The 72,089-nt window shown below is 40.2% G+C and overlaps 3 protein-coding genes across 4 annotated transcripts in view; 2 read left to right on the forward strand and 1 right to left on the reverse strand.

The window, feature by feature from the left end:
• Nucleotides 1–2,930: 2,930 nt before the first annotated feature.
• On the forward strand, nucleotides 2,931–39,998 carry dnase1l4.1 (deoxyribonuclease 1 like 4, tandem duplicate 1). Its single transcript, XM_028824840.2, has 9 exons — nucleotides 2,931–3,023; nucleotides 18,062–18,183; nucleotides 19,964–20,052; nucleotides 21,630–21,716; nucleotides 24,056–24,168; nucleotides 28,627–28,739; nucleotides 32,072–32,229; nucleotides 36,364–36,460; nucleotides 39,802–39,998. The coding sequence occupies exons 2-9, from the start codon at nucleotides 18,103–18,105 to the stop codon at nucleotides 39,931–39,933; spliced, it is 870 nt and encodes a 289-aa protein (XP_028680673.1). The 5' UTR covers nucleotides 2,931–3,023; nucleotides 18,062–18,102; the 3' UTR covers nucleotides 39,934–39,998.
• A 6,350-nt stretch (nucleotides 39,999–46,348) lies between these two features.
• Nucleotides 46,349–57,399, reverse strand: tma7 (translation machinery associated 7 homolog). Its single transcript, XM_028825193.2, has 4 exons — nucleotides 57,305–57,399; nucleotides 50,975–51,030; nucleotides 48,564–48,651; nucleotides 46,349–46,512 (listed from the first exon to the last, which is right to left on the reverse strand). The coding sequence occupies exons 1-4, from the start codon at nucleotides 57,318–57,320 to the stop codon at nucleotides 46,478–46,480; spliced, it is 195 nt and encodes a 64-aa protein (XP_028681026.1). The 5' UTR covers nucleotides 57,321–57,399; the 3' UTR covers nucleotides 46,349–46,477.
• Nucleotides 57,400–65,868: 8,469 nt separating this feature from the next.
• Nucleotides 65,869–72,089, forward strand: part of ccdc51 (coiled-coil domain containing 51) — an 11,601-nt gene continuing 5,380 nt past the window's right edge. The window contains exons 1-2 of one of the 2 annotated variants that reach the window (XM_028825189.2): nucleotides 65,869–65,943; nucleotides 70,904–71,236. In XM_028825189.2, coding sequence (XP_028681022.1) covers nucleotides 70,934–71,236 — 303 coding nt within the window. In that variant the 5' untranslated portion in view covers nucleotides 65,869–65,943; nucleotides 70,904–70,933. Of the gene's footprint in view, nucleotides 65,944–65,997; nucleotides 66,454–70,903; nucleotides 71,237–72,089 lie in introns of those variants that run through there. The other variant, XM_028825190.2, reaches the window with a different exon arrangement.

The raw sequence follows: 72,089 nt of genomic DNA on the forward strand, positions 1-72,089 counted from the left end.
ATATCTTCCCCAGGATGCAAGACGGCAGCCCCCCCTGGATAGCATCGGGGCCACGGGATGGGAGTTTGGAAGCTCAACCCTGTTGGGGCACGTGGCCACCGCCAGGGGGTGCCTGGACAAATCCGGAGCCCTGAAATGCTGCCAGAAGAGAATCCAGGCACACCCGGAATGTCCATGCAGCACTTCCACCACACCAGGAAGTGCTGCAGGAAGATTGTCAGGGAGCACCTGGAGCACATCCGGATGAACTATAAAAGGGGCCGCCTCACTCCATTCAGAGAGCCAGAGTTGCGAGGAGGAAGACGAAGCTTGCCAGAGAGAGAGTGGAGGAGAAAGAAAGTCAGGGAGAAGGACAAAGAGGGAAAGGGACTTAGCAATAGTGCTGATGGTTTGTGCACCATGTGTGTTGGAAGACAATAAAATGTGTGTTTTGGGACTTCTGCATGTCCTGTGTCTGGGCTAATTCCACAATATAAAGAATTATTATTATTTATTACCAGAATAAAATACACTGTACACTTCATGTATCCGTCTTTCAAAGCCATTCATCCAGAATAATGTCATAGGTAAGCTGGAACCCATCCCAGCAAGCATCAGGCATAAGGTGGAAACAATCCCTGGACAAGGCATCAGCCCATCACAGACTAAAATCACACACATGCACAACAGGGGGCAATTTATCATCATTGGCCCACCTAACCAACATATCTTTGGACTGTGTGAGGAAAATGGAGCATCGAGAGGAAATCCATGGGGAGAAACCGGAACACAGACCCCTGTCTGATTGTTGCAAGGCAGCAGCGTAGCCACTCCACCACCATGCTGCCTATACTCCATTCATTTTCTTAATTTTTCAATCTGCTTTTTTTCAGTAAAAGCCTATGTTCAGCCTATTCTTATATTACTGAAAGGGAAACAGAAAACAGGCCAAAAAATGGCGTTAGTCCATCATAAGACAGAAACTCATTCCGACCCAACATGAATTCTTTGAAATGAGAGTGGAATAAGGAGTACCAGGAGAAAACCTACATGGACCCAGGATAAGGTGCACATTCCATCCAATTTTTTCAATTTCTTAAATCTGTCCGGTAAAGAGAAGTGAAGAACCTGTTCCAATCCATCATATATCACACTCTCATCCCGAGTCCTTAATAAACCTAACACACTTTTTTAGGATGTGGGTGGAAACTGAACACATTGGAAATGTGCAAACTGCATCCATTTTCTTAATCTGCTTTTTTTTTTCTGGTAAAGGGTCATGGGGGATCTATTCTGACAGCTCCAGAGATTACAGGATGCCAGTTTGTCGTAGGTCACATTCATAAAACTGGAAATACTGGATTGGAAATACAATCGTGGAAATCTGCTTTCAACACACCTGATGGGCTTTGACCTGGAATCCATGGGGGCAAGAAGAAAAGAGGCAGAATAAGAAATGGGAAGGAAGTGAAACACAGAAGCAGAACTAAAAGAGTATGGCAGCAGCAGGAAGGAGACAAAAAAGATAACTGTGAGCCAAAGTTTGTTGGGGATGTGTCATTGATGGTTTATAATAATAATAATTCATTCCATTTATATAGCGCGTTTCTCAGTACTCAAAGCGCTATCCACACAGGGAGGAACCGGGAAGCGAACCCACAATCTTCCACACTCTCCTTACTGCAAAGCAGCAGCACTACCGCTGCGCTTATGCTCCATAAGCGTAAGTAACAGTTATATTAGAATCATCTTCCAAATTCTACTATATTTATATGTCTCCTAATAGATAGATAGTGTGGCGGGCGGCCGGGTCCCATGCCGACGCCCCTTCTACAACCATGGGCGTCTCAGTACCTCCCCCAGGACGCATGGTGGCAGCCTCACTGGCTGACGATGGTGCCTCAGTTTCCCGCAGAGCTCCATGGGAGATGGAGTCCTCCACAGCCAGGTTGGGAGCTGGGGTGGCCGCCATGGGGTGCTGCATGGATTCCACAGCTCAGCTGGACAAATCTTTAGCCCCACCCGGAAGTGCAATTGGAACCAGGTGGTCAAACACCTGGAACACTTCCGGGTGGGCTATAAAAGGGACCAGCCACCACCACTCAGTAGCCAGAATCGGGAGGAAGAGGACGAGGTTGCCAAGGAGGAGTGGTGGTGCCAAACGGGAAAGTTGAGTAAAGTGCTTTTGGGACTGTGTATTGCCTGTGGGGTTCACGGGGAAGACGTGCCCCACAGGTGAAGAAAATAAAGTCTTTTGTTGGATTTTACACATGCCTCTATGTCAGTCTGTGCTGGGTCGGGCACTATACAGTGTCCATATCACAATAGATAGATAGATAGATAGATAGATAGATAGATAGATAGATAGATAGATAGATAGATAGATAGATAGATAGATAGATAGATAGATAGATAGATAGATAGATAGATAGATAGATAGATAGATAGATAGATAGATAGATAGATAGATAGATAGATAGATAGATAGATAGATAGATAGATAGATAGATAGAACTTTATTTGACCCCTAATGGTAATGTAGATACTGTAGTGTTGTAAACTCTTCTGTTTCAATGCTCTCACTAATCAGAGTGGTGATATGTTGTATGTTGATAAGCAGAAGCAAATACGAATTTCACTGTCCTGTGTACACACAACAATAATGACTCTATAAACCTAAAAACCTTCCCTTGTTAATTTTAAAATAATAAAATGAAAGAATGTAGAACCACTGACATAAGTGCCAAATTGTGTTTGAAGAGTCCACCTTTGTTTCAGTGTACTAGTATAAAATTCTAGCTTAATAATTTATTTTATTACCTGTGGCTAAGCAGAACACCATTCTTTGTTAATGAGTGAAGCTGATCAAAGCCGTGTTGAAGAGGAAGTGGCAGCAGCCCTGCGGGTCTTATCTTTCTGCTCTTGTTTTGTAGGTGGGGCTTGCCATTTGTGTTAAGTGTGAGAAAAGCCCCACAAAGCCGACTAGTTTCACTCACCCTGCGAAGCAGAAGGACCTTCTACACCATCTGAAGAGCACACAGCAAGTAAGTAAGCACTTCTACTTCTTCTTCTTCTTCTTCTTCTGAGTTGTTCAGCCAAAGGGTAGGGAGCACTTCCCTCTGCTTGTGCTGTCTAGATTTTAAATGCGTGAATAGCAGAAAGTGGGAAATATTCGTACTTGTTTGAGTGACACAATAACATTGGGTGTGAATGTTACAATGCCTCTCTCATCATTGTGATTCATACAAAGCCTTAAATCACATTGTGGTAAGTGAGGACGAGTGTTAGCTTGTGTTGGTTCACTTTCCTTAAGTGACAAATTTTTCACTTTTTCACCGAGCAGTTTTGTGTTTCAGTTCTTGTGACAGCCAAAAGAGTGCTTTGTGGTCAGCTGTTGCTTTAAAGCCCGCTTCCTGAATCTGTGTGGGTAGAGCACAACATTTGTCTCAGTGGTGTGCAAAACTTCTGCATAACACAGTTGTAGCCATTGCTTTTGAAATGTGGGCTCCCGCCTTCCTGGAGCCAATTAGAATCACTCTCCCACACAGGATAGGCTGAGTCTGAGCTCTGCAGCCCACCCCTTTACGAGCGTACATGTCTTTAGGAGAGACTGTACCTCCCCCAGCCTCTGTCCTGCTTATCAGGTTTTGAAAATGGTCAGGAATGCCTTTGTAACCAGATAACAAGTTGTTATCTTTGATGACAGCCTGCTAGAAAGGAAGTGTGGCCTAGTGGATAAGGAAATGGACTGTAAAGCAAAAAAGATGCTGGTTCATTTCTTACAAAATGAACGGGTCGCTTACCCTGTCTGTGCTCCATCTGTTAAAAAAATAAATGAAGGAATCAAATGCAAAATGCTGAGCATGCTCACCAGAGAAAGGCACTACATGAGGTAACGCTTGCTCTTGTTGACATACTGGCACTGTAGATCATCAGACTTGGAATTCCCCTTTTCCTTAATGTTTAATTATACATGGCCTGACCTCTAAGTAGTTCATTCATAGTACTTGGTAATCATCTTCAGTACGTGGGAGGGAACCTGAATACCAGGAAAACAATTACAGAAAGTGACTATCTAGGAACAGAATCTGAACTCCTGGTGCTGTGAGGCTCCATGTCATCACCCTGCCCTGCCTGGGTGGATATCACTTTTATCAACACAGACAGCTAAGGTACACAGACACAGGCACAGGTATGTGTTTTGGAGGATCATCTAATTATCATTCATGCCAGTGCCTGTTTTTCTGCTCTAAAGGTACATTTAGAAGAATATAGCAGTAAGAGCAAGGCTTGCATATGAAGCCAAAAAGACACAAAAGCTCTGCCTGCTCTCACTCTGTTTCATAAGAGAGGCCTCTGTTGAGGTCAGAAGAGTGAGTATATGAAACTGCAGGACCTTCTTGTAGGGAATTATCATGCTCACACAGGTTTTCTCTGTTAAGTTCATTGTTCACTGTAAATTAGCCCATTGGGAGTGACAGAACTCTGATGGACTGTCCAGTCTTGTAGATTTTACTAGCAGCAATCTTGAAATGGATAAGAAAGTAATGAAGATAGATGAACAGTCTCAATCTGGATGCTCAAAATCAAGGCGGCCAACTCCAATCCTGGGGGGGACTCAGTGGCTGCAGGTTTTTGCTCCAACCCAGTTGCTCAGTTAGAAGCCAATCCTCACCAATAATAGATCTGACTGAATTTCATGGCTTGTTCTTGTTCGAACTCTACCATGTCAGTTCATTCTTAAATTATTGATTTTTATTTTTATTTTTTACTAGCTGTTCCCCATAGCAAAGTTTAAAAATCAATAAAAAAACAGGTATCGCTAGCTAAGCATGTGAAAGGTACCCTTCAAAACGTGGTGAGAAGTTCACCCTGCCTGGCTCCCCACTCCTGACGTCATTCTTCCCCCTCCCCTTGGCCTGCAGCCTCTGTCTCAGATTAGCACAAATAAATCGCTCCTGCAAGCAAACTATAATACTTAGCGTGATGAGAGAAGTTGTAAAATCAACTGGAACGTTCAAGCTAGTTATAGAAAAAAACCCGATTTAAATCCGTTAAGTATATATATATACATATATATATAGATGTATCATGCAAGTGATTTGAAGCCTAAAATGGATGAGCAATTTTCAGTTCTTCATTTTCTCTTCAGTTTCCTTCTGAGTACTTAATTAATTAAACCAAATAGTGAATGATGAATATACACGGGTGGAAATGGAGACCAGCTACTGTATGTGGTGAACTGCTGGCTCCTTTGTCATTTGCATCTTATTGCTAAAAAGGAGCAGTTAAAACAATGAATACAACTGTTTAAGACTGAAATAAGCAATTAAATGTTCAAAATCCTAACAAGCAAGACCACTAAAATGAAGCAAAAAATTGTCACCTGAGCAATAACTGCATCATCAGCAATGGATGATTTCTCATGAAGCCATTGGGTTGGAATAAAAACCTGAAGCCATTGCAGCCCCTCAAGACTGACGCAGCTCAGCCCTGATTTAAAGCGTCTGAGTCTTCAATAACAAATGAATTAAATGACGTTCATTACTAGCAAAAACTGGTCACTGATTTAAAAAATCGTTATAATTGAATAATCTGTAGCCACTGTGACCCTCCAGGATGAGTGTTGGCCACTACTGCTCAAAATTAATCCACAAACAGGAAAACAATAAAAGAAAGTGAATGAGCCGAACTTCTAAACACTTTAGTGAGTCACTGGACCAGCCTGCTGTTCACGCTGAAGTTTTTATTCCAGCTTGAATTCCTCATGTACAATCTTTTGCAGGTGGTATTTCTAGAGAAAGGAGATTTATTACTTTAGTGATATTGCAAACTCAGTTGATTTTTATGAAGAAAGACTGGAGTTGTGTGCCTTAAACTATAGGCAGTAATAGATTATTGCAAGGTAACCAAATAGAGGATTACACAACCCAAAAAACCCAAAAATGATATACAGTATATATATGTGTGTATATATATATATATATATATATATATATATATATATATATATATATATATATATATATATATATATATACATACAGTGGAACCTTGGTTCATGACCATAATTCGTTACAAAACGTAAACGTAAATTCGTTCGTAAACTGATTTGATCGTGGACCGAAGCAACATCCCCCATAGGATTGTATGTAAATACAATTAATCCGTTCCAGACCATATGAACTGTATGTAAATTTTTTTTTTTTTCAAGTTTTTAAGCACAAATATAGTTAATTAAACCATAGAATGCACAGCGTAATAGTAAACTAAATATAAAAACATTGAATAACACTGAGAAAACCTTGAACAACAGAGAAAACTAACACTGCAATAGTTTGCGCTATAGCGCTACCAACCGCTGGCTAAAAACACTTTTTCTTTTAATGAGTTTTAAGCATAGGGAAAAATAAACATTTGAAAAAATCCATAATTTAATAAACCACCAAGAAAAGTAACATTGCAACAATGCACGCTACGAAGCGATTGCTGTAAACAGAAGTGAAAACAAAATCAAGCCCGGTGCATTCTTTAACTGCCTTCTCTACCTTATGAGTCCAGCCCTCTCTCTCGCTTGCGCTGCCTGTGTGTGTGTACATCTGTCTCTCTCTTGTGCTGCCTCTGTGTGTGTGTGTGTGTGTGCATGTCACGTGCTCTCTCGCTCTCTCTCTCTTGCTCGCTGCACAGGGAGAGACTGAACACGTACAAACCGAAAGGGAAACTGGCTTGTTCGTATACCAAGTGTGTGGTCGTGAAACCAAGGCAAAAGTTTGGCGAACTTTTTGGTCGTAAACCGATTTGTACGTGTACCGAGACGTTTGTGAACCGAGGTTCCACTGTATATATATATATATATATATATATATATATATATATATATATATATATATAATCCAACCTCTTTTTGTCTGTCTGTCTATCTGTCTGTCTGCTTTTCATTAGAGAACTACCTTAACAGATTTAGATCTGTTTTTTTCTATAATTTGCTTGAACATTCCAGTTAATTTTGCGATTTCTCTCATCAGTATCATATTTTGCTTGCGGTACCGATTCATTTGCGAGAATCCAAGAGAGATGCAGCGGGCCAAGGGGGTTGGCCCCTCCTCACTCATTCGTCAGCCTCGGGGCGTGTACCTTACCTCTGCTTAGCTAGCGAATGAGAGAACTACTTAATGGATTTAGATCGTTTATTTTTTTTTCGAATTTGCTTGAACATTCCGGTTGATTTTGCGACTTTTCTCATCACGCTAAGAATCACAATTCGCTTGCAGGAGCGATATATTCACAGTAATCCGAGACAGAGGCTGCGGGCCGAGGGGAGGGGGAAGTGTGACGTCAGGAGTAGGGAGCCAGGCGGAGCCCTCCTGACTCACGTGCCAGCCTCAATTCGAGTTGGTCTACCTCTGCGTTTCAAAGTGTATCTTGCATCTGCTTAGCTAGTGATACCTTTTTGTTTATTGATTTTTAAAGTTTGTCCTGTTTCACTACTACACTGTCAGAGTCACGGGGGACGGCTAGTTTTTTATATGGTACTTATCCCATGTTGCTTGTAGTGATGACTGAGAAGAATTTTTAATCTCACGTTTTCATGATGAACGGAGATAACAGAACTTAGAGCTGTTTGGTGACCAAAGCTGGACAACAGCAAACAGATATCAAAAAGTCCATGAAAAAATCTTACATTACTAATGTTGCATGAAGCACACGTCAAGTCATCCAAAGTGTATGCTCACAAAATCCTAAACATGTGTGGTTTTACATGTGTTTGGATCGATGATGATACATAGTACATGGTACATGGTACGTGGTGATGCATCTGCACCAAGACAGCACTACTGACTCGAAGAAGAGATTGAAAATGGAAATGAAAATGCTGACAATTACTTGACAAGAGAGTAATATTAATAAAACCTCACCAGCAGCTCTAACATGAGGGTGCTACATTAAGGTTGTGAGTATGCCCAGACAGAAGGGTCTTCCCTAATATTTGTAGGCATGTTGTTTCAGAGTTTCAGTGACTCTTAGATTAGTTCCTCAAAATTTCAAGGAGGCATTTGTTTTTTTCAGGGTGTTTTGCATGTTCTCTGAAAGCCACAGTAAGGTGCATTTGTTTCAATTGCAAATTTAGCCCCAAACACCCACATGCACCTTAAAACGGGCATACAATACAATACAATTTATATTCATATAGCCCAAAATCACACAATGAGTGCCGCAATGGGCTTTAGCAGGCCCTGTCTCTTGACAGCCCCCCAGCCTCGACTCTCTAAGAAGACAAGGAAAAGCTCCCAAAAAAACCCTTGTAGGGAAAAAATGGAGGAAACCTTGAGAAAGGCAGTTCCAGGTAGGTTGGGCGTGCATCAGAGGCAGAGAGTAAAGTACGTGAACATCATAAAATAAAAATAGCACTTAGCTTTTTATGTTGATTAAACTTTTTGAATCACACAGCTGTGGAGGTGACACCAGCGTTTCTGCTGCATCAGCAATGAGACTAGTTTCTTGTCCGTCACTAAGTTTTCTGGTCACCTGTACTCCGGTGACTTCGTTTGGAGATAAGACCGAAAGGTGGGAGGATGTTGTAATGACCTCCAGCTAGACAGAAACCAGATGTTAACCCACAAACACACACCAGATAGCAGTGATGGTGTGTCATAATTTCCACCTTTAATCATCTTATTCAAATATTATTAGCAACATTTAGCCAATAAACTGTATGACTTCAGCATTACCCCCTATTTTCTCATTTTTAATCTGAAATTTTTGATATTTTCAGGCCTGCAGCTGTACTCTTGTTTTCCCCAGTTTCTGTTTGGATGTGTGTATTTCAAAAGGCTTCATATTGCAGCTCATATTAAAGTACTTTAAAATAAGTGTGACTAAATGCGTACATATATAGGTAAAACATAGAAATGCAGCAAAATATTAAATACATTAGAATCACTAGTTAAAGCATAAATCATGCTTGATTATATTTGCCACACACATACAGTAAGCCTATATCCTGAGATAGCAATGTACGCCCTAGAATATAAGAACTAATAGGCACTAAACCCCCTGATAGACGCTAAACCCCTCACTACTGTACTAGCTGTGCTACCCACCTAAGACGGGTTGAAACCGAAGTTTTCAATGTAGACCTCATGTTTTTTTATTTGATACATGGGTCATCCATTTGTCTGGTGTAATAACAATACACCCCTGATCCCCTTTCCTTGTGGTGGCCTTTTCCTCTTCAGTCTGAGCCGACCATTTTTGCTGCTTCCTCTGACCCACTCTTGTTGAACCTATACCACTCTCATAGTCAAAGTGTTTAGTTGGGAAATTGAGATAGTGCTCGCTACTGCATTGGCCTGGTTTTTAGTAGTTCTTGCCTGTTATTTTCACTTATCTGTTGTCCACCATGTGAAGTTACCAGTGTGGAGATTTAGCCCCGACACACAGACAGACAGACCACAGATGTCCAAATACACACACGTTGAATATTCCTTTTGGCTTTACAACACCACACAATGCACTAAACAGTCAAACATTTCTCACAGTCCCTTCTTTCCTTTATTCTTCTCTCAATTCTTCTGCTGCCTCTGCTCCTCTCCTCATAAGCTCCATCCTCTTCCTCCCGACTCCGGCTCCTCTAATGGAGTGAGGCGGCCCCTTTAATAATGTTCTGGATGTGCTCCTGGTGCTCTGTAATCCTCCAGGCGTCCCCTGGCGGTGGCCATGGGCCCCAACAGGGTTGAGCTTCTAAGCTCTGATCCCGTGGCCCCGATGCAAACCAGGACGGCTTCCTTCTTGTATCCTGGGGGAGGTATTGTCTCTCTCCTGGTCCTTCCACCTTCCAGACGTCCTGGCTGGGCAGGATCCACAGCCTTCCGTCCAATCAGCCATTAGCATTACGGCTATAAACCTTGTTCACGTGGCCATGCAAGTGCAAGAAGGCCTCTACCATACTAGAAAAATAAAAATTCTTTACATCTACATAGTGCTTTTCTCACTACACAAACATTTTACATAGACAGTGGGGAGCCATTACAACCACCACCTAGATGATGCGATGGCAGCCATTTTGTGCCAATATACTCATCATGCATTAACCATAAGGTGGTGAACACATGACTTTAGATAGTTAGCCAATTAGGGACAGGGGATGATTAGGGGGCCAGAATGACTAGGTCAGGGACATCAGGATAAACTCTATTCTTTTCAAAGGATGACCACAGGGAACCAGGACCTCAGTTTTATATCTCATCTGAAGGATGGCACCAGTTTTTATCGCACAGTGTCCCCATCATTGCACTGGAGAATTGGGATCGACATTCAGACCACATGGTAAAATACCCACTGCTCGTGTCTTTAAAACCTCTTCCAGCAGCAACCCAAACTTTTTTCTAGATGGTCTCCACCATGCCATGCTTAGCTTCAGGAGCTTTACATGTTCTGATGTGCACATGACATGGCTGCTGGATGATAAGACCAATTTTCTTATTATTAGACCTTGTATTGGTATTTTTATTATCATTTTCGATTTTTCTGACCCTTCTTCTGCATGTTTTGCTAATTATTGCTTTGTGCCCTCCCCAACTATAACCCATCGTCTATGGGGGAGAAGTGAAAGCTTTAGATTCATCAAAAAATTCAATCTCTGGTTTTCAATGGATCTAAATGTTTTAGAGTGCCCTGATAGTAAAAACATCAGTATTTTCATGATGGGTGTGTGTCTGTCGGTGTGTCACAATTTCTTGAGGACAGTCTAGAGCTAAAACTGCTGGACGGAAAAATACCAAACTTGAAACTTAAGCCTGTTATGAGATGATGATATGCTGATTAGTTTTTGAGCCAAAACGTGCAAGAGAAAGAGGCACTCTAGAAGAACCCTCAAATACCGTAATTCTGTAATTAATTATGAATTCTTCTCGTCAGTTACCATCGTAATGATCTATTTTATGATCAGAAAGGTCCGCAACAGAGAGGTAAATAATTACTGAAATGTTGTAGAATAGTTTGAGTAACTTGGTTCCTAGGGTGTAAATCCCACTGACGCTCACGTCTGTATTTTTACATTTTTTCTTCCTATCCCTAGCAACCTGACGGAGATACAGACACACAAAAACTTGTCCTTTCATTAAGGATAGAATCTTGAAATGTTCATGAAACACAGTACTCAAACAAAGCAAAATCTGAGCTTCCCCAATTTAAGCCCCCTGCCTCTCCATCCCATGAGTGTTATGTAATAACTGTGGCATAGCAACAGGCATAGATGGGAGTGGGCGAGGGGTTACAAAGACAGTCACATGGAGCAGGGAGCAGAGGTATCCAGACAATTCTTAACAAAAGATGATCAGCTAAGTTGACAATCAAGCCAGTTGACAGCATTTTAGATTTTTTTTTTTTTTAATACTAGGGGCTTTGCCCCCTGCTCGCTTCACTTAACAACCCCCTGGCCTGCGCTACACGCCAGCCAGTTCGCGTCTCTGTCGCTCGCGTATGTGGATTTCACTTTCACCAAACAGAAAATCTTTTCATTCTTGCGGATTGGCCTCTTCATTGGGAAGAAACACGACTTTTCCCTGATGGCAACACAAATTAGATGATCTACAAATCTCCAACTTAAAGTTTAAAGCCGAACAATATATTCAATCTCTTTTTGCTGTTCCGTTATTTCACCGAGTAATAATTTCCATTTGTTTGTGCTAATGTGATCTTTACTATCATTTTTTTGGCACTTTCGAATTTTTGTACTACCATTATCTCTAACCTGCTTTGCATGTGTATCGCACCAACATTTTTGAATTCTTTACGACATTCTACTTTGTCATCTACTTTTTGTATTTTATTTCCGGCCCCAGGCATGGTTAAATCTCTTGGCACAAAGTCTTGTCTCGCGGAACGTGAAAGTATCTCTCTGAAAAAGTCACATCTCGCCAGGCTAAAAAGTCTTGTCTCATCCCTGGATTCTCTATATACAGTAATAGAGAGAAATGTTTTTATCACTTATAAACATTCATTTCTGAAACCATAGAAGAAACAAAATATGTTTTATAGATAAGTACATTTAAAATTTAGGTTCTTCGATAAATCCCCTAATAGTGTCATATAAAGAGAGACAAAAATACTGGACTTAGCACCACACCATAACTAACTGCAAACAGAAAAGTATAAAATTGCAATTAAACTTGTCACTATATTGGAAATGATTGTCCAAGTATGGCGTAATCCAAATGAATGTTGTGCCTGACAGCCATACACGCTCGTGTTGTAGAATAAAATGCCAAGTCAAACTCAACACAAAAGAGCCAAATATAAGGAAGAGGTCACAGAAACAGCTATGGACACAAAGCCCAGGAGGACAGACCTGCCCTGAGTGTCCGGGATGATGACTTGCTTATTTTATGTGTTGATTCAGTTAATAATTTAATTGTCTATTTTTATGCATTATTGTATGACAAATGTGTGTGTGTTTGAAGCATTAACATTCAGAGAAGTAAAGCTGTTCCCTACTATAAGCAATTAAAAAGAAAAAACAAAAAAAAACAGGTCACTGCTGCGAAAGAGGGCCTCAAGAGTCCAGTGTGGGGCTGCCGCCACCATCCTTTGTAGTTTTCTCAAATTTCTCAAAAGAGGAGTGGCAGCCTCATTCACTTCAAAGACGTATTAAATGGTACAAGTGATAAAGCCGGGGCAGACTTACAGGGGGTGCGCAGCCTTAGGCAAAACGTGCTCACAACAGCAGCGGCACATCTGTTCAGCATAACAAATGATATGAAGAGTAAATAACAGACAACCATCTGTGGCGGATGGCTGGGACGCCCCTTTCACACTGGATCTGGGGGAGCAGCCATGGGATGCACACTACGTCCCCCGGAACACTTGGTGGCAGCCCCCCTGGGTTATATTGGGGCCACAGGCCAAGGACTTCAGGGCTCAGCCCTGTTGGGCTCCGTGGCCACCGCCAGGAGGAGCTGCACGGCTTCCTGAGCCCAGGTGGACTATAACGCAGCCTAAGTATGCAACTGAGAAGGCAAATTTCATGTTTTCCTGTGTAAACATGACTAAATAAAGAAACCTAACCTAAACCTAACCTAACCTAATTACCACCTGGAGCACTTCTGGGTGGGCTATAAAAGGAGCATGCAGCCATTACTCAAAGGCCGGAGTCAGGTGGCAGTGGACAGCGCTTGTAGGAGAGGAGTGGAGGCAGTAGAAGAAAAGAAGGACTGAGCATTGTGGTGGTTTGTGCACCAAAAGAAGAAATAAACGTGTGTGCTTTTGGACATTCTCAGTCCGTGTCTGTCTGTGTCCAGGGTTCAAGTTCTACACATGTTAAGGTTTAAGATCAGGTTTACTGTCGAGCGTACAGCGAGATTCTTATTTGTGTGTCTCCTATAGACTAACGACCGCAGTACAATACAAGCAACAGACTGCGAATACAGCACAAAGAGAGAACACAACACCTTACTTTAAATATAAATCTGACTGTGTTTAGAAGACGTGTACTTAACGAAAACAGCCAGATGTAAAAGTTGTTTTTCTTCTGTGATGATAAATGCATATTTTCAAATGTTCAAGATTAGAATGATATGCAAGAGGCAGATCGCAGAACTTAATTCACTCTGGTATTACACATTTGAGATTCAGTAAAATATTTCAAAATGACTAAATTGCGCCTTTCGGTATGTGAGAGATAAACTGACATCACAGTCAGGATGGACCCTCCTCACTTGTCTGGCCAGGAGGCCATTATAAAGGAAGCTCAGCGAGGGAGCGGCCATATTCCCATTCTGTGCCAGGACATGGACACAGAAGGTTGCTGCCGTAGCCACAGTGGGACACACTGGAGGCTGGAAGGACAGGATGCTATGGGCAGAGCATTCCCCCTGTATACTGGGTGGCAGCGTTCCATCTGGTGAGCCTCGGTCTGGATGTCCACAGGGCAGCATGGGAGTTGTGGTCCCATGGGGTTGCCCTATTGAGTTCTTTGGCGGGGTTGGGGTGCCAGGAGGAGCTGTCGTATATATATTACAAGTACAAGGACCGTCATGGTCCTGCCTGACCTAGAAGTGCTTCATGGATGCAAAAGATTGAGCACTGGGAGTACTCCCGGGTTAAGATACACTTGGCCCAGGGAGTCAGGGCTGGGAGAGAAGACAGGCAACACTCAACTGGGAGGAGTGGAGGAGGATGGAAGGAATACAAGAAGGAGACAAGGAATCGATGTGTTGGGTTGTTCTGTGAGAACCATTCACGACACTATTGGAAAAAGCCGGATTTGAACCCAGGATTGTGTCTGTGGTAGATGTGTCTGGGTTCAGGATGCTGTTACACACAGTACAGGCCGCAAGTGACAATGTCTCTTGAAGTTCTCCATCATTGCTAATCTTTTTAATTTGAAACATTCTGATGTCTTAACTTCAGTATTTTCTCAAGAGGGCACAGTGTACATTTTTCAATAATTTAAACTAGCAGCTACAGAATAATATTCTCCTTTGATATAAAACTCTTTGATTTTTCTTTAGATCAAACTGTACTGTAAAAACAAGCGACATCCTTCAGCTGCTGTTAACTTTTAATAGCAAGTGTCATTTGGCTCCACATTGACTGCAGAGGAGTTTTTTTTTACGTATGTTTGCTTTCTTTTTTTGTGTGAAGATTAGATGATGATGCTTATTTTGTAACATTAATCTACCATTAGATCTCAGATAAAAACAGGTCGGCCAAGACAAGCAGGGTTTTGATATTGGTATAAACATTTTGTAGTTCAGCAGAAGATCATTGAGAAGCTTCTTTTTTACAGTATTTTTTAAGTTAGTGTGACCACAACAGGACATATCAGAGTCCCAAACCAAACGACACAACAACACAAAGACATTCCCAGGTTCAAAAGGTCTGTTTATATTAAAAGAAAAAAACTTACATAGACTCCCACGGAACACAAGAAAACTCTTCTCTTCTTTTCCACACCTTCCAGATGACCTTTGTCCTTCCCCTCTCCTGACTCCAGTTCGTCTGGGTGAGTTGGAGTGGCTTGTTTATGCCAGACCCTGGGGAGAACTTCTGGTGCCACAACACTGCACCCGGGATGCACCCATAAAACTGGAGAAGCCCTCTCCCTGAAAGGAATCCATCAGGATTATAACACCCAGGCTGCCTTGTGGCCCTGCACACTGGAGTCCCGGCAGAGAGACACTGCCACCTTGGCATATTGAGGAAGTCAGACAGAGTCCGCTCACTGTCCTTCCATTATGTCATTCTGACTGGGAAAGGGAACACCAACAATCTTACTTGGGATGTCTATCCATCAATTCTCTCCGTCCATTATGAGGGCCTCCCAGAAGGGTAACTGATCCACCATCCCAGCCGGGGTGCCATCACATACTTGACTTCCATTACATTAGTAATAATCAATTTAGAAACAAAGGGTTATTTATAGTACATCCACCTTCGAAAATGCCTAATGCTTTTCTTTCTTGCTGCTTTGAAGCTCTGCACCTTAGTTCATTACTTGTGTTCTGTCAAGTTTGTATGATCTGTGATCAAACCCACTTAATTCAATTCAAGACCATGGGGGCCAGGGCCTCTGCAGGGCAGAAGTGGACACAAAGTAGGAAGTTAATACAGGATTGAGCATAAGTCCAACACAAAGCAAATTCATGTACCTGCTACACTCATTCATAGCTTGTGAGTTAATTTAACATGAATGTCTTTGTGATGTTGGAAGGAAAAGACCACTCGCAGGAAGGTGCAGGCATCAAACGTTGTAGATGGTGAGTGTGCATGGGATTTAAACCCAGGATTTTCAATCTGTGAGGCTGCAGCACTAACCACTGTGGTACCATGCTGTCCTTAATTATATTCTATTACTCTTTCATCAGCATCTTTTCACATTAAAACTGATTAAGTCAGTGTTTGTGTTGCAATTACTTTTACGTTTTCTATAATTTTTAAGTTAAGATGGCACTTAAGTCTTCAATCTGCCTCAAGAATGATTTAAAATATGAAGAGATAGGGGAAGTGACGGCCAAGGTGGTAGTGATGAGAGCGGCACCCGTTGATTCTACAATAAAATAAAATAAAAATAAAAAGAGGAATAACCTTGGATGTCAATCATCACCCCAAAAGCGGATAGTGGACATCACGTAGTATATGTGTACCAAATTTCAGGTCAATAGGTCAAATGGTTTGCAAACTACATGTGATTTAAAATCCTGGATAGACAAATGGACAGCCATGGTAGCATATTATATTATATTATATTATATTATATTATATTATATTATATTATATTATATTATATTATATTATATTATATAAAAAAACTTTTTCAGAGAGATGAGACGAGACTATTTCAGAGAGATAATTTCACGTTCCACGAGATGAGACTTTGTGCCAAGAGATGAACTGAAAACCTAACGGGTCCAAGCTGTGGCAGAAATAAAAGACAAACAGTAGAAGAAGAAAAGACAAAGAGTAGAAGACATAGTGGAATGTCGTAAAGAGGTTCAAAAACGTTGGTGTGGTACACATGCAGAGCAGTTTAGAGATTATGAAAGTACTAAAATTCAAAAGTCTCAAAAAAGTGATAGTGAAGATTGCATTAGCGCTAACAAACGGAAATAACAGAACAGCGAAAATAGATTGAATATATGGACATAAGTGATATGACAGAGCTACTACAAGTTTAATTTCAAAGCAATCACAGTTATCAGGTTTATATTTATAATCACGGAGAAGCAATGCAACATAGAATCGAAAGAGTTAAACGATCGGACGTATTAGAAATTCTACAGCCAATAATGGATATAAATCCATACATCTAAAAGTTATCGCACTTTACATGAAATTTATCTGAAAAACACAAAGAAATTTTCTTGGATTTCTGTATGAATCCAAAAGATCATGTTCGCCTATATAATAAACCAACATGTAATGGTTTCGAAAAATGGAGATATCAAAGACAGACTTTATCCAAAAGCAAAGCACGATTCTTCGCAAGCGGCAGACCCGGGAAATGACTAACGGGTAGGGCCCAAATGGGGGTTGGCAAGTGAAACAGAGCCCCCTAGTTATATTATACTGAACCTGTTTAGCCTGTTTTTTGGAGTCACTACGAATTAGATTGTATCCAAACACTACATCACAAGGCACACTTACTTATAACACAAAATAACATGAACCTGCTCATTTGTATAAAGCAAAGTAAAACAAGATTTGAACAAGATCTGAGCGTCTGAACAAAGGGAGAACATGCAAAGCCCATCTAAACAGTGACAGGACCAGAGTTAACCGCTGCATCACTTTGCTGTCCTATATGGCATGCAGCCTTACAACTCCATGTAGGAACAGTCACTTCCCAGCCTGCTCCCCGTCGGTGTGAAGCTTGCATATTCACTCCATGCCCATATAGCTCTTTTTTAGATTTTCAGACCTCCATTCACACAAAAAGAGGAGGAACACTGATGACTATGAACAGATCATGCCTTAATAAGTGTGGGCATATGCAAATATTGTCTGAGGTTTCCTCCAGGACTGATTAATGCCTTACTCTTGATGTCGCTGAGGAAGCCTATGGTCCCCTTACAACCCTGTGCTATAATAAGCAGGTATAGAGAATGTATTAGGTGACATGTTCAGACATTGTGTTCTGTCTTGTGCCTGATGCTGCCTGTATGGGCTCCTGCAGCTCCCATTGAGCCTGACCAAGAAAAAGCAGGTATAGAAACAGACACTTGTTAATTTTAGCTTAGACGGGAATTCCTTCAATGAAATAGCGAGTCTGCCCTTTGCTATAAAACTTTAAAGGATTTTTGATATTTTATTATGAAGAGTCCTTTAAAATGGGATCATTGTAGTTGTTTAATCACCTTTTAAACCAAAGCATACCATTATAAGAATTTTTTTAAATATAATTATGAAAAAAAGCTGTGTGATGGGATAAAGTAGGAACTTATGCTTCAGCTACTTAAATGTCATGCAATGGAGATTAAGAAGAACTCATAATAAACCGCTGGTGAAGCTGATAGAATAGGCCTCAGTGACACTAATCCCAGATTTTAACTGTGGGCTCTTTTATTCTCTTGCTTGTTTTTAGTTTTCCAGTTTTGTCAAGAAAAGTTGTGGAACAGAGAAAAGATGAAAATCGCCTCATTCAACGTCCAAAGATTTGGTGTCAATAAAATATCCAACCCTGACATCCTGCCAGTACTCATCAAGGTAAGTGCATGGAGGTTAGAGTCTGTATAGTATGAGATATGCTGAACACCACCAGACAGACACCACTTCTTTATGAAAGCACACGTTTATTTTTCCTCTACTTCGCACAGCACACAGTGCTCCCGAACCAGACACCCCTAACAGGGGCCTTCTCCACAATGTCCTTGGACTGCCTTTCCTCTGCTCCCGGGAGCTTCGTCCTGCTCCCACTCCCAACTCTAGCTCCCAGACTGTAGGAAGGCGGCCCCTTTTATGTTCACCCGGACATGTTCTATGTGCTCGTTGATGACCTTCTGGCGGCACTTCCTGGTGTGGTGGAAGTTCTACACGAGAAGCACTCCGGGTGTCTCTGGAAGGTTTTTCCTCCACTTGCCCAGGTGTGGCGGAAGTGCAGGTTTCCCGGGCTCCATGACGCTCAGGGCGCCCCCTGGCAGCGGCCAAGGGCCCCAATGGGTTTGAGCCTCCTGGCTCCGTCCCTGTGGTCCCTTCTTTATCCAGGGCGGCTGCCTCCTGATCCTTCCAGGTGTCCCAGGCTGGGTCTGTGCCCCATCCTCCTGTGACAATAGGGACACTGCAGGTCGTGTGCTTCAAGTCAAGAGGTACAGTGTGCTTGAATGGGCCTGGTAGGTGATTGAGAATGCCTCCAGTGGAGTTACAGTATATTCTTTCTGGAGTTGGAGTCTGGATTTGTACCCTTTGAGATGGTGACAGACCACCCTGTCCTAAAAAGCTGAAGATAGGTATTTTTACTTGAGTTTTAACATTTCAAAATAATTTCAAATTGTGTTACCCAGATCTCTGATTCGCTTAGTGAGAAAGGGCAAGGAGAAGATGGCTTTCTTAGGTGAGACTAAGTCATATAGCAATTGGGCCACCATACTGATGTTGAGATATCAATAGACCCTATTGGGGAAAAAGAATATCTGTGATCCTAACCATATGCCCTTAATAAAGATGAACAGCTATCACTCTCAGTCAGACCTGGGATTGACGGGAGGTGATGTGTTGGAGTCAGCCCAGTGGTATAAATAAGTTACATCAACCAGAAATGCTTTTTCTCTCTCTGTCTAAGTGCCATGTCCGATGTAGATGTTGGTGATGATGGTCTTCTCCTGTCTCTTTACCTCGCCAAACTAAAAACGTCATTGCAACTCATGTTTTTCCTGAACCATGTCACAACATTTCCACTGACGGTGTTTCTCAATCTTCCTCTTGATCTCTTCTCGTTGATTTTACAGAGCAATGCAACACTTTCAAAGATGAACCCTGCAATGTTAGCATGAACATAATATTCACTTGGCTGTTGTTGCACTGCAGTAGATGAAATAATGATATTTTGATTTGATATACTTTATTAACCCCAAAGGGGAAATCGGCTTCTTACATGACCTTTGGAGGTCAGAGTGAAGGGTCAGGCCTTGCACAGCACCCATGGAGCATAAGAGCCTGGCTTAAGGATCCAATGGAGTGGGATCCCTTCTTGCAGTAATAAGATTTGGACTGGCAACCTTCCAGACATGTTCTGTGACAAGGCTTTGATAGATGTCCCAGCAATCTATGAGATGAGACTCCAGCTCAAAACATGGACTCATGTGCTTCTCCATCTCCATTATACAACATCGGTACAATTTTCTTGTTCAAAGATGATTTGTCTCAATAAGATAACACATACAATTATACTATTTTATACACGTCTGTACAGGAAATAGAGATTATAAGGAAAAGCTTGAAGCAATGTTTGCTTATATTAATTTTTTCTCTTCCCTATGGTTTAATTTAGATTGTTTCTCGATATGATATCATACTCATTTTGGAAGTCGTGGACATCAAAAACAAAGCAGTGAAGGATTTTTTAAAGAAACTGAATAAGTATGAATCTTTCAACTTTATTTCTTTCATTCTTTAGAATCCATGCTGTCACTCTCTCAGTTTGTTTGTTATTCCACTTGAATAGATGTTAGTATTCTCTATGAGTCGGTCTCTATTTGGAATCACGTTATGTCATGCTGAGGAGATGGTGTGTAAATGTGTACAGATAGTTTGTTTTTCTCATGAAATAGACTTTGTATGTTGACTCTGCCAACTCCACTAAAACAAAAGTTGTTTGCTCATCTTTATCACACACTAAACAAATTTTAACAAATAAGACAAGTCCATCTGATCTGACTAATTATAACAGGAAGCAGAAGGCGATATGAGCTACCACTCTAGTGGGACACCCTACTTATTAGATGGAGATTACACCAAGACCCTGTAATCCTACAAACCCTTTGTAACGTTTGGCCAAGTGTGGCTCCAGGTTATTTATTTTCCTTAATTATTTTTGTATCTATTAGTATCCAATACTCTGTATCTTTCTATTATTATCTATGTTTGAAATAAATTCCTTTCCCTTTGCAAACTTTATCCTCTTTGGCTTTTCTGATTTTCATAGACATCTAGTTTTGCTCAATTGCCACCTTGTGTGCGCAGACTCTATCCTTTGATATCAGTTAGCTTTTTTAAATAGAATTAATTTGCAACTAATTTGATTGTAACAATATACACTGAGTGCTATGGACACGTGATGATTATCGACCTGTCTACTGATTGTCAATGAATGTAGTACAGTATAATTTACAGAGGTGCATTCTGTCACAATACTGCTTTCTTAATATACCGTATATACTCACGTATAAGTCAGGTCTTGAAACCCGAAAAATCAATCATAAAATCAAACCTCGACTTAAACACCTGTTTAAAAATAGAATATTTTTTTTTACATCTTCTTGCTTCCTCCAATCTCGCATCAGTTTCTCAGACACATCAAATTTTGTTGCAGCAGTGCGGTTACCAATTTCTTTCGCCACTTTAACGACTTTTAATTTAAAAGCAGCTTCATATTTTCTTCCATCGTAGATAAGGGATGCTCTTACGATAAAGGTGTATGAGGGTGTGAGATACAAAAAACACAAAACAGTGCAAACATCGCTTCAGAATAGTTTGGGTATTACTGTGTGGTCACGTAGACGTACATTGAAGAAAAAGGCCATGTACTCTGTGGTTACTCTCTCAGGTGGGCATTAGCATATCATAATTTCTTGGACCAATAGCGTGAGTTTTCCACATTCAACTTATACGACCAATATTATAAAATACCAGAAATTATATGTAAATCAAGCCCCGACTTATCCGCAGGAGAACTTAAACGTGAGTATATATGGTAGTTAGCTTATTTGTACAGTGTCATATACAGTAAATAATCAGAATGTTTTAAAAGTAATCATAGCATTATTAAATCAAAATATGCTAAATACAGTATGTGTATTACACTTTATTATCAGTAATTGTAGGTTGACATACATATGTTCAATTAATAAATACTTAAATGTGTATACAATATAACAGAAAGGATAATGTTTGTAAATGTTTGTGTCATCTTACACCATCTTTTTCTTCATCCACAGAGAAAATCCTAATTGCCAGTACAAAATGGAACTTAGTTCACCGCTTGGCAGAAAGACATACAAAGAGCAGTTTATGTTCCTCTACAGGTAGTGCAAAGTATTCTGTAAAACTGGGTGCTGGGTGACCTAAGACTCTAATTTATCATGTAAAGAAATGAAAGAGTTTGCCTTTGAAGCTAGAAATTGTAGTTCAAACTGTATTATAAATATGAAATTGCATTATGAAAATAGAATTGCATGATGATAAAGGTCATATATATATATATATATATATATATATATATATATATATATATATATATATATATATATAGTGGTGGGAGGGATGCCAATGAAATGGAAGGACCAGGGGAGAGAGCATCTTTGAGGCAATTCCTCCCCTGAGACGCTAGAGGGCAGTCCTCTTGGGTGGCTGTGGCACCACGGATTCCCGCAGAGCATGCCAGGAGCTGAAGATTGGTGCAGCCCTGTTGGGTTCAATGGGGGCCACCAGGGGGAGCTGCAGGGCCATATAGTGGACTTCCAGCACACACCTGGGAGTGATTCCAGGTAATACTGATGAGCCACCTAGAATCACTGCCGGGACCTGAATAAAAGGAGATGCCTCACTCCATTCGGAGAGCCAGAGTCAAGAGGAGGTGGATGAAGCTTACCTGGGGAGGAGTGGAGGCAAAAGGACAAGGAGAAGAACCAGAAGAAGAAAAGGTTTCTGGGCTGGACTGTTTGAACTTTGGTACTTTTGTGCTTTCCTTGTGTGCTGTGGTCTGTAGTGGAACGAATAAAAAGCTCTGCCCCATTTAAACAAACTGTATGCATTGTGGCAAACTCATGTCCTGCCTGTCTATGTTGGGTTAAGGTGGCTGTATGCGCCCTTTGGCTTCACTATATATATATTAGTGTGGTGCTGAGGTATCACCCGTTGCATGGCTGCACTCGGGTCCTAATCTGGATCCTGAGGTGGTTTGTGGTGTGGTGGGTGCAACAATGCACTGTATCAATGCGTGCTCCTAACCTCCTCCTCCTATTTCTGGTTTCACAGTATGTATATACAGTATAATAGGAGAGAGAAGGAGAGGGAGAATGAATGTACACTCACTCAGCAGATTATTAGCAACACTGTACTAATACTGGGTAGGGTCTCTTTTTGCTCTCTAAACAGCCCCAGTTCTTTGTTTCATGGATTCCACAAGATGTTGGTAGCAATACTTTGAAATCTGGTCTGTATTGACATAGTGGCGTCACTCCATTCTTGCAGATTTGTCAGCTGCACATTTATGCTGTGAATCATCCGTTCTACCAGATCCCAAAGGTGTTCTACTAGATTTGGATCCTGTGACTGGGAAGGCCACTAAAGATCACTGAACTCATCGTCATGTTCCTGAAACAAATTTTAGATGACTTTTGCTTTGTGACAGGGTGCATTATCATGCTGGGAAATAGCCATTAGAGGATGGTACTTTGCAGCCATGAATGGATGCACATGTTCAGCAACAACACTCAAGTAGGCCGTGGCATTCAGGTGATGATTAATTGGTGTTAGTGGGTCCAAAGTGTTCTAATAGAACATTCTCCACATCACCACACCACCACCACCATCAGCCAGGACTATTGACGCAAGGCAGGTTGCGTGCATAGATTCATACTGTTGGCGCCAAATTCTGACCCAACCATCTGTGTACTTCAGCAGAAAGCAAGAGATTCATTGGTGATCTTGTGCCCAGTGCTGCCTCAGCTTTGTGTTCTTGGCTGACAGGAGTGGAAACGAAGTGCTCATTTGTTGTTGTAACCCATCCTCCTGAAGGCTCAATGTGCTGTTCATTATGAGATGCTTTTCTGCTCACCGCTGTCATGAATAGTTATCCGAGTTAGCGTACCCTTTCTGTCAGCTCAAACCAGTCTGGCCATTCTCCTCTGACCCCTCTCATCAACATGGTGTTTCTGTCCACAGTCCTTTTTGCTTTTTTTTTCACACCATTTTGAGTAAATTCTAGAGACTGTTCTGCATGGAAACTCCAGGAGATGAGCAGTGAGTGAAACACTCAAAGCAGACCATCTGGCACCAACAATCATCACTGAGATCACATTTATTACCCCATTCTAGTGTTTGTTGTGAACATTAACTGAAGCTCCTCACCAGGCTATGCATGGTTTTAAGCACCTAGATATCCTATCATGAGTGAGTGAGGATATCATGGAAAGGACAATAATGCCATTCAGAAGTGGTTACTGATATTGCTGGGATTGACTCAACCCAGCTGCCAATCCTGCAATGAAAAGCATACATTCAGGTATAGAATTCATGCTGGGCTGTCTTACAATAAATGTTTGTGGATGTAGGGGGTCACTTTTTAATGATGTGTTTGTATACAAAGCTAGAAGTTTTTTAGCCTTCAACACAAATAAACACATTTATGTATTTTTATCAGACAGGATACGGTGAAGCTGATCGACACCTACCAGTATGAAGATAACCAAGTGGGTGATGAAGACGCCTTTGCCAGGGAGCCATACGTCCTCCGTTTTGCCTGTGAGAAGACAAGTATGTACTGATACTGTTATTTTCTGCCATATAATGATCTCCACCACCGAAGGAGAAATGGGGAATGAAAAAAATGGACACGACAGAAAATCCAGATAATTATTTCTATACATATAAAATCCAATGTCTGTCTGTCGGTCTGTATGTCTGTCTGCTTTTCACAGGAGAACTACTTAACGGATTTAGATCGGGTTTTTCTCTTTAATTTGCTTGAACATTCTCATTGATTTTGCGATCTCTCTCATCGTGCTAAGTATCATGGTTCACTTGCGGTACCGATTTATTTGTGTGAATCCAAGAGAGACGCAGCGGCCCTAAGGGAAGGGGAGCAGGGCCCTTCTCACTTACACGCCAGCCTTGAGGCATATCTTACATCCGCTTAGCTAGTGAATGCGAGAACTACTTAATGGATTTAGATCGGGCTTGTCTCTATAATTTCCTTGAACATTCCGGTTGATATTGCAATCTCTTTCATCGTGCGAAGTATCATAGTTTGCTTGCGATACTGATTTATTTTTGCAAATCTGAGAGAGACGCAGCAGGCCAAGGGGAGGGGGGGGTTGGGCCCTCCTCACTCATGTGCCAGCCTCAGGGCGTATCTTACATCTGCTTAGCTAGTGAATGCGAGAACCACTTAATGGATTTAGATCAGGTTTTTTTCTAGAATTTGCTTGAACATTCCGGTTGATTTTGTGACTTCTCTCATTGCGCTAAGAATCATCGTTCGCTTGCATTGCTAATTCGAGACAGGGGCTATGGGCTGAGGGGAGGGGGAACCGTGACGTCAGGAGTGGGGAGTCGGTCTACCTCTATGTTTTGGAGAGTAACTTGCCTCTGCTTAGATAGTGATACCTTTTTGTTTATTGATTTTTAAACTTTGTCCTGTTTGGTGACAACACGGGCAGAGCAGTGAGGAACAGCTAGTTATTAATATAAGGAAAAGCATAAATAACACGTATCTCAGAGTTTACTTAAATTTCAGCATTATAAAATAAAGGCAATAAGCAAGGCATTAACAGTCCCTAGGCCTATGCACATACTCAGACCAAGGCCTGAAGTGGGATGGTATGCACCATTACAAATTACCAGCACTTTTCCCAGAAACGGTGTGCGCCAACAGTAAATGTTTGCAGACCAGCACTTCCTCCATGGGGAGCCCCACCATCCCCAGCTGTCTTTTCTTTTGTACAAATATCATTGTGCTTGAAACTCCAAGGGGAAAAAATCCTCCCAACCCCAACCAAGACATAAAATAAAATCAGAAGAACAAAGAAGCCAACAATGTCAGAGAATACTGGCATTTACTTGTTTCCACTTCGGCACTGAATCAGACATTATGAACATCACACATGTCAACAATAAAACTTTTTATCAGGTCAATGTGACCTTCTTATTTGTTCAAACAGTGTCGTCAGCAGAGCAGATTTAGCATGGGGGCACTGTATTTTCATTGGGGGGGACCAATGAATGATTACTGTACAAATAAAGTCCACAGTATTTAAGATTGACAACAAATATGCCTGAGAGTGCATAAGCAACAGAGACGAGAGCAAAAAGAACCTTGTCATGTACAATGCAACGCTGGACTTTAATAAATGCTAGCGTTCACCCAGGGTGCACATCCAAGTCACCGTGATGGTCCTCACAGGTGGCACAGTGGTAGTGCTGCTGCTTCGCAGTAAAGAGACTGTGGAAGATTGTGGGCTCGCTTCCCGGTTCCTCCCTGTGTGGATAGCGCTTTGAGTACTAAGAAAAGTGCTATATAAATGTAATGAATTATTATTATTAATTATTATTAGATCTGTCCAGGGCCGTAGACAGTGAATTAGACCATAAAGACATATTAAAGGATAATATCATGTGAAATACTTCGAAGAATTATTTAAGTGATTATCATTAGGGGCGGCACGGTGGCACAGTGGGTAGCGCTGCTGCCTCGCAGTTGGGAGATCTGGGGACCTGGGTTCGCTTCCCGGGTCCTCCCTGCGTGGAGTTTGCATGTTCTCCCCGTGTCTGCGTGGGTTTCCTCCGGGCGCTCCGGTTTCCTCCCACAGTCCAAAGACATGCAGGTTAGGTGGATTGGCGATTCTAAATTGGCGCCAGTGTGTGCTTGGTGTGTGGGTGTGTTTGTGTGTGTCCTGCGGTGGGTTGGCACCCTGCCCAGGATTGGTTCCCTGCCTTGTGCCCTGTGTTGGCTGGGATTGGCTCCAGCAGACCCCCATGACCCTGTGTTCGGATTCAGCGGGTTGGAAAATGGATGGATTATCATTAGGTTGGACGTAAACTAGGCAAAGATTAATGGGTGTAATTTGTATGTTATTAGCTTCCTATTACTTTTTTAATATTTTGGATAAATTCATTCTGAAAAATATGCTGGACTTTTGCCAACTGGACTTAACCTGGATCTGTCTATTTGTTGAAGACCATGAAAATCTACTAAAAGTATCTTATGAAAAATACTGTGAACTAGAACCTCATTCTGACATACTGAATGTTGTGTCGGAGATGCTGATAGTGTGATGGGGGGTCCTTTCAAGTTCATCCATCCATCCGTCTACTCACCCATCATTCAGTTCAGGGTCATGGGGGTAGGAGACTATTCTGGATGGACAGAAAACAACCCAGGATGGTCCACAAGCCCATTGCCGGGCACACTCATGTAAATCCCGTATCCATATTCAGTCATGTAAGGTCAGTTTAGAGGCAGCTATTAAAATAACACACAAGTTTTCTGAAAGGATTTCCAGAATTAAACAGTTACAGTCAGTTAGTCAGCTGCTGCCTCTCTGGACATTTCATGAAAACCACCCAAGGGTCCCACTGTTTTTAAGTAATTCCTTGCTAATTTATGTTTTAGGATGCACTTAGACCATAAAAACATGTCAACTATGACAAATAAGAGGAGATGATTCAGCCCGCCAGGTTCTTTGGCTTAGACTATAGATAATCCATCCTAATATTGCATTCAAATATGTTTTAAAACACACCAAACATTTTTTTTTAATTTGAATTACACGGCTCAGTACCACCAACAATATTTCCACAACCCTATGAGTGGAGACGTGCTTCCTGAATTGCTTATCCTTGGCAATCTGTTGTATTGCCAGGTTTGACAAAGTCTATAAGATAACATAACATTTATTTATATTGCAAATTCATAACACACCACACAATATTTCAAGCCCACCTAATCTGCATTTGGATCTCAGAAGCCTTAGCCTATTGAAGCAATATTGGGCACAATGCAAAAACCAGCCCTGGATATGGTGGCTGTCAAAGCGTAGACATTTTACTAGTTTTATGTCTACTAGATGAGACATCAGGCTGTTGCAAACATCATGTCACTCATTTGGACAAAAGTAGGTCATTAACTGGAATGTGCACCATTGGTCTACAGGAGGAAACCAAAATGAAAATTAGGAGCACATGTGCACTCCTGACATCGGCATGCCAAGTGGGAATTCAATTGGGCAAAAAGTTCTTTAAAAGAATAATCTACTCCAAAATTATGCTTTTTAATATGTTACTTACCCCATTTGGTGATGGTCAAGAAAAATATTTAATATCACATTTTCTCAGAGAAAGGACATAACAAGGTTTCTGACAAAATGGGACCTAATGGTGAGCAGTGTTGGACAACAGCAAACAATACAATAGCAAAAAGTCCATTAAAAAATCTCACATTAATCATAATGCATAATGCACACGTCAAGTCATCCAATCGTATGTTCACATGTCCCAAACACATGCATTTTTACTAAAATATGGTTAAATAAACCACTTGTGGAAAACACTCACTCGGAAGCACCTGGAAATTTGACTTGAAGACCCGCCTCCCTGCCTCAGTCATTGGTCAGGAGTCCAGCCCAATCACAGCTTATTCATTGGCTAACATTGCACTTCACATGATATCCAAAACAATTGAGCACTGAGAGACACATAAGACTAAAGATTAAAAGTAAAGTATTGTGTATTGTATGGTCATAACTTGCAAAACGCATTAATTTTTGGCTAAAATATTGTTTAATTATTAAAAGAAAGTAGTTCAGAAACAAGAAACCCATTCACGTGGAGTGTCACTTATGAATTAAAGACAAGGCTCTTGACCATAGAATGATGGGGCGATGTGTTTTGCACGTAGTGTTCATACATCTAGATGGCTTGTTGTTTGGATTAATTTTCTTACTGTATGTCATTTCTCCACAAAAACATGCGATTCATTTTTTTTCTCAGCCATCACTACAAACTACATGGGGTAAGGAACAAATAAAAAATATTATATTTTAGTACAGTATTCCTTTAAAAGCCTAACACTGTCCCTCTATGATTCTCTAACATTAATTAGTAAACAAATATTGGAAAAAAAGTCAAATGTGCCAGTCTGTGTCAGAGTTGTAGTCAATGAATTCATTTATCTTTTCCCTAAGCGTTAACATTTATCTTCATTCTCCCCTGCAGAATTGAAAGATTTAGTTTTGATCCCCGTCCACACCATGCCTGAAGATTCATTCAAAGAAATCGATGAACTCTACGATGTGGTCATTGCTGTAAAGGATAAATGGAAGACTGAGGTAGGTCTTTATATTTTTCACAAGGATGAAAACTGCCACAAAGAGCTGAGCTTTCATTTGTATAAAAGGAAAAGTACAGACAGTCCATTATCAATGTATCTACTCAGAAGGGAAAGAGGAATATGAGCAGAAATTGTGTTGTCTGTAAAAATAATTGTATAGGTTAATAACAGACTACAGTACTGCTAAAATACAATATCACATTAAATCACTCAGAAAGAACATTCAATTAGATTAGATATACTGTATGACTCCCCAAGGAGAAATTAAAAAATGTAATCAAAACATACTGCCTGCAGCTTCAAGTTTGTCCAAGGTTAGCTTTTTGTTGAACAGACATCTTGCCAGTTCCCCATACGGAAGTATGGAAAAGATGGCAGATGTCTTTAATTTAGTAATTTATAAAATCTTTAAATGCAGGTTATACTCTGGACCTTTGAACCTGTAAAGGGTCAGCAGATCACAGAACAGAAGGGCAAGAAAAAGGGCGCTACCTATTAATAACAACAATAACTCTCCTTGACCAGCATTAGTACTACCATCTCAGTTCCATTAGTCGGAGCTCCAGTCGTTCTCCTTTATCTACAATACATCGGTTTTCCTTCACCTGCCTAATGTGTACATGCCCAGTGTATGTGAGGGGGGCCTGCTATGGACTGGTGCCCTATCCAAGGACAGATCCTGCCTGGATGAGTGATGTATGGAATAAATTAGGGCCGCTGATGGTGTGTTGTATTGTGTCCACCAGGGTTTGTTACCTCTACAGGAGGACAAGGTTCATTGATGGGAAATGAACTGTAGAAAAGTCGTTCAACTTACCACAAAGATAAAAAGATACCAACAACACAAATTATTCACAACACAAAGCTATCATTTTATACTTCGCTTGCATTAAAGGATCTTTCAGTTTACAAATCCACAATTAGGCCTTACTGGAAGAATCCCAGTTAAATGTTGACAGAGATGAATGCAACAGCTGACTGAGGTGCTCATGGTGCTCTGCTTGTTGACTCCTTCCAGTTTCTGTCAGAGAGTACACAGGTATGGAGGTTGGAAGGTCACCAAGGACTGCAATTCAAAAGTCCCAGGATTGAACAGGTCAGCGGGTGTGGTGCTCTAGCATGTGTCTGGGGTTCAGCAGATGTGGGGTCTCACGTGTCAGTGTGCGCTAACACTTTTTGTAACTTAAAGATAACACTGTGTTGGAACAATAAACCAATAAACCAAGCAAAGTTTAACCTGAAGGGTTGCTGAAAATCTTTGGGGAAAAAAGGACTTTATCAGTCCTAGAAATTGCAGCTTGGCTTGACACATGATTGGCTATAACAGGTAAAGATGGGGGGGTTTGAGGTCAGCGTGAGCCAAAGGTATAAAAGCGCAGTCCTATGAGTCTGTTGTCACAGGTAAAACTTGACAAATGGAAGAACTAAGAGGAAAGGCAGAATCTGGACAGGTCTGGTTGAGGGGCCAGAAACTACCACAGGAAAGTGTCAGCCACTACTCTTTCACACCCCATTAACACAAAAATGCAGCAAATCAACATTCTGGGTTCCAACTTGAGGCTTTGTACCCGGAGGCCCTGACTGACAGACTGACCGGCTCATTGTGTAACACAAGAGAACCTTCCACTTGGGCACTAGACACACTGGGCTGCTGTCCATCCGAGTTGTATTTGGGGTGAATGCCACACCCATATGTCATCACTTTGCTTCAGTTTAGGCACATTGAGGAATTAAGAACACTTATGCTTAAGGTCCATAAGGAGTGAATAAAAAGCTGTCCCTGCTACCCTACTTGCTGCACACTCTGTTTACTGTCACTGAGTAAGTTAATAAGTGACAAATGCAGAGGTCTGTCTGTGATCAGTGTCAGTCAAATACATAGCAATCTGATGCCTAAATAATAGATGAATGGGTAGAGATGAAACTTGGGGACATTATAGGTTGTCCCCTTGTGACACTCCCATGACAAAACAACCTGATACATGAAAAAAATATATTTTATAAGTTTAAAGATATTGAGAACGCAGACCACAGTGATGCACTGAATTTGATTGAAGTTCGTGGCTCCTTACATTTGTATAGAGTTTATATTGCCTCCTAGATAGATAGATAGATAGATAGATAGATAGATAGATAGATAGATAGATAGATAGATAGATAGATAGATAGATAGATAGATAGATAGATAGATAGATAGATAGATAGATAGATAGATAGATAGATAGATACTTTATTAATCCCAAGGGGAAATTCACAAGTCCAGCTACCCAGTAATGCTAGTCTATTGGAATACATTTCTGAAAGGTATACAAATATGAATGTAATTTTTTAATTCTGCTGCAGTCTTTGGTCTCACATTCCCTGAAGGCCTGTTAAGTACATGTATTATGTTCTCAGACTCACAGGTCTAACTTATTCAGACATCCACACTCACATTCACAACAGGACAATTTGGAAGCTCCCATTTGACCCAAATGCACATCTTTGGTGATATGGGAAGAAAACAGGAATACCTGGAGAAAAGCTACATAGACATGAGGCCAAAGTACACACTATCTCTGTCCACACTAAAACAATCGAAAATGTCTATGAGGTAGACATTTTCCTACACTGGGCACATGCACATTGGCAGAAAACTGAGCAAGATTTATCCCAAAACTGTAGTGACCACTAAATGATTTGCCTTTTGCACATGTATGTAGCATTCAAACTGTAGAAAATGCAATTTCGATGCAAACAGGTAAGCAACACATCAAGTGCCATGGAAAGCAACTTTTCCAATTTTGTTAGAATAGAAGTGTGACCAATCAGGAAATTAGACGTGAGAGTAATCCAGTCAGGGAAGGGCTATCTAATAAGCCCAAACAAATCAGAGCGTGGTTACACTCTGTGTTTTCAAAAGATAGATAGATAGATAGATAGATAGATAGATAGATAGATAGATAGATAGATAGATAGATAGATAGATAGATAGATAGATAGATAGATAGATAGATAGATAGATAGATAGATAGATAGATAGATAGATAGATTTAAAAGGCACTATATAATAGATAGATAGATAGATAGATAGATAGATAGATAGATAGATAGATAGATAGATAGATAGATAGATAGATAGATAGATAGATAGATAGATAGATAGATAGATAGATAGATAGATAGATGTTTATTTGGCCCTAGGGGGAAATTTGCCATTTTACAGAATATCTGTGTTTTTAAATGTAGTATAATAAAGGTAGCTTGAGTGACTGGGCACTGAGTTGTAAGGACTCCATGCTAACTGCTGTGGTTGATTAGGTTTCTTAAACTTTTTTTGTTTCTTTGCAGAATATTATGATCTTGGGAGACTTCAATGCAGACGGATCATATTTATCAAACAGAAAAATGAAAAAAATTCGCATCAGAACCGACCCCACCTTCAAATGGCTCATTGCAGATGACGTTGACACTACAGCTAATACTGGCAATGACTACACGTATGACAGGTACGTAGAGAGGCTTATAACTCTGATTTTATGGTAATTAGAGTTCTCTTCTACTAAAGCAACATGCTCTACCGTGCTAATTGCATCTTCTATTTCTATTTATTCTATTTATTTAGGGACTTTGTTTTTTTTTACCTCCCTTCTTCATTCTCAAGGAAATTTAATAAATTAAAATAATTGCAGTTTTCATGTTCAGTTTTTTTGGCCAGGGTTTGACAGTTTCCTTTCTTTTTGGCATTGCTCTCGAGGCATAAGCTGGAGATAAGGATTTTGATTTTGAAATTTTTTTTCTTTAGAAAAATGCAAACATTTTTATGGTTTATTTTGTGACTGCATTTTATTTCATTATTGTGTTACCTGCTGTTTTGATACTCTTACCCAGAACCACCCAGGAATGTGCTCTTAGGATTTTGTTTTTTGCTTCTATTTTTAAAAATGGATTCCTAATCTAATACTTGTTTAAATATTTTTGAAACTTATCTATATGAATTTGATCTTTACTTTCAGAAATTATAATGGCTTTGAAAATTCTGAAATTTTTCTGGATTGTTTCATCCACCATTTTGTATTCTTCATGATTGCCACTATTTTTGGTTCCCATCATTGGCACTATTATGAGAGCCATGTCCTTGGATGTCGTGACTTTTGTGTAACGATACAACAGGATAAAAGGTCATCCAGGAATTTACTTCCTTATGTGGGTTATGAATTCAAAACTATAGTTTTTTCAAATTGCCCTTTCTAAACGATTCACAGTCTTTTATTAACTTTTATTGAATTTATTTAAAGCATGTAACATTCCATACAATCAAGACAAACTTAACAAAACTAAATTCAGTTCAACCCCCACCCACGAGAAAGAGAGAAAGGCCAACAACCAGAGCAAAACGTTTAAGAGTAGTAAAGGGAGAGAGGAGTCTTTCTCCCCAGTTTAAAGGCTTATTCTATAATATTTTTGAGTAGATCCTGCCAGGTTTTAAAAAAGTTCTGCGCAGATCCTCTAAGTGCGAATTAGATTTTTTCCAATTTTAAATAGTATATAACATCAGTTACCCACTGACTTAAAAGAGGAGAGTTAGGATTCTTCCAGTTGAGTAAAACAAGTCTACATGCCAATAGTGAAGATTCTCAGTCTTAATGTTTTGTGATTTTTGTGTCTCGCTTTGACTTTGACACCTCTGTTTTGTTCTTCTGGTTTTGACCCTTCTTCTGTTTACTTGTCTGTCTCAGACTCAGTCTGTCTATAAGTGAGGACTGGCCTCGGTACGGTAGGCTGGTGTAGGAAATGTGGTGAGAGGAGCCTGTGATCAGATGTCTGCCGCTATTATCTCCTCAGTCACTTAGCATTTACTGCTGTAAACTGCCCTCTCCAGGTATTATGGAAGTGATAAATCGCTCCAACCCGAAGGCTGAACTCAGGAAAGTCTTTAATCCATGTTGCTGTGGCCTGCAAACAAAGTAAACACATTCGACAAGTCCCTGCATTTTAAAACAAGCATACAAAATAAACAACTTACCGCCGTGTAAGTTTAACAAACATTTTGGACCTCTTTAAAACATATTTAAAACTAGGGGGCTCTGCCCCTTGCTTGCTTCGATCACCAACCCCCAGGTTTGGTCCAGTGGAAATACAATTTATTTATTTTGCTTTCATGGGAATTGTTACGCATTAAGGGCACTTTTTATCTTAAAACCTCTGAAAAAATTTCTTTATACACTTTTGTTCTTTTGAGTTCCAACATACAGAGTTGTGGCTCTGAGGTTAGGGATCTGCACTGGCAATCGGAAGAGCGTAAATCCCGTAAATACCAATAGGGACTCTGTGTCATTGGGCTCTTGAGCAAGGCCCTTAACCTGCAATTGCTGAGCACTTTGAGTAGTGAGAAAAGCGCTATATAAATGCAAAGAATTATTATTATTACTCAATCTTTTAAATGAGGTCTGTGAGACATGCGCTTGATGACTTTGTACCATAATTCAGGACAGGTTTCTCTGTTTGGAATCTCAGCACAGACAAACATCATCAGAAGTTAATCATTTATTTTACAAAGTAACTGGTGCATTGGCGATCCTAAATTGTCTCTAGTGTGTGCTTGGTGTGGGTGTGTGTGTGTGCCCTATGGTGGGCTGGCACCCTGCCCGGGTTCGTTTCCTGCCTTGCACCCTGTGCTGGCTGGGATTGGCTCCAGCAGACCCCCGTGACCCTGTAGTTAGGATATAGCGGGTTGGAAAATGGATGGATGGACGGATGGAAACTAACCAATAAATGCATGTGAGGCAAACCCCGTTTTTGAAATTCGATGGTGTAACTGTATGCTTTGATTTGCCCGAACACCGTTTTCGAGTTCATTCAAGAAAAATAAGACTTTCTGATAAAACAATCTACTTATGAAAGTGAGAACATCCAGAGCCGATGTAGCCGGTGGCATTATTCTCAAGAATCTACGGATTTCTGGCCATTGTGGATTGCACGTCATTGTAATAAATAAATCTGTGCGACCAATAGTTCGGGATATTGCCATTGCATCATGATACTACTGTTGCAATGCTCTTGGACTACCTTGATATGATGAAGGTAACATTACTGTGTGGCGACTGGCCCGGACACAGACAGGCAGACATCGTTAGTACACCCAACACACGTTCATTTACAATATTCTTATGTACAAAAGTGACACACAACCCCAGTACTCCCCCAAAGTCCAGGCCTTTCTCTAATGCCTTCCTCTCAGGTCCACCTCCACTCCTCTCCTCCAAGACTTCGTCTGTCTCCGCTCCCGACTCCAGCCATCGAACAGAGGGAGGCGGCCCCTTTTATCCCCACCCGGATGTGCTTCAGGTGCCTCCCGATAATCTTCCGCCGGCACTCCCCAGCGTGGCCGAAGTAGCGGCTGCACACCCGGAAGCACTCCGGGTGTCCCTGGTCTTCTTCCCCCCAGCACTTCCGGGTGTGGTGGAAGTGCTGAGGACCAGAGCTCTCCAGGTATCGGTCACCAGGGCGGTCGCCTCCTCTGGTCCTCCTGGGCGTCCCAGCTGGGTGCCACCCCCAGCCACACGCCACATACTGCTTTACCTATTTTCAATTTGTCTGAACAATTGATATTTGAATTTTGAACGTGATCAATGAGCCCTTGCATTTGTTTGAGATTTTGATGAATCTCAACGTTTTAGACCATCATGAGTCCGAAAATATCATTTTTGGAATTATGTCTGTGTGTGTGTGCGTGCGTGTGCGTGTGTGTGTGTGTGTGTGTGTGTGTGTGTGTGTGTGTGTATGTGTGCGTGTGCGTGGGTGTGTAAACATGATAACTTGAGTACGCTTTCACTTGGGTCAACCAAATTTTGCATACAAGTATTAGGTACAAAACGTAGATTTCTATCAACTTTTTGGCTCTTATAACCAGAAGTGGTACTTTACCTTTTATTCACGCAGCTCCAGAGTCCGATTTATTCAACTTTATTTTTATAATATTTATTCAATTCATTATTAATTTGATTTGATTTGTTGTTGATGGTTCTTTAATGTACATAACATAGAAATCGCCTTGCGGTTTACTCCTCAAATATCCATCCCCACATCTGAGTATACGAGAACGTCCAGGGGAGACCACTCCCGATTTTCTCTGTCTAGAAGTGTTTTTTGTTTCTCATGCTGGTGGTGCTGTGGAGGATTTTGGCTGCCATGAATAAATGTTCTTGTCAGGCCAGAGAACAGGTTTGAATTTTAGAAAGATGTACAAATTGAATACAGCAGACTTTTATTAATACACTAAAAAAACATGACACCTAAGCAAGTGGAAAAGTACTGATATCATGACATAAAAACCTCGTTTTCCTTATTGTTAGAATTATTGACTTACCAAAAAAAGTGTATTTACGATTGTTTAGCTTACTTTAAGAAATACTGTCAAGTAAATTTTGCTTACCCCATTGGTAGATTTTTTTTGATCTAAATAAAAGCAAAACAACTCCCATTTCATTTTTGTTATCTAGTTTTCACATATGCAGTTTTGCAGTGTAAGATTTGTGTTGAATTATTCACAGATTTAAGTGTATTTTATCTGCTTAAGACTTGAAAGGCATGCTTTATGTGGGTGCTACTGCTGAAATGTCCTCTCCCTTTTATTCTTTCAGAATTGTTGTCTATGGTGATGAAATGTTGAAAGGCATCGTTCCAAAATCAGCCAAACCCTTTAACTTTCAAGTGGAGTATGGTCTTGATGAGGAGCAGGTACGTTGTAACATCAGGGCTGCTGCAAACACTAATGATGCTGAACAGCTGCCTATATTTTTTAGTTTCAGTGTTGAGGCAGTTGCCTCTTAAAACCAATAAAGACAATACAATGTATATAATACAAGGTTTGGCTTAAAACACACATCAGAAATGAAGGTTATGAGAGAGATACCCGTTATCTCCAAGAATTGCTCAAATCAGAAGCCAGCCTATAAACAATGGCAAGAGCAACAATATTCTGATTTCTTGCCACAGTATGGCCAAAATAAGGCCAAGAACCCCCAAACAGCCCCCCCCCCCCCCCCCCCCCAAATCAAGACCTGGGTTTACTGAGGCCTGGCATTCAAAAAGACCTGTCTAAAAGGTTTGAGTCGGCCCAACAAAGGGAAAAGCCCAGCAAGAAAATAATCCTTAATAATCTTGCCTTCCAGGTATTCACAAAAAGGGAGAGAAAAACAATGAAAACTCTGGCTCTAGAAAATGAAGATTTTTTTTTTTTTTTCAAGGAACAAAATCCAGTCCACACTCAAAAATCAAAATCCATAAAACAAAGCAGAGATTTAGGAACCAGAAAAATCTATAAATGTACCCGTAGACCGAATTAAGACCCCCACAGGCCCCTGGGTGACTTAGCGCCTTTATGGAGGGTTGACCGTACTTTTAACAATACAGCGCATATACACTGGGCTGTTTCAATGTTGACTTCAGTGTGAGTCTAAACTTCTTCATCACCACTGGGGTTGAGGGTGGGTCCCAATTGGTCATTTTGGTGTGCATACTCTCTAGATACCCAGACTCTCAATCATTTCATAAAATGATTGGGGGACATCCCCCTTGATCATTTCTTCTGGCAGCTATTTATGGGCCCCTTGTGAATGAGCACCCTGGATACCCTGATGGTAGACCCCTTATGTACTCACACAGGATTACAATGCTGATCTCAAGACCTGATCCTCTGCCTGGCAAATATAAGTAGAGGACGGTCATTCAGCTGAATTCCCCTGAAACTCTATTTTAAGGGTACAGGGCACATAACTAAAACATTAATACAATAGAAAACATACATAATACACAACACATAAACAAAAAAACATTCAGAACATGAAGATCAAAAATATAATTAATTAGGACCTCTGGTCATCAAATAATGGCGGTTCATATTCAGCAAGCTGAACATTTCCTTTTTGGCCACAACGTCTTTTGATTTCAGTATGAAAAAATACCACCAAACAGTGAGCACCTCGCTGGTGTAACTTTCATAAATAGGTGGTCTTCAACCAAACATTGATGTAAGAATGTTAAAGCAGTGTTTGCATATGGGCAGAAGGTGTGAGTGTTTAAAATCTCCTTATTTTCTGGCATGCACTTCTCCCTCATTGCCATTCTTGTATTCTGTGTCCTGGAGTATGTCTGGCATGTCAAAGTATCAGCCAACTGCTCAATGGCTCCATATTCAGACTTACCTCTCGTCGTTCTTCATCACTGAAGTGCCTCCTGTGTTTTGCTTCACCCTCAGGAGATGTCACTGCTGGAGTTCTTCCTTCCTTATGTGATCATAACACTCACTTTGGTGGGAGAACAAGAGCACAGCTCAGTTTGCGCACGCATGTCTCTGTGTTTGTCAGTGTGTTTTGTATCTCGTACTTGATGCTCAGCAGATGGCACTGCTGTTATTTCCTAAAAGATGTCTTGGCCCTCAACAGATGCTGCTGCTGTTCTTTTTCAATCACCAATGTCACCCAAGTTATTTGTGACTAATTGCATGACGGATGGACACAACCCTTAGCATTTTATACATATGCTGTATTAGTTGTGCTAGCCATCTAAGACAGGTTGAAGTCTAAGGAATCAACATAGACCTTAGTGTGTATTGGAATTGTGACAGGAGGCTGGGGGCCAGACCCAGCTGGGATGCCTGGAAGGACCCGAATGGGATCTATATGTACCCCGGGCCATGAGGGGGCAACCGCCCTGGATAGCAAGGAAGTAGCAGGGAGGCTCAAACCCGTGGGGGCTCGTGGCTACCACCAGGCTACCCCAATCCTCATAAAGCCCGGGAGATCTACACTTCCGCCACACCTGGGAAGCACCATGGCTTCTGGGTGCTCATGCGGCACTTCCGCCACACCAGGAAGTGCCGCTGGAAGAGCATCAGCGAGCACCTGGAGCATGTCCAGGTGACTATAAAGGGGGCCGCCTTCCTACAGTCGTAGAGCTAGAGTCGGGAGCTGAAGCAGGACAAAGCTCCAGTGACAGGTGGAAGAGAGGCAGCCCACGGACATTGAAGGCCTGTAGAAGGGTGTTGTGGTGCTGGAAGCACTGTGTTTGTGTGGGACTTGGGTTTTGGGACCTTTGTTTATTAAAGCGTGTGTATTTGAAGAACTGCCGGTGTCCATCTGGTTGTGTCCGGGCTGAGCTTTTCACAGAATGTATTCTGTTTTGCATGGAGTAATAAAATGCATCACACTTGACAGGCATCACAAACATTTGTAGTAATAAAATGCATTCCAACAAATGTTTGTGATACACCATCTGTTGGAATGACAAACACAATGTACAAGTCTCTGTTTTATGCCATTTGGTAAGGGATTTGTAAACCAGTGTTAATATTTATGATGTACCATCTGTTACAATGACAAATGCAATGTATTTTACTACTACAAATGTTTGTGATGCACCATCTGTTGAAATGAAAAATGCAATGCATATGTGTCTGTTATGTGCCATTTGGTATGAGATTCATAACAGCCGTGTTAATGTTTGTGATATGCCATCTGTTAGAATGACAAATGCAATGCATTTTATTACTGCAAATGTTGGTGATGCAATGCACAAGTCTCCGTTATATGTCATTTGGTAAGGGATTTGTAAAGCAGAGTTAATGTGATGTGCCATCTGTTACAATGACAAATGCAATTCATTTTACTACTACAAATGTTTGTGAGGCACCATCTGTTGGAATGACAGAGACATAGCAACCGGATAGACACACAGATACACAGACACTTATCTTTTTATTAACGTGGATAGATAACATAACAGAGAAAATAATGTTTAACAACTAACAAATCAAATAAGAATTTACTTGACCCAGACACAAAACCCTGGCTAAACTACAGCAGGAGTCACATGAAACAACAAATACACAAAAATCCAAATAATTATGCAGTCATTTGCACATTTTAAAACAGGACTATTTAAAGAACATTCAGCAAAGTGGTTTATAGCAGAATGGTTCAACAAGCCCTGTAAACTTGTCATATTTCTTGTCATTCTCCTATGCCTTGTCATGCTGTCCTTGTAGACATCTGACTTGCATCATGTGTTTGTCTCTTCAGGCTCTGCATATTAGTGACCATTACCCTGTGGAAGTTGAGCTGAAATCTGCCAATTATGAAGATAAAGAAGAAGACACACATTCCAGTGTCAATCCAGAGAAGAAGCCGGAGAAGACCAAAAAGAAAAAATAAATTCTCAACTGTACACAACAGGAAAAGAGCGTAATAAAACGTGACATATATTTGAAGGAACTGTATACACAGCTTTTGCAAATGGATGGACAGGCGGATGAATGGAGCTTTTTTATCATCTACATATAACTTAAATAAATCTTAATCTGATGTGTGAGGCTTTTGTTTTACTGTCTTCAGAAAGAACAACATCCAATATATTTTTACATTACATAGGGGGGATTCCTTCTGGTGGGTGTAATAAGGATGAAGCACATGTTGGTTACAAAGCAACACTTAAGGGAGGAATGAACAAAAAGAGAACACTAATAACAATAATAAATCATTACATTTATATATCTCTTTTTAAGGTCCTCAAAGTGCTTTACATAGTGAGTGGTGTGGATCAACAGATGTGGGACACAAGTGCAAGCACATGCTTTTATTTTTTTTCACTCGTGGGAAACGCCTTCCCCCCGTTTCCCACGTGTACAGCTCAGTTCCAGCACAGCACAAAACAAACCTCTCTTCTTTCTCTCTTTTTCTTCTCTCGTTTGCTCCACTCCTCCTGGCCAGATTTGTTTTCTCCCACCCAACTCTGGCTACCGGAGTAGTGGTTGTTGGCTCCTTTTATAAGGCACCAGAAAGTGCTCCAGGTACTTGTTGGTTTATTTCCGGCAGCACTTCTAGGGGTAGCGGAAGAGCTGCAATCAGGGGCTCACCAGCAGCTGCAACACCCCCTGGCAGTGCCCACGGAACCCAACAGGGCTGCACCAAACTCCAGCTCCCATGGAACCCTGCGGGAGTCTAGCCGCCTAGCGCTCCAGGGGATGTAATGCTCTGGATACACTCCCTCCCCTAGTCCTTCAAATGAAGAGGTGTCCCGGCTCTGTGCCACAGTGGGTAGCCACATCAGCCACCACTAATGTGTAACATCAAGATGGTTGGAGCGACACCGGACATTTTTGCACCAATACGCCCACCACACATGAGCTGTTAGGTGGTGAAGTGGCTGGAGAGAGAGAGACAGGGGATGATTAGGTGGCCAGAATGACTATGACCACAGAGGGCAAATTAGCCTGGACATTGGGATACACCCCACTCTTTATGAAGGATGCCCAGGGATCTTTAATGAGCACAGAGAGTCAGCACGTCAGCTTTATGTCTCATCCGAAGGACGGCGCCATTTTTACAGCCCGTGTCCCTGTCACTGCATTGGGTTTCACGTTCAGACCACAGGGTAAGCACCTCTTGCTGGTCTCACCAACGCCTCTTCCAGCAGCAACCCAAGCTTTTCCTGGTTGGTCTCCCATCCAATTACTGGCGGGGCCTGATTAAGCTTAGCTTCAGGTGGGTGATCTCTTCTGAAGTGCATGTGGTGTGACTACTGGCTGTATGTGTACACAAATGTACAAAATTGTATAAAACGTATAAAGGCAAGGCAGCATGGTGGCGCAGTGGGTAGCGCTGCTGCCTCACAGTTGGGAGACCTGGGGACCTGGGTTCGTCTCCCGGGTCCTCCCTACGTGGAGTTTGCATGTTCTCCCCGTGTCTGCGTGGGTTTCCTCCGGGCGCTCCGGTTTCCTCCCACAGTCCAAAGACATGCAGGTTAGGTGCATTGGCGATTCTAAATTGTCCCTAGTGTGTGCTTGGGGTGTGTGTGTGCGCGTGTGCCCTGTGGTGGGCTGGCGCCCTGCCTGGGGTTTGTTTCTTGCCTTGCGCCCTGTGTTGGCTGGGATTGGCTCCAGCAGACCCCCGTGACCCTGTAATTAGGATATAGCGGGTTGGGTAATGGATGGATGGTATAAAAGCAAGTGTGCTATTGTGTTATCATATCACCTATGACATGCACCTAACATGAAAGACGCAAACTAACCTCTTAGGTTCTTTTCTAAATGGGGGGGGTAGCAAGTGTAAGGGACGGCCAGCAGCTTATCCCAGCCGGGACGTCCCAGTAATGGAAGGATGGGGGAAGGCAGCTTATCAGGGACACTTCCTCTCCCAGGACGATAAATGGCAGCTTCCCTGGACTGCCGCGGTGTTCCAGATGCCCGCATGGTACTATGGGACTTGGAGTTCAGCAACACAGCCCTGCTGGGTACCGTGGGTGCCGCCAGGAGACACTGCAGGGAGACTGGGGAGTCCCTACTGTGTGCATAGCCCGGAAGTACTCCAATGTCACAGGGACGGAAGCACAGAAGTATGTCTGGGCTGAAGAAAAATACAATTCTCCATCTGACCCGGAAGTGCTGACAAGCCACGTGGATGGAAGGGCAGAAGCACTTCTCGGTCAGGGACTATATAAAGGACTGGTGGAGACCCAGCAAGAGAGCTGGAGTTGGGAAGTAGTAGGACAGAGCTTGCTGGGAGGAGATGTGTAGAGGTGGAGTGGTGGCTCTGAGGCTAGGGATCTGCACTGGCAATCGGAAGGTTGCCGGTTCGAATCCCGTAAATGCCAATAGAGACTCTGCTCTGTTGGGCCCTTAAGCAAGGCCCTTAACCTGCAATTGCTGAGCGCTTTGAGTAGTGAGAAAAGCGCTATATAAATGTAAAGAATTATTATTTGTTGTTTATTTACTTGTTTATGGTGGCTGTAGTGCTTTAAATGCACTTTGAAGAAGGAAAAACAATTAAAAGAGCTTCTTTGTGCTTTTATCCTGTGTCGGCGTATCTGTCTGTTGGCTTTAGTGAGGTAATAGTAACCCTTAGCGTTCACACAAGAAATGTCAAACCCACTATACAACTGTTACTTGTCTCACCGTCTGTGCTCCTCACATTCAACCTTGGGGTCCGCTATGGCGGGCTAACTGGGGCTGCCTTCGTTTCCTCTCCTTTACTTCAATCCAGTTTACCCAAAGTAAAGGGCTTCACAAGAGTGCCCTTAAGTGACTGTACCTAGTAAAAAAAAAAACTGAACGATCAAAACCTCCTGGCAACGCTAGTAACAGTCAAACGGGGACACCAGATTAAAGCTTTCCTTTAAAATGTATATTTATTTGCATTAAAATAAATAACAGCAAATATAAGCAAGGGCGGCGTAGTGGCGCAGTGGGTAGCGCTGCTGCCTCCCAGTAAAGAGACCTTCCCGGGACCACCCTGCGTGGAGTTTGCATGTTCTCCCCGTGTCTGCGTGGGTTTCCTCCTTGTACTCCGGTTTTATCCCACAGTGCAAAGACATGCAGGTTAGGTGCATTGGTGATCCTAAATTGTCTCTAGTGTGTGCTTGGTGTGTGTGCCCTGTGGTGAGCTGGCGCCCTGCTCGGGGTTTGTTTCCTGCCTTGCGCCCTGTGTTGGCTGGGATTGGCTCCAGCAGACCCCCGTGACCCTGTGTTAGGATATAGTTGGTTGGATAATGGATGGATGGAAATAAAAGCGATTGAAAGAATCATAACCCTGGGTAGATTAAAGTCTTCATGCAGACCACTTTGTAACAGCAGACCCTTTCACTTCCTGCACACTTTATTGTGTTGTAGACTGAATTTCAAATGGTTAGATTTGCCATTTCTGTCCATCCACCTACACTCACTAATCCATAGTGACAAGGTGAAAAGAGGTTCTCAGAAAGGTTTAAAAATCAAGAGCTGAAATCTCTCGTTCATAAAAGTATTCAGACCCTTTGCTGTGGTGCTCCAAATTGTGGGCAGGGGCCTCCTGTTTGCTTGAATTCTCCTTGAGATGTGTGGAGATCTTGATTGGAGTCCACCTCAGGCAAACGGAGTTGATTGGACATCATTTAGAGAGGCACACATCTCACAATTCACACTGCATTAAAGGTCAAAAACCAAGCCATGAAGTCCAAGGAACTCTGTGTAAGACCACCACGATCAAATTGTGGTGAGGTGCAGATCAGGGCAAGCGATTGAGAATGGGATGTCTTATTATGTGTGATTCGTATCTTGAGGAAATATGGTGTGTATAAAGCGTTCTGCCCCTTGGAAGTTTCCACATTTTATTGTTATACAGGGTGGGCCACAGTCTTTGGAGGAGGCCGTAGCCACTTCACGACCAGAAAAATGGCGTTTGGTGTGCGGTGTCAGGAACACAAATAGTGGGCCCAATTTTTTTCGAATCAACTGTGAATACCGTGGTATATCTGGACATCTTTGAACAGTTTTACGACCAACTGACACCAGAAGAAAAAATGCACTGCTTTTTCCAACACGATGGGGCAACATGCCACACCTCACGCGAGTCATTGGCACGGGTTCATGAACTGTTTACAGAGGAGCAAACTGTGAGCAAGGGGATATGGCCACCACGTTCCCCGGACTTGTCCACATGAAATTTTTATCTGTGGGGAAATTTAAAGCAGGAAGTCTACGCCAACAATCTACATTCCCTGGATGAACTCAAGGAAAACATCACGGACACCATCCACAGCATCACTGCTGAAGAGCTGCAAGCAGTATCAGCCAACATGCTCTGATGTGCCCAAATCATTCTTGATTTGCTTTGTTCAAATGGCTTGAATAATGTCTCTGTCTCAGGTTCACTCTCTGGTATTTCTGATCATAAGCTTATCGAATGTAACTTTAGCATTATTACCACTACCTCTGTCAACAAAAAGTCTGTCTGCTATCGCAACATTAGGATTGTTAATACTGATGTGTTTGCTGCTTCCCTTCTGTCTTCGTCTCTTTTTGAACTGCATAGTCTTTCCTCTCCTGACAGCATGGTCAAGGGCCTATTTGATGGTATCCATCCATCCATCCATTTTCCAACCCGCTGAATCCAAACACAGGGTCACGGGGGTCTGCTGGAGCCAATCCCAGGCAACACAGGGCACAAGGCAGGAACCAATTCCGGGCAGGGTGCCAACCCACCGCAGGACACACACAAACACATCCACACACCAAGCACACACTAGGGCCAATTTAGAATCGCCAATCCACCTAACCAGCATGTCTTTGGACGGTGGGAGGAAACCGACGCAGACTTGGGGAGAACATGCAAACTCCATGCAGGGAGAACCCGGGAAGCGAACACAGGTCTCCCAACTGCGAGGCAGCAGCGCTACCCACTGCGCCACCGTGCCGCCCATTTGACGTTATTTTTTCTTAAATACAAAGAAACAATATATCATTTTTTGTAGGCTATGAAATCTAGATAATTGACAAGGGACAAGAAAAACGGAAGAATTGTCACCTTTAAACAAAAACTGGCCCTGCTTGTGTGTCTGATTTAGAATTGCAGGTATGCGAAAGCCTAAGGCACAAAGGGCAACGTCAATGTGTTCTTACAGACGCCTTCATTTCTTTAGAGTGTGATGTATGGCTGCGACATGTTTTGTTCCCAAACAGAAGATACTGGGCACTGTCTAGTCAAAATGTACAAGGCAAAACAGAAACACCTAATAATCGGTATGCTGACAATTGCATTCTCCTTCAGTGTCATTTTACATTTACATCATTTAGCAGACGCTCTTATCCAGAGCGACTTACAACAGTGTTTGTTAGTTTTTTCGCATACCCCTTGGGGTCAGAGCGCAGGGTCAGCCATTGTACAGTGCCCCCTGGAGCAATTACAGGTTAAGGGCCTTGCTCAAGGGCCCAGCAGAGTAGGATCTCTTTTGGCAGTGACGGGGATTCGAACCGGCAACCTTCGGGATACCAGCGCAGATCCTTAGCCTCAGAGCCACCACTCCGCCTAGTGTCAAGCTTATATGATTGCACTACACAGTTTACTTCATCTTATTAGGCCACAAGTATGGTATGTTGGACCACTTAAGGCTACTCTGACGTGCAGACTGGACAGGAGTAAGGGAGGCTCTATATGTGGGTGAAGATATTGCATGGCACACAAAGGCCAGGCAAAAAAAATGGCCGATGCTCGTTTCTTTTTAAAGTAGCAATTCTCTCTCCTTAAGCTTTATTACAGGCAGAATACAGCCATCAGATTTAAGGCTCAATAACATAAAAGAATAATAAATATATATACAGTGCATCCAGAAAGTATTCACAGCGCATCACTTTTTCCACATTTTGTTATGTTACAGCCTTATTCCAAAATGGATCAATTTAATTGCCCCCATTGGCAAAAGCAGGCAGCAGCCACTTGAGATGCGGTAAAGATAAAGATAGAAAACTCCAATAGAGTATCCTATTAATGGTGACATTTACATGGACTGCTGAATATCCATCTGATCGTATGTTTTGTTTTTGTTTGAGCATCACGATTGTTATAAATAACTGTTCTTTGGTTTTTACCTTCTTTTGTGACTGTGCTTAGCCATTACTATTGTAAAGCACGTTAAGCTACTTCCATGTATCAAAAGTAAATGCTGTTGTTGTAAGGCTTTATACTACACCCACAGTCAATACAAATACAAATGATCAATAAAAATCACAAATGAACACCTCACATTGAACATGTTCAAGCTAACACATCTTTTATTCAGAACATGTAAGACAAATTTTAAATACAAAAACAAAAGGTGTTTAAAAAAAAACTACTTTATTATGACCTCAAACAAATATACAGTTGTTGCAGAAAACAAAAAAGTAAGCAAAGTTAAACTACAGGACAGGAGACTGGACCCCAAAGCAATCTTTTAGATCTTCAAAGGTTATTTTTTGCCTGACTTCTTAATACCACCAGAAGCTGTAAAGAGAGAAGGGAAAAGTTAATCCTGTCTCTTAAAAGTTTCTAATATGTTGTCTTACAAAAACCTAAAGAACATATTAGAGAGTTTTCTTTTTTATATTTTATAAACTGTTTCTTTAAACATTTGATTTTCATAATACAGGAAAAGTATGGAACAAAAACCACTTTGATAGTTAAGATTTACCCAGAATTATATCCAACAAACACTCTTCATACCTCAAATTCTGAAGTGCATACAACACTAAGTTTGAACTAAACTTCTTTTACTTCTTCAAACATAAACCTTTCTTCAAATGAAACTTTTTTCTGCACTTCTTTAACAGTGACACCTCAATATTATTTGGCTTTGCTAAAGTCAAGTTCCTTCACAGCTCTGGTCTGGATTAAATGGGTAAGAGCTGGATCACATAAACACATTAAAGCGATCAGCAATAAATGTTTCAAATAGACCTAAGAAAATTTGTACAAATACATTGACTTGAGCAGCTTTTACTTGACACTATCAGGAGATTTGGATACAATTAATTTGGAGTTGCAAGAGTTTGGTTAGAGAGCTGAATTCCACTAAGAGCTCGATATGATCTTGCAAGGCATGTTATTGAAGCAACCAGTAAACAACAAAATGCTGGTATATTTTTTTATTTTTAAATTCACAGACATAAACAGAACAAAAAAAAAATCTAAAACCCTACAAGTAAAAATATACACTTTGAAAAAGTGAATGATAATCTACTTTTATAGTACCCTAGGTTCTTGTCTATAAGCCGGACTCATGTATAAGCCGGAGACCAAAAATCATACGAATTTTTAAAATAAAATTGTATCATAGATAAGCCGGACTCATGGATAAGCCGAACGTACTATAACCTATAACTAATAGAAGGGAGGGAGGTCAGTGGTCTCACTCGCACCCATTTAATTTCTTTAAGGGGGGAGAGAGTGTGAGATATTGGCGTCTCTCTCACTCCCCGTATGGCGCGGTTGGAGCGGCCGGAGCGCGTTCTTTCTGCTCTGGGCGTCGCCGAGTCAACACGCGCGCGTAGCGGTCATTTAAATTGTGATTTTATATGTAAGCATATTTAAATATATATCGCGGATTTTTTGCTGGTTCGCGGATTTTTGAGGACAATGGGTCTTTTAATTTCTGGTACATGCTTCCTCAGTTGGTTTGCCCAGTTGATTTCATACAAGGGACGCAGATGGCAGAGATGGCAGATGGCTGAGAAGCTATCCAGCTTACTTTCTCTCTCTCTCTCTCTCTCTCTTGCGCTGACGTAGGGGGGTGTGAGCAAGGGGGCTGTTCGCACACCTAGACGATACGGACGCTCGTCTAAAAATGCTGAAAGATTATCTTCACGTTGCTATCTTTTGTAAAGCTGATTCCTGAAAAGACATGCTGCACAGTGCTTCGCATACTTAAAAGCTCGAAGGGCACGTATTGATTTTTGACTGAAAAACAAACTCTGTCTCTCTCTATGTCTCTCTCTCTTCCTGCTCCTGACGGAGGGGGTGTGAGCTGCCGCCTTCAACAGCTTTGTGCCGCGGTGCTTCGCATACTTAAAAGCCAAACAGACATATTGATTTGTTTGCTTCACTCCTTTGAAGAGGAAGATATGTTTGCATTCTTTTAATTGTGAGACGGAACTGTCATCTCTGTCTTGTCATGGAGCACAGTTTAAACTTTTGAAAGAGAGACAAATGTTTGTTTGCAGTGTTTGAATAACGTTCCTGTCTCTCTACAACCTCCTGTGTTTCTGCGCAAATCTGTGACCCAAGCATGACAATATAAAAATAACCATATAAACATATGGTTTCTATTTTGCGGGTGGCTCTGGAACGCAACCCCCGCGATGGAGGAGGGATTACTGTATAAGCCGGACTTATGTATAAGCCGATATTCTATTTTTTCATTTTCACAACTTTTTTCCTTAGATAAGCCGCGGCTTATAGACAAGAACTTAGGGTATATTTGATTAGCCTCATCTTAGTCATAGTGACCCTAGGTGATGGATTGATTTCTTAGAACTAAAGCAAAATGCAAGGCTTACTAAGAGGTCCTTTTCCTGCAGCTTTCGCCTTCATCTCAGTCATTTTTTTCTGTTCTTCTTTTTGCTTTTGTTTGAAAGCGGCATCTGCCTAAATTGGAAATCAGCAATTATAAACATTTTTGCTATTTAATCAGCTTTACTTCATGATTAACTTTCATATTAAAATACTACTTGCATTATCAAAACACAATTACAGTTTAGTCAGTCCTTTCCATATGCTAGTAAATTTTAGCCGGGTCTACAGTTTGTTTTCACAGCACAATCTGAAGGACAAAGCATTATGTTCAGTTCAGGATCACATAGTTAAAACATTAACTAAAATGAGTCTGTTGTGCTTAAGACAGTTTTTGTTATTTAAACAGGTGAGAAAAATATTGAAATGTAGTACTATAACTTTAACCCTTTTGGTTTTCTGGTGTGTCTTGTATTCTCATGCCAAAGTAACCTACTAAATTCAGTAGGCCTAATTCTCAGACAAAGAACAAATATTTCATTTTACAGATATTTTTTTTTTTTTTAAAAATGTGACTTTATTTAAAAGGAAAAGAAACTACACAACTTAATAAATTCATGAAATGGTGATGTGTTGGTTATTACTCACAACCCTATCCACTACAACCGCCCTGGTTTTTTCTTTAACTACGCTAAAGCAAAGCTTTAATAAAGATTACTCCATTCAAAAAGCCACTTTCACAAATTGCAAACCTGCAGAAAGCCAGAGCCCATCTCAGTATCACTGCTCAGCACAGTAATTTTGTTGTAGTGCAAATCCATGTACTCCACCATACTCACTACACTTGGAATATTAAACACTGTCAATTGACCAAATATATACATTGGATGGACAAAAATGAAAAATCAAGGAAGACTAAGTTGACTATACAATATACTCAATGGAAGAGATCAGGCTAGAATTGTAATTCAAGAACTATCTCAAAATCAATATGGATATACCATTCCTCATAACAACAGTAAGCTGCCATACCTATATTTAATACAAGACTAAATGACACAAACATCTGACTGTCAAATAGCCGATGATTTAAGATTACTAAGAAACTAATTATTGAGTTTGTAAGGGGAGGAATCTCAATTTTCAACGTCAGAGTAAGTTTGAAAGAAGCTGTTTTATAGGTAAGGCTTTGGTGGCATGTGTTGCATTTTCAGAATAACTGCCACTTTAAGTAAAACAAAGTCTAAAAAAATGTGATACAGGTGGAGCAAAACAAACATGCATGCCCTGTTCTGATTTTCCAGAAATGTTTATTTTACAATATCTTAATCAAAAATAAATGTGTTTTGCCCATGGTCAGCATATGACTGGATGGCTTGATGTATGAATTATGTGACAAGAGTAAAGCAAGATTATTTTCATTGACTTTTGTTTGCTGCTGACCAGGTTTGGTCACCTTAGACGCTCATTCTATCATAAAGTCTGTTATCTCCGTCATCCATGAAAACATGAGATTAAAACTTTCTCTCAGCCATCACTACAAACCACATGCAGTAAATAAAATAAAAAAAAATATTTTGGATATACTATTCCTTTAAGTTTATCTGAGTTGGTACAAACATTTGAATGGTCTGCCATGACCTTTTCTCACTGGGGTATAAATATGGGGTCATTAATCACACAATTGGCAATACCCGAGAACATACAAATAATGTGAGACAAACAGTTGTTGAGCTACACAAATTAGGAAATATCTATAAGAAAATACCTATATAGTTAAAAATGCCCATTTGTATAGTATGTGGAATAATTAATAAGTTTATAGCAATTTACGATAATAAAACCCAGAGTGAAGGAGGACATGTGTCTAAACAGACCCCCACGCCCAGTGAGGAGGGTGGTTGGAGTGATGAAAAAAAAAAATCATCAAGAATGAAAACTGGAAAATTGCAGAAATTAGTTGCCAGGAAAAAAAAAATGCTTCTATGGTAATTACACAACAAACTCGTGCGCCTACAGTTTCTTAAATATTACTGAAATTTTAATGGGACGGAGTTCTATGGTTAGATAAAACAAAAATAGATCTTTTTAGCAATAAACACAAGAGTTTCAGTAATTCCTTTCTCTCATTTTACATTCAATGAATCCGAGTAGACAATCACAAAACTTTGACAAGAAAATGGACAATATTATTGCCTTTTCCTCTTCTGTAATAAGTTGACATTTTTAAAAGGTATATTTAACATACACACTAATATTTATCTGTAGTTCTCCATTTACAATGGTCCAAAGGTTTATATCTGAATAATTTAACAAATCTGCCAATGTTTCTTTAAAAATATTAATATCTACTTCAAGAACAAAGTCTGAAAAACTGCAAATCATAGAATCGTAATTAATACAACAGCAAATATTTTTGTCAAGAATTTAAGAACTTCAGAATGTTATAAACAGATACCTCATCTTCATCCTTTGACTGTTTCTTGGGCTGTTTGAGGGGCTTTTTCTTACCACCTAATGGAAAGAAAAACTACTCATTAAGGGGAGAAAAATCTATACATTCATTTTAAGACAGGATCATAAACAAACTTAAACCAGAATGTGTCCACAAATTCTGACTGTCCTCCCATCATCCTGGGGAGAAATTAATGTTTTAATTAACCATCACAATAGTCATTCTACCCTTATTACAATTGTGGCCAAGAGTATTGGTACCGTTCCACTATCTAAAACAGTGGTATGAGTTTCTCTTTAATGAGTTAGAAACTGCCAAAAGTAACTTGTCATACACCATTCATTATTCCATATTCAATACAGAGACACTTGGCTTTTGATTTTTTGAATTAACATGTTAAAAAAAATAAAATAAAAGAATGCACAGAAGAATATTGGGACATCTGAGAAGTAAGTGCATTGTAGTGATATTCCATGCTAACAAATCTCTTTACTTAGTGTCACTGGTGTCTACAATCTTATAATCACTCATTCAGCCTACTTGAATGGAGGCAAAGGAAAATTAATCCAAGACTGAACAGAAGGATGGTTCTTTTTCCACCATTCAAACTCAATAAAACATCAAGACAGATTCAGGCTGACCTCCAGGTCAAAATACAATATTTTTAAGTTTCTCCATCTATCCATATTACTAACCGAGAATGCTAAACCGGATGGACGCAGGGACATCCGGCCATGGGCCGTAGCCACAAAAAGATGTACTGCGCAGGCGCCCCAAGAAATGAGGGGCTGCGAGAGGCGAACAAGACCACAGAAAAAAGGGGTCAAAGAAATGAGGCGCCAAGAGCACAGAAAAAAGGAAAAAGCATAGAAAAAAGTAGTCAAAAGCAGGCGCCGCACGAAACCCATTGCACACGAAACTAGCAAACAAATTAAAAAAGAAGACGCTCGCGCACAACAGCAAGGCACCCCCCCCCCCCTACAGGCACCGGACGGGACACACACCAAGAGGGGGATTTAACAAGCCCCTGGAACACAAAAAAAAAGAACACAAAAGCACCCCACACACCCTACAAGCAACGGACGGGACACACACAAAGAGGGGGATTCAACAAGCCCCTGGAACACAAAAAGAAAGAAGACGCTCGCGCAACAAAAATCATCACCCCCCCCCCCCCATCAATAAGAAGTGACACCCAAAGCCACATATCTAAAAGAAACGTCCATATTACACATACGTCATCTCAACACCTTCACACTAGGCAGCATAGGTGGATCTCCTTACAATAAAGCACTATTAACCGTTCAACTGCAGAAAAGGCTCCATATTAACAGTGAGTGCGATCCTCCTTATTACTTATCCATATTTCGCACGCTGAGGAACAAGCAAGACATGAATACACAGTCATGGGTACAAAACGATTCGGATCGGATAACGGGACCCAAACACACGAACACGAATGAAACAAGAAAATACACGGCGGCGCATACAACGCGCAAAGGAAACTCCGGGAGAAAAAATGTCTCGGATCAAAAAACGCAAAGCTCAAGTGACCCCGTTACAGAGACGTGCCCAAATGGACAGACACAATGAACGTAGACGCATACAGCGCGCATCTCAAAGTGCTACATCGAAACAAGCACGATTTCAAAAGAAAGAGCTCGCGTCTCAGACATACAAAAAAGGGAGCGAAGAGACAGAATAAATGAACGCAGACGTGTACAACGCGCATATGACCTGCCACAAAACAAGCAAGCAAGACTCCAAAAGCAGAGAACTCAACTGACCGACATACAAAAGTAAAAAATAGCGCGTCACAAATAATGGACATGCAACAACGCGGCACTCAAACGCCACAAGCAAAACATGCCCGTCGCGGACATCAACACCAGACACCTGCTAAACGATTACGCCAGTTGGCTGACAACGCCTTCAATAATGAGTCCACTATTGAGGAAAATTCATTGGGATTAATGACCCGGACGGATGACCACAACACAACCTTACCCTTAAAAACGGAACAATAATCACGCTATTAACAAACCTTAACACTAAACAGGGTTTATGCAATGGCACACGTTTAGTCGTCAACACCATGACACACAATGTTATTCAAGCAACAGTTCTTACAGAATCACATGCTAACAATACTGTTCTCATTCCTAGAATTGACCTTACGAGTTCTGACCTAGAATTACCTTTTACATTGAAACGCCGACAGTTCCCCATTAAACCTGCATTTGCCATGACCATCAACAAATCACAAGGACAAACCATGGACAAGGTTGGCATCTACCTCTCTGAACCCGTTTTTGGACATGGACAACTTTATGTTGCCTTCTCACGTGTTCGACGTTCATCTGACGTTAAAGTTATAAATGATCCATGCCAAGGAAGACTCATTCAAAGACAAGACACCATCTTTACTACTAATGTTGTATACAAAGAAATATTCCAATAAAACATTACTCTATGCCAAACACTCTATTTTTTATTTATATAGGCATCATCCAAACCTACACACTATTCTATTTCTAATTCATACATCTCACTCTTTGTCATGCCCCAACGCCAGGGGTTGGCGAGCGAAGCGAGCAGGGGGCGGAGCCCCCTAGTCACTGTCTAAAAGAAAGTGGGCTCCATGGTAGAAGACCCAGGGTTGGAGTGTATATATTTTATACCAAAAGCAGTTTAGGCAGTCATTCACAAGTGGTCAGCATTTCACTGTGTGTTTGCTGTTATGACATAAATTGAATCTAAATCTGCAGAAAAGGTGCAAAGAAGAATTTGCATTAAATTTGATGTGCCTCCATGAGGAAAATTCCTTTTCATCACACTGTCTTAAAGTGGTTTGATTAATTAGAGTCCACTGGTAGTGTAAAACACATGTTCGTTGGACCAATTACAACGGTAGGAGGAATATAAATTTTTTTTTTTTACAAGTTTGAGACATATGTTGAATTGGCAAATGAAAAAGCATGATGTCTCCGGTGGGTTGGCACCCTGCCCAGGATTGTTTCCTGCCTTGTGCCCTGTGTTGGCTGGGATTGGCTCCAGCAGACCCCCGTGGCCCTGTGTTCGGATTCAGCGGGTTGGAAAATGGATGGATGGAAAAGCATGATGTGCTGAACTATCCAAAAACTCAATAAGAAAAATTCATTGTTAATGATGGAGCTCATTTAAAACATTTATTAGTTATTTAAGACGAGGTGAAAAAATGGCACCAATTCATTTTTTGACTATTTTATATCCTGCACTATTAATCAACTCGACTAGGTAAAGTGATCATTCAAATACCATTTCAAAAATCATCACATCCTAATGTTGCATCCCAACAACTGATTTCACTCAACTTTACAAAAGCTTACACTAATCATTTACACTGGCAGTGATATACCTCAGGAATCTGGTACCTGTTTTGTATGATAATTATTGTTTCACTAACAACACATTTGCATTAATATTTGCATTGTCTCCCTTTGGTCATTCAACCTAGATGTAGTACGTATATTAAAATCAAACAGCAGAGCAGGTTGTTTTCCCTGTTGATATTCTGATCACACTTAAACTATTGAATGCAAGGGGCTTGAAATCTAACATTTACTTCTGGTACCATAATTAATTAAATTCTGGTACTGCACCGTTTTGTAAATTGTTTATTGGGCATATTTTCAGTACTCGTACACCTCACAACCATAATCTATCTCTCTCATATACTAGGGGGCTTTGCCCCCTGCTCGCTTCGCTCGCCAACCCCCGTGTTTGGTTTTCCGGATACACACTTTTTTAAGATTATTTTTTCTTTGAATTTTTGCTATTTTATTAGTTTCACTTTTATTTCAGAACTTCTGTAAAAACAGTATTTGTAATCTTACGAGTCCCAATATGGTGAATCTTTTTAATGAGGTCAGGATAGGTTTCTCCGTTTGGAATTTCAGCATAGACAAATTGATCTACTGTACATCATCAGCAGTTAATCATTTTTTTTTTTTTAACAAAGTAAAAAAGTAAGTAGAGTTCTGCAGTGGACTCCTGTCTGTGAAGTCGTGCTATTTTCCTTTCACAGTTCCAAAAGTACATGGGGTTACCAAGGTGATACTCCAGCTTTTCTCTAGGTTTTTGTACAAGGGCTAGACAGAATGTTTTTGACTCCTGGGGTAAATTTAGCTTTTTAAATAAGCAGACAGATAAATATATATACATTAACAAAGTAACCAATAAATGCATGTGCAGTAAACTCCGTTTTTGAAATTCTCAAGATTCTTTATTTGTCACATGCATAGTTATACAGGACAAGCAGCAGTGAAATGCATCCTGATCCACTTATCAAAAACTGTGCAAAGTTAGAAGAATATCAGTTAGATTAACAAAAAGTCATAGATTGAAAGATAGCAGTATAGTAGAACATAATAAATAAGTACAATTATGTGAATAAAGTAGAATTAAGTGTTAAGGTGCAATAGTGTAGTAATTATTGTGCAAAACCAAAGTTAGACTGGTGCATAGTTAAATGAGGCAGTTTGTTTGTTTGCGCTACTGCGATCTTTACTTTCTTTTGTATATTTTCTAATTTTCCTACTTTCATATCCTTTAACTTTCTCCACATGTGTATAGCGCCAACGGTTTTTTTTTTTTTTGAGCCTTTCTAATTTCCCTGGTTTCATAGTCTCTAACCTGCTCTGCATGTGTTTAGCGCCAACGTTTGTAAACATCTTTATGAAGTTCTACTTTGTCATTTACTCACTGTCATTTAATTCTGAGCCAGATTGGACCTGCTTTTTTTTCCAATTCCACTTGTTCCGGGCGGATAATTACTTTCCTTATTTTCTAAATTTGCACCTCGATTATTCTTTTTTGTTCTTTTTTCTGTCTAACGCATTTGAGTCTCTTTTCTCCACGCTGCTTTCTTCTTCGCTTATATGTTGACATTTAATTTATAACATACTGTCCTTATACGCTTTATATGCGCTGAGAGCCCTGGATCTGTGTGTGCTCAAATCCATCACAAGGGGGGGGGGGGGGGGGGGGGGGGGGGGGGGGTATGATTTCCAAGAAATCAAATACTTTTTTAAAACTTTTTAGAAATTAATTAATCCACCCATCTCATTAGGTGAGGTGTTTTGTTGAAATTAAACGAATGAGTAAATAATTTTTTAAAAAGTTATATGGTTGATAGAGTGTTATGTTCTTTTTTGTTGTCATGCTCTTGTTTGAATAGGATATTTTGTTGAAATTAAACAAATTAGTAAATTACTATTAAAAAAAATTATATGGTTGTTAGACCATTGTGTTCTTTCGTGTTGTCATGCTCATGTTTGGATAGGCCTATTGGCGCATGTGCACCGTTGCGCGCAACATTTGTGTATTTTAACCACTTCCGAGGATAGTGGGGGTCACGAGTCACTGGCACGGTTATTTTGGGGGTCGTGAGCTGAAAAGTTTGGGAACCCCTGCTGTAGACCTTTCACTCTTGCTAATACCCGTCTGTCACAAATTACTCTTGACACTCTTCTCCACCCATTCCAACCTACCAGCTATAGATCACAATGTCACAAATGACACATTTACTCCTTTTTTATTTTTCTTTTAACATCTTTTCTGATCACCAAATAAATCGCAACTGTGCATCAACACTTCCATAAAATTGCCATCGTTTTATGTTGTCTGCTGTCGAAATTTTATTTTTTTTACTAAAAAAATATGTGATTTAGCCGGGGTTGTCCATATCTTTTGTATGCAATTGTAAAGTAATTGATGGGTTACAACATCTCGAAACATTCTATGTAAATCAAATTACAATTTTTACCATAAATGCCTGAGACACGACCGGATAAAAATAAAACAGTAGGTGACAGATTTAGGGTAAAGGCCTGTTGCGGAGAAGATAGATTAATTAAAACGATTCCGAATTAAGGGGCCAAATACATATTCACTTACAACTTTGATATGACACAATGTTTAAAACTGAACTAGAAATTATATGAGATGCGCTATTTATATTTTGCATGTTTAAAAACTGCAAAAGCACAAACATCTGCCGACTAAAAACAGCAAAAGGACAAACATCTGCGGAAACATGCTTTTTATTATTATTAAAACCGCATTATCCAAAATGGATTTAATTAGCCCGTCATTTACAGCGCATTTCACTACTGCATTATAAGTAATAAAATAAATACTGTTTATAAACGTGCTTAATGGTATGGCACATGTATAAACTGGGGGATTAAAAATTATATATTTTTTTCGGATCAGTCCTATTCTCACTTTTCCTTTCAGTTAAAAATAAAAAAAACAAAAATATATAGATAGAAAATTTCTCAAACTACTCACCTTCTCTCCCAGACATGTCTGCAGTCTAAGCTCTTAGCGCCACACCGTTAGGACCCAACGCCATCACCGGAAATAGCTGTCTTTTACACGCGCCTAATTCTCATGCATTAATTAAAATATTTCGAATGATGCGGTGTTTAGCACTGCTGCTCTAATCTCACAGCTCTGTGCATGTCTGTCTTGGGTCCAGGTTGGGCTTCTGCTTGGTTTGCCGTACATTTATAGATTCCGTTAATGACAGATGAATTATTCTGAAAACTGAACATGAGTGACTGATTTTTTTTAAATAAAATATTTATTGACAAGTTTATAAGTACAACAATACATATACAATAAGAACAACCGATTATCGGTAATGAAAATTGAACTTAGACTGTGCATACACAGACATTATGTATATAATAAATTAGCATTATTAAAAATTCAAATAAATTATTAACAGTGATTTTATGTAAAGGATATGTTTAGCTGTTTTGCTGTTTATTGACCTTGGCATTTTTTTTCTAGTTATTTAAAGGGGTTCTACATCAAAAGAGAACAATCTAAAGTTAGATTTTAAGCTTATGCCTCTGGCTTTTTGACTATGATATTCTTTCAAGAGACAAAGTCATTTTAATGTGTTATCAAAAACTAATATTATGCCATTAAGTATGCAAAATAAAAAACACACTTTCAGAAATCTCTATGAGTTTATAAAAACATTCAAACAACAGAGCAGCAGCTTCTGACCAAAAGACTTTTGAGTGGGCACATCTATAAAATAAACGACTACTGGTTTTGTCTTCTTTTTTGCAGAATGAATAAGCGGGAGCACATCATTAGAAAATGTACTTAGCCACCTACTACAATGACAATAAGAGTTATGGATTTTACAATACATTGCCTTGACTTTATCGGGGACATCTGAGATAATTCAGGTATTAGGCTTATTTTTGAGTGACTGTGTACTGAGATGGACTTCAGTTTTACACAGAGATAGATGGTCCTAGCCCTGCTTCGCATACTGCAGATAGCCTACATAACTGTCCCCACTCTCAGCGACACTGTAATGTAATAAGTTGTTTCAGAAAAAGAACAAATGTATTAAATATTTGTTTGCATTTTAAAGTCAATTTTCCTTTTTTTATAATTTGGTTTAATGAACATTGAACTATGTAGATAGATAGATAGATAGATAGATAGATAGATAGATAGATAGATAGATAGATAGATAGATAGATAGATAGATAGATAGATAGATAGATAGATAGATACTTTATTAATCCCAAGGGGAAATTCACATACTCCAGCAGCACCTTACTGATACAAAAACCAATATTAAATTAAAGATTGATAATAATGCAGGTAAAAACAGACAATAACTTTATATATTGTTAACGTTTACCCCACCGGGTGGAACTGAAGAATCGCATAGTTTGGGGGAGGAACGATCTTCTCAGTCTGTCAGTGGAGCAGGACAGTGACAGCAGTCTGTCGCTGAAACTGCTCTTCTGTCTAGAGATGACACTGTTTAGTGGATGCAGTGGTTTTTCCATAATTGATAGGGTTAGTGATAAATGTAGTGATAAACTCCTCAGATCGATAGACAGTTATTTTCTTCTAGTATGGCATATATTCCTCAGTTGAGGTAGGGTGAATACTATAGCCTCACTGCCCTAGTTACCTTTTTTGAATCCTGACATGGACACTGTGTACCATTTGTATGTGATTTCTGAGTCACCGTAGGTTTGAACATTAGAACAACTGTGACAAGAATGGTGCATTTAGATCAACAAAGCCTATCAATCCTAATCCAAAATAACATCAAGGTGAGTTTAAAAGGTAAAGTTTTTAAATGTCCAGGGCTGATTCCATGTTGTATGTAATACTACCAGGTATAACCACTGGTCCCCTACTGCTCTACCACTGTACTTGGTAACTTTTATTCCATTTGTCTATAGTCCTCTTTCTAAAGTGTATGCAAAAGTTACTCTTAATTTATCATTTGTTGGGGAACTGCAGTGTTGTTGCACTATCGTAGATATGCAGCTTAGATTGATTGATGACTCTGATTGACCCAGTGTGAGTATGCAGTGGAATGGCTCTCTGTCTAGACTGAGTTCTTTACTTGTATCCAATAAGTGCTTGCTTGATGCAAATTTAACAGTTTCAAAATACCAACAGATAAATATTGCTGCATGCATTTTAAATGTATTGTACTCTTCTATATTTACTAATTTTTTCATATTAGAAATGCATTGGTGTTCTTATTATTTATGTAATATAGGTCGATTTGGCTTTGAAGATGCTCTGTGCCAGATCTCGCTGTACAAGGCCAGGTAAACTGTTTGATTTGTTGATGTAATAATGACTTTTATTATTAATTGTAAAGAGTTAATAATTCCTGAACAAAGTATAATGGTGTAAGTTTGTGCAGACTACCAATTATCTTAAATCTGTCTGCTTTAATGGTACAGCATGGAGAAACAATATTTATGGTTACTGTTTCCCAGAGTACTAGTTTAAGGTCCCAGGCTCACGTACCGCATCTTTGGGGAATGGTGACCATAAATTGGCCAACCTCAGTGAATGCAATTGTGACCAGCAATGGCCTGGCTCCATGTCTAGGGCTGATTCCATTTTGTATGTAATACTACCGGGTATAACCACTGGCTACCTTACTGCTCTGACCTGGATAAATAGATGGGTAATGTTTTTAATTGAAACACTGTTTTTAACATGGCTATAAGTTACAACTTAACTTTCTAAAATTAACAGAAAGAAATACAAATATAATTCTTTTAACAAATAGCCCATATAATCTACTCTCACATATGATATTTTGTATCAATTACTTTTATCCTTTATTTATTTTTACAGTAATTTAATAACAGTTTGTTGTTAATTAACCCTTTTAATTTCAAGCAGCAAATTAAAATTAATTTCATGGCATGAGAATATATTATTGTATTAACATAGTAAAAAAAATGCCATAGGTCCATCTGTCTACTGCTGAAACTGGTCAGTTGTTTTCCTCAGAGCCTATACAAGCAAATGTTAAATTGCACCCAGAAACTGTTCTTCATCATTTATTTTGGCCTGGCACTTGTACTCATAAACTTTTGGCATATGACAACAATTTAAATGACAGTAGAATTTTATTTCATTTCTCTCTTCCTTTTAGAAATATTATGTTTGCATGCTATGAGTGTAACGAAAATAAAGAGAATGCCTTCTTTTCTTTCACAAAAATTTCACATTAATAAATGCAAATTCACAGATAGAAAACCTCACTTTACAATTTTTATGAAAGAAATTAACCTTTATTTATTCATTCAGTCTGGTTCCCATACTGGTCATCGTACAGAAACGGCACTAGTTCATGTTGTAAATGACGTTCTGATATCCTCTGATGAAGGAACTCCACTGTAATTATGTTGTTAGACTTAAGTGCAGCATTTGACACCATTGGCCATCTGTTTTACTGCACAGGCTAGAAAATGATGTTGGGCTCACAGACACTGTGCTCACCTGGTTTAGTTCTTATTTATCAAATCGATTCCAATATGTACAGAAATGTGCTGACAGTAATCCATCATTATACACAGAAGTGGGATATGGTGTCCCGTAGGGCTCAGTACTGGGACCTTTACTGTTTTCACTTTACATGTTTCCACTGGGATCTATCATTAGAAAACACCATGTTCATTTTTACTCATATGAAGATGACACCAAGTTATACCTTTCTTTTCTTTCTTTATTTATTTATATATATTTTTAATTTTATTGAATTTATTAAAATCAAATAACATTCCATACACATAACTCAAGTTTTACAAAAAGAAAAAAAAGGTTTGAAACAAATCAACCCCATCCCTGAGAAAGAGAGCTAGGCCAGCAGTGTAAAGCTTTATGCTAGTAAAGACAAATGAATAGATAAAATAATAAATGAATAAAGATACATGGAGTAAAAGAGGGAAGAGAACTTGCTTCCTCAATTTAAATGCCTATTCTAAAATGTTATTGATTAGATCCTGCCAGGTTCTGAAAAAGTTTTGTACAGATCCTCTAAGTGCGAATTTGATTTTTTCAAATTTCAAATACTGTACTGTATAACATGAGTTACCCACTGATTTAGAATAAGTGAGTTAGGATTCTTCCAGTTGAGCAAGATAAACCCTTGCCCGGGTTTGTTTCCTGCCTTGCGCCCTGTGTTGGCTGGGACTGGCTCCAGCAGACCCCTGTGACCCTGTAGTTAGGATATAGCAGGTTGGATAATGGATGGATGGATGGATGATGTTAATTTGGTGCAGGCCCAAAACATGTGACCCAGTGAGGCAGGAACTTGATTGCAATGTTTGCAGGTTGGATCTTGCCTTGGAAACATTTTGGACAATTTGAAACGAGAGAGATGCGCTCGATATATAATTTTAAATTGAATAATTCTATGCTTTGTGCATATGGAGCTCAAGTGAATTCTGTGCAATCCTACTTTCCACCCCTTTTCTGAAATATTGAGTAAGAGATCCTTTTCCCACTGTTCTCTTGGATCTTTGAAAGGGAGGAACTGTAAAATAGTTTTATATATTATGGAAATGATGTTTGAGTCCTCAAGACTGAGCAATATTTTTTTCGGCATAGAGGTAGGTGGGAGGTGAGGGAAATTGGGCAGGTTCTGTTTAATTACGCACATCCAAATCTATTCCTCAGAGAGTCGCAGTCAGGGCGGCTGATGGAATGTTCCTTATGGATGACACTGCAGTTGTGACCCGCTGGGTTGGCTACTTTGAGTAGTTGTTCAAAGCTGATCCTCTGGCTAGGACACTGGATATCTCTAGGTCCACGGTTCTTGAGGCTGATCCACCAATTAGCTGTGAACCACCCAATCTCACTGAGATTGCACAGTTGGTGAATCAGCTGAGGGGAGGAAAGGCTGCAGGGATCTGTGGTATCTGGGGTGAACTTCTCCAGGCTGGTGGTAAGGCTGTCCTCCTTGCATTGCAAGCAATCTTTGCTACCATTTGGGAGATTGGCATCATCCCAACTGACTGGAAAATGGGACTTATCATCCCTATCTGGAAAGGGAAGGGTGATCGACTGAATTGCGGCAACTACAGGGGGATAACACTGCTCTCTGTGCCGGGTAAGGTCCTTGCTAGGGTCGTCCTCAATAGGATCCATAATCACTTGCTTACCTACCAGCGACTGGAACAGTCTGGTTTTACGCCTAAGAAGTCTACCATCGACCACATCCTGGCATTGAGGGTACTCATGGAGCGCAAATTTGAATATCAGCAGAGTTTCTTTGTAGCCTTTGTCGATTTTCGTAAAGTGTTTGATTCAGTTGATCAAGCTGCCCTGTGGGACATTCTGAGGGTCCGCGGGATCCCCTCGAGGTTGCTGGATGTCATGGCCGGCCTATACACTGGTACTGTGAGTGCTGTGCAGAGTGGAGGCAGAACCTCTGTGTTTTTCACAATTGATTCTGGGGTTCGTCAGTGTGTTCTTGCTCCTACTCTGTTCAATGCCTGTATGAACTGGGTGTCGGGCAAGGTCGTGGGGTCCAGTGGCTGTGGGGCATCTGTTGGTGAAGAAAGATTCACAGATCTTGACTTTGCTGACAATGCTGTGATCTTCGCAGAGTCAATGGAAGCTCTGATTGGGGCACTCGAGAGACTGAGCAAGGAGTCTGAGTGTCTGCGCTTGCGAGTGTCCTAGATAAAAACCAAGATCCAGGCCTTTAATGACCTCTTGGGCACAGCCATCAGCAGTGTTTCTGTCTGCGGAATATCGACCTTGTCGAGAGGTTTACTTACCTTGGCAGTGACATTCATGTCTCTAGTGACTCTTCCTATGAAGTCAGTAGACGGATTGGGAGAGCATGGGGGGTCATGAGGGGTGTGTGGCACTCCCGATATCTGTGCAAAGGACGAAGGTCCAAGTCTTAGAGTCCTGGCGCTTTCTGTCTTGCTATATCGTTTCGAGACATGGACGCTATCCAGCGACCTGAGACAAAGACTGGACTCCTTTGGTACTGTGTCTTTCCGGAAAATCCTTGGGTACCATTTGTTTGACTTTGTGTTGAATGAGCGGTTGCTCATAGAGTTCCAAATGAGGCACATTACGTGCATTGTGAGGGACCATCAGTTATGGCACTATGGCCATGTGGCACGTTTCCCAGAGGGTGATCCAGCTTGTAAGATCCTCATTGTTGGGGACCCGAGTGGCTGGACCAGGCCAAGGGGTCGCCCACGTAACACCTGGCTGCGGCAGATAGAGGATCATTTCCGGAGGGTGGGACTGGACCACGTGTCTGCCTGGAGGGTTGCCAACTGGGATCCCGAGTTGTTTTGTCGTGTAGTGGGTGCGGCAACGCACTGTACCAGTGCATGCTCCCCAGCTTGACTTGACTTGACTTGTGAATTAAAGCAGTGGATGGATGAGAACTTCCTGTCTTTAAACACCAATAAAACAGAGATGTTAATTATTGGAGGGAATGATGCTGATCGCAACAATATTTTGTCATCATTTAACTCAGTTGGAATCACCATTAATTTTACTACATCAGCCCACAATCTAGGAGTTATCTTTGATTCTAGTATGTCATTTAAAGCCCACATTACAAAGTTGTCCAAATCATGTTTTTTCCATTTTAAAAATGTTGGGAAATTAAGGCGTTTACTAAATAAGTGGGATTCTGAGAAATTAATTCATGCATTTATTTCTAATAGGATTGACTACTGCAATTCTGTGTTCACTGGATGTTCAAATAGTTTTTTATACAGCTTCCAGTTAATCTAAAATGCTACTGCAAGAATTATTACAAGAACAAGAAAATACAAACACATAACTCCAGTTTTTAAATCCTTACACTGGCTCACAGTTAAGTTTAGGGCAAACTTCAAACTCCTCCTTTTGACATATAAAACCTTAAATGGCCAAGGTCCAGCTTATTTGTCTGAACTTATCATGAATTACAAACCAGAGCGCACATTAAGATCTCAAGATGCCGGTCTGCTTATTATTCCAGGGATTAATAAAGTAACAGTGGCAGGTTGAGCTTTTAGATACAGGGCCCCTAAACTGTGGAATGGTCTGCCTGTTACTATAAGAGATGCTCCTTCGGTCTCATCTTTCAAATCCCGGCTGAAGACTCACTACTTCAGTTTAGCACACCCTGACTAGAGCTGCTGATTAACTGTACAGACTGCATCTCTGTTGTTAGTCATTAGCACTAAAACATAAGTAATATGATAGTTATAATGTGTTACTAACCCTCACCTATTCTGTTTCTCTTCTAAGTACTCAAATGTGGCACTTGGTGCCACTGCCCACCTTCCAAGTTGTTTTGCCTGCCCAAAGTAAAGTCATCTCTGATGGAGGATCACAGGAATCATCTGGTAGAGGGGTCCTTTCATCGGATTGGCTGGCCCAGCACTCTTCCAGCCGTAAAATGGCCAACTGGGGGAGGCAGCTTGATGGCCGAGGTCTCCAGGACTCTAAAGAAATCCAAATTTTATTATGTGATATCATCTACTGTTACTTGTAATATTTCTATTGCATTATTGTATTGTATTGAGGTTGTGTTTACTCCCTTTTTTTGACACCCACTGCAAGCCCAACCTATCTGGAAAGGGGTCTCTCTTTGAACTGCCTTTCTCAAGGTGTGTTCCATTTTTTCCCTACTAGGGTTTTTTTTTGGTTGTTGTTTCTTGACTTCTTAGAGAGTCAAGGCTGGGGGGCTGTCAAGAGGCAGGTCCTGTTAAAGCCCATTGCAGCACTTCTTGTGTGATTTTATACAAAAATGAATTGTATTGTATTTATTTACAGTCTCTCCATATTCAAATAAAAAAGCAAACAGAACAATGTCAGTGTGCTCAGAGCACAAAGTATTTAGTTAAATCTGAAACTAACCGGTTTTACTTTTTTTTTATTCTCTCTGTTCTCTTGTAATTTATTGTCCTTGAACCACGATTGTAGAATATTGCTTTGATATGTATACATATCAGTGAATTATATGTACTTCATTTATTAAAATATTTGGCACTGTTGTATTTGACTATATTATTAAAATAAATCATCCATCCATCTATCCATCTTCCAACCTGCTGAATCCAAACACAGGGTCACGGGGGTCTGCCGGAGGCAATCCCAGCCAACACAGGGCACAAAGGCAAACCAATCCTGGGCAGGGTGCCAACCCACCGCAGGACACACACAAACACACCCACACACCAAGCACACACTAGGGCCAATTTAGAATCGCCAATCCACCTAACCTGCATGTCTTTGGACTGTGGGAGGAAACCCACGCAGACACGGGGAGAACATGCAAACTCCATGCAGGGAGGACCCAAAATAAATCATTGTTTATTAAAAAAATAAACATGAGTAAGAACAGACGTAAAGAAGCAGCAATGACAGCTGATTTAACGAATCATTTCTAGTGTTGTGTAAGGTTTTATTTTTGCTATCATCTTAAATGTCCTATTTAAATACAACACTTTGTTCTCATTGTAACCGGCAGGAGCGCGCAAAATAAAAAAAGAAACGACTGTCCGTGTTTGGTTGGAGCCTTTTTGCTTTCCGTAGTTGCCTCAAGTCAAGGGTCACAAGAGACTGAAATTACTTCCGGTATTTCACATAACCTGGATTTACCGGTTAGTAAAACTTAAGGTGGTGGTTCTTAGTATTTCACTAGCCTTTCTTCGTTTACAATTAATTTGACTAGTAAACCGTTTGGAAACATGATAGTGACAAGTTTGTACAACTAAAAGAGAATCTGTTTGTTAGCAAGTATGAAACATGAAATATATTTTCGCTATTTATTTCATGCGAGTTATAATTTGGTTCGCACAGAACAGTTTCTTGAGAAATTCGTTTCACCATCAAAATTTCCAAAGTGTGAATATTTTGCGGAAGCAGCCCCGAAACGTGGGCGCCTCGAAGGAACACTGACTAGCACTGCCCCGCGGTTCCAGGGTCTTACGATCGAATTCTTCATCCGGCTGTTTATCTGTGTGGAGTTGGCATGGAATCTCTTGTTTGCGTGTGGTTTGTGTCTCCGTGCAAGATCGGCGCAAAAGATAACGTCACAGAATAACTGTCAGTTCTAAACAGACCCCATGTGAGTGGGCACTGCGATGGACTGGAGTCCCTTTTCAGGGATGGTTAGTTGACACTTTTTTTTTTTTTTTTATCAAAGTACTATTAAACCGATGTTAAAATATAGTATAAAAATATATAATAAATGGTTATTACTGCTTGAAATGACAGATTTTTAATTTATTTTTTCACATATGACTGCATCACTCCATTATCAGCAGACACTACTCCAATATGCTAATGGTTAACTCTTCTAATTGATGTTTAAATTCTAGTTGGTTATTAAGTAAATCTTTGTAATTGTGTTCACACAGCCAAAACCTGTCTTCTATTGGTGTGCAAGGTACTGCCATTCATGAAGTTCAAAAATGGGCAACCTAGACAGCTTTCTCAGAAAGTAAGTCGGCTTATCAACTCCACCACTGTCATAAGAGAAGAGGGTAACGAGATTTGACTAGAATAGGAGCAGAAGTGACAGGCACAACTGTACGGGAGGATAAGAACATGAGAGTCTGTAGTATGAGAAACAGACACCTTCCAGGTCCTCCTTAAATACGTGCCAAATATTATCTGCAGCAGTAAAAAAATGTTAAAGGGAGCCAAGAAGATGGACATTGTAATTTGGATTTCTGGGTGATTCCATACATTTGCCGATTTTAACTTTTTTTTATTTGCCCGTTTCAAATGTGTCTTTTCATATGAAGCATTGCCTTTAAGACCAGCATCCCTGAATCGTCTTTTTACAGTTGTGGATGACACTGATGTTTGTGGTATATTTAAGGAAGCATCCAACAGAGGACTTGTAAAGCATCCTTTTCTCAAACTACAGAGTGTGATGTCCTTATCCTTCTGTGCAGTTGTACATTTTGGTCTGCTACTTCTTTTCCTAGCCTGGTTAGATCAGTTTAATAACTTCTGTCAATAAAGTAGCAGACATCTTTGCATGAAATTTCAGCAGTTTTCTAGCCGTCTCACATAGAACAGGAAACTTTCATTTTGCAAAACAACAACTGATTGACATATTTCGTGAGAGACATATTTTTTGTTGGCCATTTTTGAATCCAGAACTGAATTTTAGGAGTGACAGTTCCTTTGCAACCCAAGAAAAGACAATTGAGTTGCTCTGTTGAACCAAATAAGTTTTTACAAAGGTTTCTCTAATAACCAGTTCGCAATTAAACGTAATTAGTCAATCATCGTTCAAACCGCTATATTCTAACACTGGGTCACGGGGGGTCTGCTGGAGCCAATCCCAGGATGAACTAAATTAGTTTACCATTAAGACACTGGAGTAGTGGCTGCTGATAGTGGACCTTTGCAGTCATATGAAATTGATAAATTATAAATGTTAGTCATTTGCAACAATAGTAATGACTTGGCTATATTTTTAAATCAGTTTAATGGTATTTTGATAAAAAAAGTATCAATTTCAATCAAAAATGTGAACATTTCTGCATGATTCCAAACTTTTGAATGCTACTGTATTTGCTAAATAATGTGCAGAATGTAATAATGAACTGTATCTGTAGATATTCCCATAAATAAAATTCACCAGGTACTCTGGTTAAATGTTATTTAACTGATCAGCACACACTTAAAAAGACTAACTTTACAACATTTCCATGCAGTCACTCACCGGAGTGAAAAGATTACTTAAAATATTTCTGTGATATTTTGATTCATTTAATATTAAGTACATTTTTCATTTTTAGTGCCTTCTGAAAGGAATAGCTTACCTTAAAGTCAGAATTTCCCAGCCTTTTTGTTATCTTGACAGCCATGATTAAACAAGAGAGATCCACACTTTTCACTGTGGTTATTAATCAAGGTATTCATCCATTTTTTGCTTTGCGCCCTCCCCCACCATAACCTATCGTCTGTGGGGGAGGAGCAAAAGCTTTCGATCTGTCAAAAATATCGATTTCCAGCTTTCAACGGATCTCGACGTTTTAGGGTCCCCTGAAAACATTGACATCTCAGTGATGGTTTTGTGTGTGTGTGTCACAGTTTCTTGAGGAAGTTCTAGAGCTAAAACGGCAGGACGGAAAAATTCCAAACTCAAAACTTAAGCCTATTATGAGATGATGATGTCCTGACTAATTTTTAAGCCAAATCATGCAAGAGAAAGAGGCTCTCTAGAGGAACCCTCAAATACTGTAATTCTGCAATTAATTATCTGAATTTCCTCTCTTCAGTTGCTTTCATAATGACCTATTTTATGATCAGAAAGATCACAGCATCAGAACAGTAAATAATTATTGAAATGCTATAGAATAGTTTGGGTAACTTGGCTCCTAGAGGGCAAATCCTACTGTCCACATTTTTTGACACTGGAGGCAGGATAGGAACAAACCTTGAATGGGTGCTAGCCCATCACAAGACACACTCCCAACACTTAATCATACTGACTCAATTTAAAGTCATCACTTAACTTCACCTATGCATCTTTGGCATCCATGTGGTTGTAGAGAATCTGCAATTCTACACAAAGACAAGGTCAGGATCCAAGTCCAGCCTCTTGGTGTGGTGAGGAAGCAGTGCTAACCGTCCCACCCTGGGTATTTAGACTGGTATAGTGAATGTCAGAAGTCTGTTCATGAATATTATGAATAGACAAGCAAAACGTCTGAAGCACCTTCAAAGACAAGTAATGAGTAAACAGTAAATTAATATTCTGAATTTAAGTATGCTTTTGAAATGGATATAGTTTCATTTTGCACATTGTCAGCTTTCATTATATGTCGTAGAGGTCATGTGGTTTGTTGTAACTGGTATATTGAACAACCTCAAAAAGCACAATTTTTGTGTTGTTTAAAAAGTGCAAATATACCATACTATAGTCACTGCTCCCTTCAAGCTCTGAATATTTGATCACAAAAGCTGAAATGTGCCACCACAAAGGGATATTGCTTGGTTTTTTTAATATTTGCACATTTTTCCTTTAGTATACTTTGACAGTTTGATTGTTGGTTGGTGTGTGTCAGATTCAGATTGTCAAAGCCAGTTCAGGATGAGAAGAATACCTTTACTGACACGCATGTGGAGTAACCACGGTACCAGGAAGGAGACGACTGAATTACAACTGTAGATTACAATGATTACATCTTGCCTGAAGAAGGGGCCTGAGTTGCCTCGAAAGCTTGCATATTGTAATCTTTTTAGTTAGCCAATAAAAGGTGTCATTTTTCTTGGCTTTTCTCTAAGTTCTTAAATACACAGTTAGTTACAGGAGTACATGATTAGAGGGCAGTTCTCATGTCTTTACAAATTTTTGATGAGCAGACCCTTGGAGTCAGACCATCTGCTGCTTTTGCTTGTACTGGCTTTTCTTATTGATATTTGACCTTGTATAAGAGTAACAGCGGGACAGCGACATAGCTCAAGATGTTTAATGCTTTCTAAAAGTGTTAAGGGGAAAAGCTAATAGCTAACAAGGAATTAATAATCAATGTACTGTATAATCAAATAGTGAAAATTCTATTTAACAGTAAAAGTCAACTATAACAGGTGCTACCTATGTTGGTGAAATGTTCATGTTTTTTTTTTTTTTTTAATTGGTTTCCTATTTTAACTGAGATGACCTGCAATTATCCATGGACAAGCAGTTAGTTGGATTAACTATTCAAAATTAGTTCAAGGTGAAGTATAGGAAACAATTTCTAAGGAGTAAATTTGGCCTTTGATGAATAAAAATCCAGGCTCATTTTGCAAAATGTACAAAGTAAAATATTACCTCATCAGAATAATGAAAGGAACTTATATAGTCTCAGCAGTAGCAGGAAAAACATACCAATTAACCTGTGTGTAGATTCATTTTCTTTATTTTTTATTACAAAAATTGTCAAAACATTAGCAGTAAGCAATATATTGATCCTATCAAAAGAAATGTCTCATGAAAGTTAAAGGTGCTGAGTGCTTAATATTAAGGATTGACTTGATGCGGTGAAAAACTACTACTTGGTTCACCTTAGTAATTTAGTGCTCCAACATGTCTCATTGTCTTTATTAAAGACAAAATAAATATATATAGGGACTCTGCTCTGTTGGGCCCTTCAGCAAGGTCCTTAACCTGCAATTGCTGAGCGCTTTGAGTAGTGAGAAAAGCGCTATATAAATGCAAAGAATTATTATTATTATTATATATACAAAATAACAGGATGCACTGTTTACATGAATAGATTATATATGGTGATGTAGACATTATGTTGCTAGTATGATCTATTTTCAGTCTTGCTACAGTGCTAGTAATTTTTGTTCTCCATATAATTTTTATATCCATTTTTGATTCTGGTTAACCTAATGCAGAGTCATGGGGGCAAGCTAGAGTCCATTCCGATGTCCATTATACAGTATGTAAGGCATGAACTAACAATGGATATAGGGTAACAGTTGCCCAAATAATGCAAAAATAAAATCAATAAATCAGTCAAATAAAACAGCATACAGAGATAGATTTGATGTGTTATAATTATGTGAATGCAATAAATGTATTCTCTGTTTGTATTGTTTTTTCAGTTGTATTAGTGAAAAAAGCAAAGCTTTCCAATGGAGTGCCGAAGGACATTGGTTTTACTTAACTGCAGGTCACAGTTTGGCCCTACCCTCATGTCCAGACTGAGCAGGCCAGGCATCATCACGCACTTGCAGATTTATTGTACTCAGGGTCCAAAAGAGCCAGTCAGCAGTGCTGCAGTGACTAAATCTATGCATACGTTATCTGAATTGGGAAAGAAGTGGGGCCGGAATTCAGTAAGGAAGATATCAAGCAGTGCCAATTATTGGTGGATAAAATATGAAGAGTTTGTGGGCATAAGTGAAGTTCGAGATGCCCAAGCTAAAGTGACAGAGGTAAGTGGTATAAAATACTGTACAAAATACTGCATTATTTTAACACTGCAGAAGCACTTAATATATTGCTTTGTGTATTTTTTTTCATACTTTTATGTTATTATAATAACTTTATTTGTAATTTTAAAGGATATTTATATAGTTATATAGTGGCTTGTGCTGTGTTGTGGTACACATGTTTGTATGTAATTTTGGGCCACATACAGCCTTGTATTTATAGGGCAGTTTACCTGTGTGCAGGTTAATTTTACGTATGTTTGGCAAAGTGGCACTGTTTTAGCATCAGGTTATGAGTGGTAGAAAGAGGAGAGGAATGTTAAGTAGTCAAGTCAGGTGGTTTTATTGTCATATCATGCGTACAGTGGCATGAAATAACAAACACATACGTAAACATAATATAAATGCAAGACAAGTAGCAACTTGTACTATACTATAATATACATAATAGTTAAATGAATAGATAGTAACAAATTGAAATGATATCAAAAAGTAAATGAAAACAACAACTAATAATAAAAAGTCAATAGTAAGCAGAGTGCAAGTGTAACAAATGTACTGCATATAAATAAACCACTAGCAGCAGATCTGAGGTGCGGGGGCTGCACTGAGTTTAGAGTCCACACAGCTAAGGGGGTAGAAGCTGTTGCAGAACCTGACTGAACTGGTTTGGATGCTGCAGATCCTTGTGCCAGATGGAAGTTGGACAAAGTGACCATGGGAAAGGTGGGAGCAGTCCTCCACAATGCTGTAGGCTTCATGGCTGTATATGTATGTATAACTTTTTCAGTTACCAATGTGCATGTGTGTTCTCATCTCTGAACACTAATATTTTTTTTAATGTAGAAGAAGAAAC

This window comes from Erpetoichthys calabaricus, chromosome 18, assembly GCF_900747795.2.
Source record: "Erpetoichthys calabaricus chromosome 18, fErpCal1.3, whole genome shotgun sequence".
In the NCBI taxonomy this organism is placed as follows: Eukaryota; Metazoa; Chordata; class Cladistia; order Polypteriformes; family Polypteridae; genus Erpetoichthys; species Erpetoichthys calabaricus.

Excerpts from the sequence above, each read along its gene's own strand:
- tma7 (XM_028825193.2), bottom strand. Across the intron at positions 48,652-50,974 it reads AGTCAAAGGATGAAGATGAG|GCAGATGCCGCTTTCAAACA; the intron begins GTATCTGTTTAT and ends TTTCCAATTTAG. Across the intron at positions 46,513-48,563 it reads TGCAGGAAAAGGACCTCTTA|CTTCTGGTGGTATTAAGAAG; the intron begins GTAAGCCTTGCA and ends CTCTCTTTACAG.
- dnase1l4.1 (XM_028824840.2), top strand. The coding sequence starts at position 18,103 with ATGAAAATCGCCTCATTCAACGTCCAAAGATTTGGTGTCAATAAAATA. Across the intron at positions 28,740-32,071 it reads AGGATAAATGGAAGACTGAG|AATATTATGATCTTGGGAGA; the intron begins GTAGGTCTTTAT and ends GTTTCTTTGCAG. Across the intron at positions 36,461-39,801 it reads ATGGTCTTGATGAGGAGCAG|GCTCTGCATATTAGTGACCA; the intron begins GTACGTTGTAAC and ends TTGTCTCTTCAG.